The sequence below is a fragment of the Protobothrops mucrosquamatus genome, unplaced genomic scaffold (assembly GCF_001527695.2).
Source record: "Protobothrops mucrosquamatus isolate PMUCROS unplaced genomic scaffold, P.Mucros_1.0 scaffold31, whole genome shotgun sequence".
Classification (NCBI taxonomy): domain Eukaryota; kingdom Metazoa; phylum Chordata; class Lepidosauria; order Squamata; family Viperidae; genus Protobothrops; species Protobothrops mucrosquamatus.
Window position 1 is genome coordinate 139,873 of NW_015386415.1, and position 69,066 is coordinate 208,938.

The window sequence follows — 69,066 nt, forward strand, 5'->3', positions numbered from 1 at the left end:
TTTTGTCTTGTTAAGTGTGTCTTCTACCCAAGCCTCCTGAAATCTAGTGCCTACGTGCAGGGCTTGGCTAATCCTTCTATTGTTAATCAATTGTGACCGGTTTATTTTTAAACTTCTCTGTTTCTCACAATAGGGACTGGCTATCTCAGATCATTTCTGCCTCTTTTGTAAATCCAGCAGAATGGGTCTACTCCAGTTCCCTTTGATTAAACTGTCATTTTGAGGATCTAGAAAGCAAACCTCCATCTCCCATAGAGATCCATCTGGTTCCCCTCCCCCATGCTCTTCAAAAAGGCATCAAAGACTTGGCTGTTCTCCCAGTCCTTGGGATGGGTCCCTGTAACTTTTTATCCAATTAAGTAGCTCCATGCTGACATGGTTCCCATTATTGATTTTTATTTTTTTATTATTTTTTTTGCTTTTAATGTTTCAGGCTACCCAGAGTTTTTGAAGTTGGACGACCCCTAAATTGAATGAATGGATGAATGAGAGAATGAAAGAACAAATTATCTGCTACCATCTAGTGTCCATCTGAAGTTTTGCAGCTCAGTCAGCGGGGTGAGTCGGCTATAGCAAGTTGTTCTACCTAGACGCAACACAGAAGTAGAGCTCTCTCATGTGTTGTTTTCAATAGTTTTACCCTTACTCCAAATATTTCTGCTCTCCCTGAACATTTACTATTTAGATATTGAGAAAATGGTTCACAGACCTTATGCCTGTAACAAAGAAATTCAAACAAATATCAAGGAAAATATTCTGTTTGTATGATTGCATGAGTCCCAAGGGTGAAGACAATTAGCATCAATCAACTGTATTTTCTCAGCGTTTAAGTACTGTAAAACTTCTCCTTAAGCTTGTATGTGATCATACTGCCATCTTCTGGCACTCAAAAGTATAGCCACCAGCACTAAAATTATCTGGCATTGTCCATTTGTGTTATACAGATGGTAGGCAGGCAGGCAGATAGATAGATAGATTATAATAGAAATATTAATCACAAAAATAAATCATATTTCAGAATCCTTGCAACTGTGGAGAGCATCCATCTGTGTATTCAAAGAGGACACATAGGATGACATGACAATTGGTCCTGTTTGGCATTGGCATTTTGTGACATCTCTTCTTCTTTTGGAGAGTAACTCATTGCAGGATAAAAGCAGAAGGAATAATATTTTCCAATGTATTCTTAGCCAGTTGCTTTTCAGTCTTTCTGGATATGTTAAGTTGATCGTCCTTCTTCAACTCTAGAATGTAGAATAACAAAGTTGGAGGAGATCTTGGAGGTGCTCTAGTCCAAGCCCTGCTCAAGCAGTTGCTGGCTGGGGAATTCTAGGGACTGCAATCCCCAGGGGTCAAAATGGCAGATGTTGAGAAGCCCTAATCTAGACTGTCAAGTCCACCAGGAGGAGGGGAAAGAGATGCAGACAACTTACCGTCCATGCTCGCACTACACAAAGGGATCAGTGACTACACCTGCAAATACAGACCAAAAGACAGGCAGAGAAACAGAGAAACAAAGACAGGAAGGTTGTTAGACAGAGAGGCAGCCGCCCACCTATAAGCAGAGAGACGGAGAGAGAGGAGAGGGAGAGCCCGCTGTCCTCGGGGGCTTGGCCGGGAGGTGCCCAGGCCGGACCTGGGGCTCCCGAGGCGCTCCTCCCTCTCGGCGCCCCGGCTGCTTTCCCGGCCGCGCTGCAACCCGACCCGCGGAACTCCCGGCAGCCGCTGGGCGCCCCCGCCCGAGGGCAGGCCCTCTCCCGTGGCCGCTCCCTCCAGGGCGGGCCTCGCCCTCCCTAAAAAGGAAACGGAGCCGGGCCGAGCAGCTTCCAGGGCGAGGACGAGCAGGTAGGCGGGCAGGCGGGCGGGCGGGCGGGCGAGGCCAGCTTCCCTCGACGGGGCGGGGGGCTCCTGCCGGGGACCGGGACGGCTGCGGGCAACCTTCGGGCGGCGGGGTCTTCCCCGCGGGCCGGTGCCGAGCAAGCGGGGCGCGGGGAGCCCGAGGCGGCGCCCGAGGGTGGCGGGCAGGGCAGGGCAGGGCACGGCCGCAGAGCCCGGCTCGCCTGCCTCGGACCGGCCGTTGCTTGGCGCCGGGCTGGCCCCCGGGAGGCCGGAGAGCGGCCGGGGAGGGTCTGCTTTGCGTCGGCCACCTCCTTTCGCCCGCTGCCCTGCCGGCATTTAACCAACCGCCGGAACGGAGGGCTGCGCTGGGCTCGCTTTCCGCCGCCGCGCGTTGGTTGCGCGTTGAAAAGTTGCAAAGCGCCTTTAAGGGAAAGCGACCCATCAATCAATCTGCAAGGATAGGGGGGGGGGAGGCTTGGGGGGGAGGGAGCGCCCCCCCACCTACTTTCCCCACCTCCGATCTTGCTGGGGCGATTCAAGCGGAATCCCGGGTGGAGGAAGGGACAGAAAGTTGCAGAAGCGCAACGTTCAAGTTTAGGATCGTTTGCAGTTCAGCATGGCAGCGCCGGGCTGCTCAGTCACCCGTAGTCTCGACTTACAACTGTTCCTTTAGTGACCGTTCAAAGTTACAAAGGCACGGGTGACTTATGACCATTTTTCACAGTTACGACCTTTGCAGCATCGCCTTAATCAGGTGATCAAAATTCAGAGGCTTGGCAACCGGTTCATAGTTATGACCGTTGCCGTGTCCCAAGGTGACGTGATCCCTTTTTGCAGCCTTCTGGCAAGCAAAATCAATGGGGAGGCCAAAGTCACTTAACAACCATGTTATTTAACAACTGCAGTGATTCACTTAACAAATGAAAAGAAAGGTCATCAAATGGGGCAAAACTCACTTAACAAAGGTCTCACTTAACAACATAAATGCTGGGCTTAGTTGTGGCCTTAAGTCGAGGACTACCTGCATGGTGTGTTTGGGGACAGGGAACACAGCAATTCCACTTGGGGGTCCCGAGTGCAGCTGAGTGGTCTGAGCAGAAGCTCTATCTGCAAGCAGTACCGTTGGGAGCAGAGGCCGTCTCTAAGCTTCTTTTTAAGGCAGTGGTCCCCAACCTTTCTGGCCTTGCAGATCGGGTGTGTGTGTGTAGAGGAAATGGTTCCATGTGAGCAGCAGGCACGCGCACTCACCCACCACTTGCGTAGCCTAGTTCCAAACAGTCCAAGGCCCGGTACCGGGGGTTGGGGACCCCTGTTTTAAATGATGCTTTGGTGCCTTAAAGTAGGAAATGCTCAAGTACTTCCTGCTTTAGGAGAAACCCACTGTGGAGTAGCATCCACGGAGTGTGCAGGACGGGCCACAATCTGACCCCCAGTACAGAGAAGCACTGAGGGCTGAGCTGATGCAGCCAACTTATCAACAGCTTTTGAGTTTGAAGGGAAAAGCGGAAGCTGCAAACCTCTCTGGCAGGATTATATTTCTGATCTAGATGTGGTGGCACCAATTGGTCCCCTTTTTCTCTGCTGATTGCCATAAATAAGAGCAGAGGAATCCGGGCTCATCTTGGATGGGCAACTGACTATGCTCTTCAAGCACTTTCTCACTCAGCAGGTAGATGGTTTTAAAGACACATTTTAAAAAAAAGTGTGCCCCTCCCCGTTTATTGCAATCTGTGTAATGTAGTGGCTTATTCCACAAACCATGAGGGGCTGTCACAGAGAAGAGGGGGTTGACGTATTCTCTAAATCATCTGAGGGCAGAATAAGAAGAAATGAATGGAAGCTAATTAAAGAGAGATCCAACCTGGAACTGTAGAAGCTTCTTGGATGAGAACTGAAATGTCTTCAGGAAAAAACAAAGTCAGGTGCCTTTTGAAAAAGCACCTTTGGGACAACCGTGACCTGGATGACTGAGAATCTCCACAGACATTCAGAGAAGCTAAGTTAGAGCAAGCAGGAGAACTTCCTAAAGGGTCTTAACTTCAGTGCCAGCAGGAATGCCAAGTCCTCCCTAGCTGCTGTGCCAGAGATTTTGACTGTAGCCAGGAGAGGCAGCTGCTTTGTGGTGCAGAAGGACCACCGGGACTTCTGATTCTGCTGACAGTCCAATGTTGGGCTATCGGTAGTATGATGGCTTGAAAAGGGTCAGACCAGTTACTGAAGGCAGTTGACTACACCCCCTGCACAAGAGGTGGCTTGCACACCTGAAAAAATGAGAGCAATCCTTTTAAAGTGATCAGATGTGTTCTTCTCTAAGCAACTGTTTAGAGTTGCTGGCCTGTTTTTTTCCAAGCGAGACCCAGAGTGGAACCAGCAGAACCAGAAATGTGGCTCCATAATTTCCCATCACTCCACGTTAGCGGTTGCAAAGCAGATGGAAATAAGACTAACCGACAGAATTATCCAGTGGGCAGAGGCTGGATTACAATGCAAGGCAGGAAGCCAAAGTGAATTATTTGATTTGCATCCAGCCTCTGGGGTTTTTTACTGGTACCTTCCGTGTTTTAATCCTTTTGTTTGCTTTCAGTTACTTATTGAAGCTTCAGGCCATTAATAACTATGTGGCTTGACATATAATTGATTTTCTGCCTATGCAAAGATTGTCTCCTGGGTAGAAATTGGAGGGGAGGTACATTAGAGGGAGAATGGGCCTGCTCATAAAATGGATGCCAGGCAGATTAAGTCTGCCAGCTTTATACAGTAATGACTCATCCGGCCTGGAACAGATGTGGAAATTTCTACTTCTTGGGGAACTCCTCTGGTTTTGGCCCAGCCCACATTAGGGATGCCTTTGCGGTTCTCCCCAAGCTGTGTTGGGATTGTCATTCCAAGGATTCCCTGGGCAGCTAGATTGGCTAGGAAATTGTGGGAAAGCATTCCCAGTATCTGGAGAGTGCCAGCCTATAGGGAAGTGCCAGCCTATAAGGACATAGTTAGGCCAGAGGTTGAATTTATTTGCAAGAAGCTACATAACCAAAATTTGTAGTTATATGGTTAGTTCACTAGATAGGACAGACCAGGAAAAAAAGTCTACCCAAAGGCTACTGAAATGGCGTATTGTAATAGACTGTTACCAGTTTGATTCTGCTTGACCCCTTCCTCCCCCGTATACTCATTTGGCTTTGGGAGGTGTCTACCTGAACTGCTTCCAAAGTTCTGGACTTAAACATTGTTTTAGTCCTTTCGCCTAGGCAACATCGCCTCTGTATCTACAGAAAGCCCCTTTCTAGGACAACTCAATGCGGCCAACTCGGCATGGCCAACTTGCCATGGCCAATTTGCTGTGGGACAACTTCAATCAATCAATCAGAATAGAGCTGGAAGGGACCTTGGAGGTCTTCTAGTCCAACCCCCTGCTCAAGCAGGAGAACCTATACCATTTCAGACAAATGGCTGTCCAGTTTCTTCTTAAAAACCTTCAGTGATGAAGCACCCACAACTTCTGGAGGCAAGCTGTTCCACTGGTTAATTGTTCTCACTGTTAGGAATTTCTTCTTAATCCTCAAGGTTGCTTCTCTCCTTGATTAGTTTCCATCCATTGTTTCTTGTCTTGCCCTCTGGTGCTTTGGAAAATAAGTTGACCCCCTCCTCTCTGTGGCAGCCTCTCAAATACTGGAATACTGCGATCATGTCCCCCCTAGTCCTTCTTTTCTCACTTCCGGTTCCACCTCACAGCGACGCGGCCGAGGGACTGTGGGGCTCTGCACCCTGTAGCTGGTTTCGCCCTGCCAGGGGACCCTAAATGGGTCTGATGTCGCCCCAGAGAGGTGACGAAGAAGGAGGGGCACCCCGATGATCACGGAACAAGAATTATATCTGTCTAATGCTGACAAAGGAGATTATTATTGGAAGAAAGGAAGATCAAGGAAACAAACTATTAATATATTATGGAATTATAGAAATTAATTATTATTGATTGTTTTTTAAATATATGAACCCAGATAACATGCTGTTTACTAAGCACCAAAGATTGTTATTGTAAAAAAAATCAATAAAATATATATATTTTAAAAAATCCTTCTTTTCCCTAGACTAGTCATACCCAATTCTTGCAAACATTCTTCATATGTTTTAGTCTCCAGGCAAGGGCGTGCTGATTTTTTCACCCAACCTATCTTTGGTATAGCTTACGTTCAATTAAAATTGAATGAAATTATTTGCATACACTTAATACGATTAGTTCCTCTTTTAAAAATGGCAATTTTATGCAATTATGGGGGAAGGGGATTTGAGGGACCCACACTGAAAGTCTTCAGGGCCCAGATATACCCGTTTGGTACATGTTTCCCTGCTGCGGATGTTCATGCCCACCCATAATCTTTCCAAGCATCAGATATTGTTTAATATTCTTCTTTAATGGCAAAAAGTGCCACAGAGGTTAATAACCGTTCCTTTCTTCCTGTGTTTGCTGAGCCTTATCAGAATTTATTCTCTTTTTTATTGCAGGGACCATCTGCAGGGCTGACTGGTTGCTAGAGAATTGCAGAAGTTTATTGCCATGGTAGGTGGTTTTGCTTGCTTGAGGTCCCAGGCGGTGCCTGGCGCCTGGCATACCCTGGATCTGATCAAAGGTCCAGTGTCCTGAGCTGTTGGCTCAGGGCAATTAAGCAGATGGATTAATTGGGGTAAATGTTATCTTTGGGAACAGTTACTAGAGGGCTTGGTGTGGCAGCGAAGGTGGCAGTTGGCCAGTGATCTGTTGTGATATGTAGTTGTATTCTGCTGCACACTATAATTGCCGCTGAAGATAAAACCTTTTCTGGTCCCAGTCAATCTAAATTCGGTTCCTTTATTTTGGGTTCAGTGAATAGGGTGACCCTAGCCGTTGTGTGCCATGAATGGTGGTTTACGGCTTTGTTTCTAATGCCAAGGTAGCCAATTGTGTATTCAGCAAGCCATAGTTAAACCTTGGTTTAGCACTAGGTGGAAAACCCAGTTAACTTTCCTTCCCTTTGCTACTTTCATTGTGTAGACAGTTTCATTTGAAACTGCTTTGTGTCAGCTGGACTGGTTCACCCTGGCCTGCTCCCCTAGTGAGGCTGTGGCAGGAGATTTTCTCCAGCCTTTCTTTAAGTGGCAGAAAGCTTCTGTTGCAGCCCAGAGCTACGCCCAGGTCTTGACCTCCTCTGCAGGTGACCCTGGAAGCTAAAAATTCACCATCAGTTTCTGGCATAGGATGGCAGCTCCTAATGACTTCCTTGAGAGCCAGTTTGATGTAGGGATTCAAGCTCTGGAGAAGCAGCAGCAAGACTGTAAGAGACGGGGGGACCTTGGGCCAATCCCTCCTTTTCAGATCCAGGGAGAAGAAGGCCTGAGGGAGAATCTGCCAAGGAAATTGCAGGGACTCATTCCTGAGGTCATCAGGAGTCAAGGCTGACTCAAAGGAGAGAGCCAGTTTGGTGGGGTGATTAAAGGCCCCAGGCTAGAAACCAGGAGATCGTGATTTGTGCGCCAACTGTGGGAATTTGGGCCAAGCTCTTCTCCTCATCCCTAGAAAGAAGAAAGGCAAAACCACTTCTGAAGTCTTGTCCAGGAGCCAGAATTGATTTGGAGGCACGCACATACAAATTCCTTATTTTGGGACTAGGGGGCATTTGGCTCAGCGGCTGTTCCCAAATTAATTCCCAAATTAATCACCTTTAATCTCCGTTTCTTCTGATCTTGCCTGTATCCTCAGAAGAGCCTTCCTCTGAGGGAGAGATCAAGGGGTGTGTGCCAGTCCTGGACTTTCTGAGGGGATAAACATCATTATGATGTCTCTGGTGAAACTGAGCAGATTCACTTAATGACAGCGTGGTTCATTTAACGACCACAGTGATTCACTTAAAAAATGTGGCCAAAAGATGATAACATGGGACAAAATGCACTTAACAACTCTCTTGCTTAAGCGACAGAAACTTTGGGATCTATTGTGGTCATAAGTCAAAGATTCCTTGTACACCTGGATTTTTTTCTTGCTTCCTCTGTTTTTCTAACCCTCCTGGGGTTTGATTTTTGACATTCTGCGGCTTTAGGCAGGAAACAGAGGCACCGTCAAAGGGACCTTCAACTTCAACCCTGAGGCTGATGCCCAGAATCTCCGTAAAGCTATGAAAGGCTTGGGTGAGTCATCCGCTTTATTCTTGATTTATTGCTCTGAGGTTGTAGTGTTTCTGCCTCAAAGTCCCCTTTGATCAGGCGATTAGGAAGCACGAAAAGATCCTCTTTTCCTACCTGGCACCCTCGGACTGGAGCTCCCAAAATTTTCAACCAGAAGCTTATGCCTGCTGCGAATTCCCAAAGGTGCTTTTTTCAAAAGATAATTGGACTTGATTTTTTTTTCTTTGAAAACGTTTTGCTTCTCATCCAGAAAGGTTCTTCAGTTCAAGAAGAGAAGGAAGTCCAGTTGCCTTTTGGAAAAAGCAGCTTTGGATGATGAAGAGTCTCCGTAGACGTCCTGCTGGGAATTGTAAACCCTGCCCAGCTGGAGGTGGAACGGCTAAGCTTGCTTTGTGCAGAGAGCGTTCAGAAAAGAAATCGCACAGAGGTGCATCAAAGAGACCATGAGAAATAGCCTTGTTCTGAGTTAGGTCCAAACTCTGGTATTCTCTCCTCTGATTTGTGTTTCCCGTGGCCTTGCTCTGGAGGTCCTGATTAACTGGATTTTCCTGCTTGCCAAACATCTACTTGATCTCACCTACCAGCTTCTCCCCATATTCTGCTCCATGGATTCTAGTTCCAATTGCTTGGTCATCTTTCTTGCCCTTCTCTGAATCTTCAGTCTCTTGTCCCAGGTACTGATGAAGACGCCATCATTGACATTTTGGTCAACAGGAGCTTGTCCCAACGGCAGGAGATCAAGATCGCCTACAAATCCAGTATTGGTCGGGTAGGTAGCACTGAATGTGAACTCTGGGACTCGATTCACATATAGGCTGCAAATTTGAGGGGGCTGAAAACTGCATAAAACTGTTAACATCAGCCGTGGAATGAATAGTGAGAAAATTTGAGAAGAGCCACATTAGATTTCCTAAATAATAAGGTAGATGGCAAGGTAATGTAAGACGATAAGATAAGATTTATTGTCATTTTTCCAGTGAACACACTGACACACATTAAAAATGAAATTCTGATGCGCGCTCTCAAAAGATCAGGTCAAATGTGAAATTCTGTGGTCACAAAAAAGATTGAACTTGGTTTATGTCCTTAAAATTGAACAGCCAGCTGTCGTACAGCTTTGACTTCTGCCTTGAAGGAAATATACCAATTTTAGAAGAGAATTACGGATAGAACTAAGATTTAATTTTGGATGGTGCACTTGAAACAAAAAATGACACTAGATATTGTGATGTTACCTAATCATTTGCTTTCCCCAACAGGATTTGATTGATGACCTGAAATCTGAGTTGAGTAAGAATTTTGAGAAAGTTATTGTTGGATTGATGACCCCCATCACCCTGTATGATGTAGAGGAGCTGAAAAGAGCAGTAAAGGTTTGCAAACATTTTAACTACAAAAAGAAGCAGAGATTTGTGTGGAATTGTCCATGAGGCTGTTTTATATCAGACCAAGACCTGTATCTCAAAAGGTCATCTGGAATATATTCTTTGGACAATTTGCTTCAAGGTTCCAGGAAGTGGGTAGCATGGAGATGCCTTACTCGTCTCTAGATGCTGACTTGCAACATGGATCCAGCTAGGTCTTGGGGGGGAGGTCAAAGAGTCAAGGTGATCTCTGCAGCTACATGATTGAAGCTCCACCCTTTTTGTACAAATATTGACACATGTTGACATTTGAGCAGGGGGTTGGACTAGAAGACCTCCAAGGTCCCTTCCAGCCCTATTACTGTATGTTCCATGTAAAAAAGAGGTGAGCAGTTACAGCCATAACTGTAGCTCTACGTTTTGCCCCGGCTCAATTTAGCATATTGTTGACTATGTCAAGTAGGTGTGTCCAACCTTGGCAGCTTTAAGACTTGTGGAACAAGTGTGCTTCTTGGGTTGGAGCCCTCTTTGATTGTATGTAGAGTCTGATATCAGACAGACAATAAACCATGGGAATTGGTTGGAAAATGGGGATCCAGTGAGCCGCCTGAAGTTGTAGGAATTTTCTCCATCCGTTCCTGGTTTTTGTCCCCCTACTTTGGGAGCACCTATGACAGTGTGCACCTTCGAGAGCAGGAAATACGATAGACTCAGTTTTCCATCATTTTGCAGCATATAGCATTTTCATACTATAAAATTCCACACAGTCCTTCAGCTTGAGATCTATGAGCTTTGGTTTCCACCTTCAGGTTGGTCAAAATTATTTTGAAGCCTGGAGATGTTCCTAGAAAAACCTTGCTTCGGCTGGCATTTGCCCAGCCTTGGCGCTCTGTTGAAGCACTCTGTCTGTCTGTCTGTCTGTCTGTCTGTCTGTCCTTCAGGGAGCTGGGACCGATGAGGGCTGCCTGATAGAAATCCTGGCGTCTCGTACCAATGAGGAAATCCGGAGGATTAATGACACCTACCACCGTCGTGAGTATTCTGTCCCGTAGCCTTCCTTACTCGCCTGCAGCCAATTCACGGAGCTTTCTGGAATGGCCAGCTGTGCTCTAACGGCAGCTGGAAGCCCTGAAGGCCATTTGCACGCTATGTTTGGGGATGTGCAGACCTACCCTTAACCCACAGACCTACCACGGAGAATGCTTTTAGATACATTCCCCAGAATTTGTGCAGAACCAATCTTGGAGTCTAGTGGGATTCCCCACGGTCATAACTATCTGCAGGCCCTGGTCAAAAAAGTCAAGATGGCCTCTGTGATGGTGCACATGAAAAATCAAGATGGTGTCCCTGATGGTGCACATGAAAAATAGGCAGAGCTGTGATTGATTGCACCATTGCTGTCAGCGATTTAAGGCAAATCAAACTTGAACACCAATGTTGTGAATATTAAAATTATATTTATTATAGGATTTCTGTCAGATCTAAGTCCAAAGATGACCCAATGAGATCCAATTGAATCCATTTCTTTATTTGCTTTCACCCAATGGACATAATCTTGCCAGACTAAAGCTGTAACCTACTGAATATACCCTGGGAGGTTCTGAATCTTTTCCTCTCCCCCCCCCGCAACAGTTCAGGACTGCAGTCGCTTGTCTTGGGTCTCTCTCTGGAAAGGTCAGGCATGAAATATCAGGTTTACAGTTAAACTGATTTACTGGTGCTCACACCTCCTGTTCCTGAAAGGTTATTCTCACAACCCTCTACATCTGCAGACACCATCCTGACTTTTTTGATCATGCCCTGCAGATATCCCTGCAAGTGAGTGGTTGTTTTTCAAGAAGTTGCCATAGTTGTGAAGCTTTCCTCAGCTCCACCAATTGTCTGAATGGGGCTGTGGTGCTTTTTTGAGACATATCTTTGGGCCTTTTCGCAGAGTATGGAACCACCCTTGAGAAAGACATCGTTTCAGATACTGCCTCCAAGTTCCGGAGAGTCCTGGTATCCCTGTCGACTGTAAGTATTTGGCTCTTCTTGTTCATGCCTCAGGTCACACTTCACATAGTGGATGCATTCACACCGCACCCTAATTCACGGTTTGTCTTTGTTGAGCAAGCATTTTTGCAGATGTGAAAATGTATCATGGCTTGTTTGAGAACATTTTGTGTTATCTTGATCTTTCTTTGCAGTTCTGTGTAGTGGTCCAAAACTTGTGTGTGTGCAAAAAATTGCTATTGAGCTTCACTTGCCTCCCCCCCCCCCGCCTTTTCTCCCCAGGGCAACAGGGATGAAAGTAAGCATGTCGACCAGGGGCTGGCCCAGGAGGATGCCAAGGTGAGTGCCCCATTTGCAGCAATGAGTAGGCAGTTTGCTGCTTTATTTCCAAACTGCTTTTCTTTTAATCTGGGTATAACTTAATTCCCACTCTTTGCCTCCTCAAATCCTCCAGAACAAAGGTAGGTGAGCACAGGTGGACATTGCAGGGCCTGTTGAAGACCACCAAAATTTAGCAGCCAAATGGCAATTTGGGGGTGACACAATAAATGTCTCCTTATCCCCACCCCATTGTGTGTCACATGCAGACCATTATATCAGTTGCATTAAGACCTGGTAAGCTTAAAACAATTATTGTGCACAACATTGCAATCCCAAGGCCCAAAATGATTAGTTTTACATTCTCAGTCACGTCCCAGCTTTACAATTTGCATGCCTTACAGCTCAAGAGGTGGAGAGTTCCATTTCTTTATCTGTGTGAAGTTGCCCATCCCTCCTACTGTCTGTGAAAACATGAAGGAAGCTACCAGGGGGCCTGGATTGGTGCAGATGTGCTAGGTTGTGGTTCCAAACCTCAGACCCCACCCACCCCCTGCCTGTTCTTTCACCGCCTTGCAAAATCTGCTCTTTGTGCCTGTTTCCTCTAGTGCCTGTATGAAGCAGGAGAGAAGAAATGGGGCACCAGTGAGGGCCAGTTCATTACCATCTTGTGCTCCAGAAGCAGGAGCCATCTGTTAAGAGGTAAACAATGAGGGTAGCAGCATATTCTTGTAAAAAAAGAAGCACCCTGGGAATCACGTCTATTCTAGAATGAACGCTAAAATGGGATCTACTCTCCAACTCTAAGCTATACTAACAAGCAACATGATGATCGGTCAGTTGTAGGCTGGGAATGAGAGTTGCAGCAACTAAGTCCTGCTGTTTAACTCTTGTTTAATTCTAGTCACCACGATACAAAAAAGAGGCTGAGATCCTGGAAAGTGTGCAGAAAAGAGCAACAAAGATGGAGGCTAAATCATATGATGAAAGGTTGAGGGAACTGGGCATGTCTAGTCTAACAAAGAGAAGAAATAGGGATGTCATGATAGCTGTCTTCCAATTCTTGAGGCGCTGTCACAGAGGAAAGGAGTGGGTCTCAACCTATTCTCCAAAGCAGGACAATGGGCAGGACAATGGGTGGAAGATTATCAAAGAGAAATCTAACCTGGAACTAAGAAGACACTTTCTGACAGTGAGAACAATTAATCAGTGGAATGGCTTGCCTTCAGAAGTTGTGGGTGCTCCATCACTGGAAGTTTTCAAGAAGAGATGGCATAGCCCTTTATCTGAAATGGTATAGGATCCCTGCTCAAGCTGGGGATTGGACTAGAAGATCTCCAAGATCGCTTCCAACTCTATTATTCTAATGTTCTGTGACTCAAGGCATGATGGTGTGATATCCCCACTACTTGTGGCCACCATAGACTAGCATAGGTCTTTTGTTATTTCAGCTCATTCAGGACATCTGTTTTCTCTTTTATTTTATTTTTTTAGAAAAAATATACAGTATAATCAGGAAATGGGGAATATTGAAAATTTGAATATAGAAATAACAGAACAGAGGAGCTCATAGACATAGCTGAGTCCCCAGGTTTGGGAGGTTTTGGAACTGCTTTTCTTTTGTTTGCTAATAAAAATCTTTATTTATTTAGTATTTGATGAATACAAGATCATTGCTAACAAAGATATTACAGAGAGTATTAAATCTGAGATGTCAGGAGACCTTGAAGATGCCATGCTGGCAATAGGTGAGGACTCAACATCAGCTTTTATTTCTCTCTAGCTGGTGACAATTGCTTTGCAGGGGGTTACCTTTTATCCAGGGTGTCTGCAACATGGAGAGAGGGAACCTCTGCCCAACAATGGGAATTCATTTTTAATTTCCTCATGATTTGAAGTTAATATCATTTGCATTTGTTGTAACAGCACAAACATTTCCTCCTGGTAAGTATTTATTTTTTTCTTGGTATGTTCTTTCTGCAGATCTCTGATGCTCCACAATGACCAAAAGTCCTTTCTCTGCCAATCACTTTAAAGTCGCAATTTAAAAAATATTTATAATCCAGGCAGGTCAATTTTTGTAGTTCTCACTTTGTAGATAGTCCAGCTGCTCTTTGTTTAATCAACACCTTGAAAGTCACAACAACAGGCTTCTTTCTGCTTCTCTTACTGCTTTTGGAGCAGTATTTTCATCCACCACTAGATGTCAGCACCAGTCCATCTTTCAATTTTTTTTTCTGTAAACTTGGAACAAAGACAACCTCCCCCTCACTTTCAGAGGATTTTTACTTCTGGGGTTTTTCTTTTTTTCTCAGGAAATCAGTCAGGTAGAAGAGAGAAAATCAATATTCTTACCCAGTTCAGTCACGCTGTTTACAATCACGCTTAATTTAGTGCTTTTTGGCTTCAGCTGCATGTAGCTTGGGCTAGATTCATGAATGACGCTAGCCTTCTGTCGTTTTTGGGAGAGCTTTCCCCAGATGTCCGGATCGACCGCCGTCTCCCCAGGATTGACAGGGCTTCCCTCCTTCCTTGCTACCTCTCCAGGGCGGCTTTTGGCCCATTTGGGGTCCCCAAAGAGAAAGAAATCAGCCGTAGGGAGCGGAGCCCTGCAATCCCTCGGCTGTTGTGCTAAACTGCGCAGAACCAGAAGCCTAACTGCTTTTTTTTATTCTCCTCTCTTCTCAGTAAAATGCATGAGAAATAGACCTGCCTACTTTGCTGAACGGCTGTACAAGTCTATGAAGGTAAACATAATGCATAAAAACGGCTGCAAACCGAATAGGAGCTCTGCAATAGGACTGCCTTATTAAGGGATTGATTTCCTGTCATTACGTGATCCGGGCACAGGCATTGCGTGAAAAAGGGGTTTAATCCCTGGCCTCTCCAGAACAGGTTGGATAACGCTGTCCTGGGGATTCTGCAAAGTCCCAGCATGAACAAGAGGCACTCTGTCAGTCTCCCTCAACCTCAGTGACTTTTAAGATGTGTGGACTTCAAGTCCCAGAATGCTGGCTGGGGAATTGTAGGAGTTGAAGTCCATATATTTTACAAGTTGAGAAACACTAACAGCTTGATTTAGCACAATTAGCAGGTGCCGATAGAATATTTATAGTTCAGGGTTAAACTGTGAGGTCCTTGATGCTCTCTTGAGCATGGTGGCTTTTAGCAAAAGTTTCATGACTAAACTAGTTAACATCCTCAGTGCTATCTTGAAGTTGAGCCATGGCAACCGGACTTTTTTTCTTTTTGGTTTGAAATGATTGGCTACTTATTCAAATAGCTTCTTCAACTTGAAGAAGCTACTTAGATAAGCAGCCAAACAAGTTCAGTTATCATGGCTCAACTTCCAGATAACTGTACCTAGAGGACTGAGAATCTTCATCAGTGCTAGCTCACCTAGTTTGATATTACCTAGTTTGGTAATGAAATGTCTGCAAGAAAATCACCACGCCCAGAGTGTCAAGGACTCCACCATTACCAGTGGCTGTTTTAAAGGGGACAAAATGTTTTGCTGGCGTGTCTTTCTTTTCCAACCCGAAACCAGGGTTTGGGGACCGATGATGACACCCTGATTCGCCTGATGGTCTCTCGCTGTGAGATCGATATGATTGACATTAAGGCAGAGTTCAAGCGCACGTATGGAAAATCCCTCTACTCTTTCATTAAGGTGAGCTGCGGTGTGTGATCTTATGCAATTTCTGCACAGTATCACATTGGTCTTGCACAGAGGATGAGAGGTGTGCCCAACAAACTGTTCCAATGTTACTGGGGCACTTCCAGCCAAAGTCATCTGTAGGTTGCGATGAAAAACGTCAAGATGGCAGCCACAAGGGCATGACTGACACTTGGCATCTTCCGACTATACCTTGTGGGCACCCTTGCTTTCAGGAAAGGCAAGAGTGGTTCACATTAAACACATGGTGAACTTTATTCTGCGTACCTGTAATTCAGAGGTAATGGCTAAAGGAGGGGCCGTGAGCCCTGATTTGCTAGAATTTGCATCCTTTGAATAAAATAAAACTGAACGATGCTTTGTTTTTCCCTTCTAGGGAGACACCTCAGGGGACTACAGGAAAGTTCTGCTCCTTCTGTGCGGCGGAGAAGACTAAGAGCTTCCAGATTTCTTCCCCATCTTGACATTGAAGCCATGTGCCTGGCTGTCCCCATAGGACAAAGGTGGGGAACTATGGCCCTTTTTATGACTTTGGACTTCAACTCCCAGAATTCCTAGGCCAAGATGGCTGGCTCAGGAATTCTGGGAGTTGAAGCCCACAAGTCACAAAAATGCCATAGTTCCCCCACCCCACCGTAGGAGATGACCTGTAGCTGAACCTTTTGTAACAATGCTTTTAAAAATGCCAACCCTATCATGCGAACATTGATTGTGCCTGCTCTCTCTCTCTATTTCTAAATTTAAAAAGAATTTTAGTCCCTGCTTTGAAACAGGTGGACAATATGCAGTATAAAATGAGCAATACAATAAAACATTTTAAAATTTTGGCTCCTTCTCATTTATACTGCAGAAAGATGAGTTTTTTTTATTGAATTCAGGTAATCAAGGTACAACAGGCCATTTAATGAGTGTTCAAAATTACAACAGACTCTCCCCAAAAGCCACATAAGACCTCATTTCAAAGTTACAATGGCTGCAACGGCCCTGCGGTCGTCCACTCTTTACACTCCTGTGCAGAATTCCCCACCCGTCCTCCCCTCCCACTCCCGTCCCACTCAGTATTTGGGCCGTGCTGCACTTACCTTCTGAAGCTCTCCAGGCCTGAGGCTGTGGGAGGGGGGCAGGCCAGGTGTCCTTGGGCCCTGCGGCTCAAATCCCACTGAAGACTCCTTTACAGGTGTGGTTGTCTCAACATGTCTCTCTCTACTAGAGAAGGAAGCCCTGCAACCCACAGCCAAACTTCCTCCTGCATAAACCCATCTGCAAGGCAATTACTCCAGTGGCTCCATGAAAAGTGAAGCATATTAAGGCAAATCAAACAAAGGACAATTGGCTGCTTCACAGGTACCAGATTTCTCCAGATGTTGGACCATCAAAAGAAATACTAAGTACCGCAGAGATTTATTTTTGTAGGAAATAGTATTTTTCCCTTGCATAAATAGTTGCTTAGCTGGAGCAGCTAGTCCATTTTCTCCTCTCCCTCTAGGCGAGGCCGGATGCCGTCCCTCCACCTTGTGGGCTCTGGCACGCAGGGATCGAATGTCCACCTGGGAAAGACCCGCTTGTACAAGGTCATCAGCACTGTGTCCTGGGACTTCAGCTGCCCGTCGAACTGGCACTTCATGTGGCCATGGGTTCCTGGCAGCAAAGAGGAGAGAGAGAGAGTCAGGGCACGCAGCCAGTGAGGAAGGGAGATCTGCTGGGCCACCAACACCCCAAAGACTTTCACTCACCCAGAGGTTCCTTGATATGGCCGCGGCGGCCCCACTTGGTCCGGAGCTCCACTGGTTTGAACCACAGGATATCCTCTGCAGGAGAGGGATAAGGAAGAACTAGGAGTCCAGTAGGGTTCAAAGCAACCCCTGAGATGATAGCCATAGATAGACAAGCAAGGGTTGCATAAGTTTAATATAAAGTAAGGATACCAGCACAGACCTGTGTCTGTGTTGGGGAGGGAGTGGATTCCTACAACACTGCATGTGGGAAGCTGCTCTAGCAGAGCAACAGACAGGCCAGCCGAGCACTGCCCATGTTCTGAATGGGTCCATGTCTCTCCATGAAGCTACTGCAATTGCTCCCTCCCCCAACTTTAGATGCAATACCTCTGTTGAAGAACATGTAGCGCACAACAGCCAGCTTGCTGAAAATCTTGAACGGGTGGCCACTGAGCACCGCCCGTTTGATGACTAGCCGGTTGGGATCTACGCTGAGCAGGGAGCCCGTAGCCAAGAGGTTCTGTGCTCCTGCAAAAAAACACCCGTGAGAATCCTGTGGCTTCAGGGGCAGAGGGGCCCAGGGCCCAACTTCAGGCTGGGCAATGGATAACCAGCACTTGCATTGCCTCGGAATCCGGCCCATATGACTCTAAGGTCAGCAAAGGGGCAGAAAAAGTACCGAGGCTTAAAGCCAAGCCACATTTTCAGCTACCCTCGCTGATCATGTGGCCACCAAATGGGATAACTGTATGGCACAGATGGACCACAATGTATTCAGCTTAGTGGTTGGGACTGTTGGGAACTGTAGTTCAGCAACAAGTTTATTATCACTACCTGCAACTTTTAATACAAACCTGAAAGAACCAGAGTGACATCCCCAATAAAATAAGCCCAAGGCAACGCATAAGATCCTTGGCAAGCTTTGCTGGGGAGAAAGCCCCACATCAACTGTCTCTACCCCACACCGCCACTCTCGGGGAAAAGGATCTGCTCTGGGACATTCCTTTTCTAGGCCCCAGAGAGACCCAGAGTGAAGGCTTATAAGCCAGGACAGGACAATGTGTCACAGAGAGAGACACCGTTTTTCCCAACTGCTGCACAGCAACATTTCTCTTCCTGGCACCCTGCAGACAACCTGAAACACACACACACACACCCACTTTTCAAGCTTTAGAACGAAGGGGAAGGCAATCCGGCCCATTTGTAGGTAACAGGTTAAGGGAGCCTGCTGGAAAAGAAGGCAAAATCTAGAAAGGCCAGCAGGAGGGGTGGCAGCAGCAGCTCACCAGAGGATACCAGCGCATGAGAGCCCATATTGACCCAATTCCCAACTCACCGTCACTCTCTTGTTTGAACAGCAGCACCGAAGCAGGCGGGAAAGTAATGGGGGCGTAGATTGTGGCCACCACAGCAGTGTCAGCATGGAAAAACTTCTCCAGCTTGTGTTTATCCGCTGAAAGGGGGTGGGATGGGGGGGATTGCAGGTTAAGTTTAGCTTGACTGATAGAACATTTGTAGCTCAGGGTCGACATGAGGGGTCCTTACTGTTCCCTGAGCTCGGTTGTTCTCATGCAGATGTTTCATGACCCAACTACGTAACATCACCCATGCTAGAAAGGGACTTCCCCCACCTGAGGTGTGCCGAGAGTAGAGTGGGGAGGCCAGGAATCGGCGGAATCCACAATGGATTATCACATCTTCTTTGGACTTTACTGGCTCACTGTATCCTGGATGGCGTCTCACCAGAAGGTTCAGCACAGACATCTGGAGACCATAAGAGGAGGAGAGGAATCAGAGGCAGAGAGGCCCAAGAAGCCTCAGACCACCAAGGGATCCTCAGCTGGTGTCAGACTGATTCAGACCCCTGAGAGAAAAGTCGTTTCTTCTAGGCTTTGAGCCAGTCACAATGAAGCCTTGTCCCAAAGACAAAATATGACCACCTCTCTTCTTGGGACTCACCTTCTGCTCAGAGGGAAGCAATGTGAAAAGCACCAGAGGCTCCTGCTTCTGCTGGAAACTCTCCATAACAGAAAGTGGGACGTTGCAAAGGTGGATTGTAACGTACCAGCCGACCTGCAGAAGGAGCACACGGGCAGGTTACATGGAAATACTGGCACCCTCACACTGGCCCAGAAGGCAACAAAGCTGGATTAAACTCTGTTGGTTTGCACACTTCACTCAACATCTTTCCCAAAAGTAGTGCAGAAAATCCGTTCTCAAATACCAGGTTGACAGTGATATTTCCATATTTTTTTTCTCTAGATCAACCTCTTTTGGCTGAGCATTATAGGAACTGATGCCTTTGTATAACAGGCTTCATTTATTTTTTTTCCCCTCTAGAAATTAAACCAAGCCTATCACTAGAGGCAACTCCCAAATGCTTTGATTGAACTCTAAGGAGTTGGACAAGGCTCTCGGGTTAGAACTTGGATATTCCCCAGAGATCTGAGCAGCTGATCAACAATAAAAGCAGAGGTGTCAAGTGTGGCTGAGGAATCCTGGGAGTTGAAATCCACAAGTCTTAAAGTTGCTAAGGTTGGACACTCCTGAAGTAAAGCATAACTCTAAAAGTATGAAAAAATAACACTTGTAAAAGTACAACTAGCATTTTTTAAAAAATTAAAAATGTAAAAGCAACAATTGTTGCGTGAGACTGGAGAAAGGGCCAACCTGAGCTCCATCTGTTTCCTCCTTTTCCAACTGCCGGAAGATGAGTTTCCTTGTCCGTGAAAAGTCCTGGAACTGGAAGATCCGGGCATAGTCCCTGGGGAGGTTCTCCTTGGGATCCCAGGGAGATGTTCGGAAGCTCTTTAGTCCCCTGAACTTCTGGAACCTGAGGGAGCCAGCGGGATCATCCGTTTGCCCTTTCTTCAACCCCCCCCCCCTGCCTGCTGCCCTCTCCCATCTCCTCTAACCCAGCAGAGCCTCCAGCTGAAAGCAGCCTCCCAGGGCAGGCAAAGGGGTGACCTGGGCAGTCAGGCCAGGCCTTGCCTCCGCATCCCCGGATCCCACTAGAACTGTGCCAACACCTCCCGTGGCCCTGGCCCTCTGCTGAGGGTCTCACCGGACCCGGGCTGGCACATCCCGCGGGGTGTCCACCTCATCCGGAAACATTTCTTCTTCTCGCTCCTGTCGGTATTTCTCCAGCATTGCTTCTTCTTCCTCCATTTTCTCCTCGGCCTGCTCAGTCTCAGGCAACGTCATGGTTTCACAGTCCTCCTCCTCCTCCTCCTCTTCCTCAGAAGCAATTTCCTCTGCACTGCTGCTCCCATCCTGGCAGAGCAAAAGCAACCCGGGGGGAGGGGGAGCACTGAGTGAGAGACCGTGAGGAGGCCCTCCCCCCCTCTGTGGTCCTCAGTGCCTGCCCTGTCCTAATTCCACCTTCAAAGCCCCGGCCGCCAGTGGGCCTGCAGACTCTTCCCCAGGTGACCATAAAAAAGCCAACTCCGTTACCTGGGCCATGGCTTCTTCCATAATCTCCTCCTCATCCCCCTTTTCATCCTCCTCACTGCCATTTCTCCATTCGTCCTTGTCCAGGATCCAGGCAGCCTGATAGGCAGATGTGCCTTTGGGGACCCTCTTGACAGCCTTCTTGCTCTGCTTAAGAGATTCTGTGCGTAGTTGGGAAAGAGTTACTGCCGGAGAATCTCCCAGGGTAAAAAGAAAAGAAAAATACGGCGTTCCTCCCGTCAGTGTAAAGCCATGATTATCAGGGCACATCCCACTTCAACACAGAGCAGGGGTTGTTTATGGGCTCCCTTTAAGATAACAAAAGCAGGGGACTCTCCGTGAAGGCCACCCGCTCGGAGACCCGTAGGTTTCCTTGGGCCTCTCTGGGCTGGCTAAGGACAGCAGATGGTGGGGTGGTTAAGCCAGGAGTCTGATCCAGCAGAGCACAGCTTATGTATGGATCAAGAATCTGAAAAACTGAGAATGTTTCTTTTTTTGAGAGAGTAAACCAAGCCGCCCAAAAGAACACTTGAAAAAAATTAAGCCCTTCAAAGATTTCTTTTTGTTATGCTTAAAGCTTTATCTTAATCATCAAAGTATTAATGCCTCTTGCCAATACTATATAAATACCACTATACCAAAATATATTGTGTATTTTATAATACAATAAGCCAGTAATAATAATGATTGAGCCCTTGAAGAAATGATTGAGAGACAGATATACATTGCCTCAACTCCCTCAATGGAATCGTGGTTAAAGATGGCTGGCCCTGTTGAGGGAGGCTAGGCAACATCTACACATCCGAGTTAAGTATAATCTGGTTTCTTATAGTTCCATCTTAGCCTGTGTGAATTCAACCATTGTAATTAAAAGCTAAGGCTAACAGCACAGAGTATAAACTGGGGAACCCATTTAAGAAAACATGGCTTAGGACAGGGCTCTCCAAACTTGGCAACTTCAAGACTTGTGGACTTCAACTCCCAGCATTGGCTGGCTGGGGAATTCTCGCAACTGAAGTCCACAAGTCTTAAAGTTGCCAAGTTGGAGACTCCGGGCATAGGGCACACAAACCAAGTCACGACCTGTACTAAGTAATCTCTGACTGACCGTCTGCCTCCCTCAGCTCCTCCTCCGAGGGCCAGGTCTGCTCTCCTTCCATTGGATCTGGAACCACTTCCGACTGCAGAGACTCCTGCTTGGCAGGATCAGCCTTGCTCAGGACCTTCGCCTCTTCCTCCATCTCAGTGGCGCTGCTGCTAAGGTCACCCTGCAAGAGTCACAAGAGAGCCGCTCAGACCACGCCCCCTTTGGGGGCAGAGCACCTCAGCCATACCTGCACAGGGACAGGCCCCACCTGTTTCTTCCTACTTGCCAGTTGTCCTCCTGGGCACTTGAGGTTCAGGGAAAAGAAGTCTGGGGGAGCATCCACTTGATTCATCTGGAAGTCTCCATGCCCAACAATATGCACCAGGCTGTTGACATTCAAGCTTCGTCCCCTCACGTAGCCAGACACCTTTAAGGTCCCCACCAAGGCACTGTCAGAGCTGGGCACAAATTTGGCAGCATCAGCCAGCAGGTGAGCCCGCCGGTCTCGGAATGCCAAGTGCTGCTGTTTCTGGCTGGCCAGGTGCTGCAGCAGCAGCGCAGATTCCTGCTCCGTGTCCAGAGAAAAAAGCTTGGCCCCAGGAAATCGCTTCTCAATAACCTTGCTCAGCTTTTTTCGGTAATCGTTTTGCTTCTTTGGCATCTGCTCAGCCAGACCCTGAACAGCCAGACCTGCAAGGAACAAAAAGAAAGAAAGGCTTCCTTAAATACAGACAGCCGGAGAAGTCCGCCTTTCCTCTGGATCATCACCGAGGCTGCTATTAGCACTAGCAACAGTACTTAGACTTATATACTGCTTCACAGCCCTCTCTAAGTGGTTTACAGAGTCAGCATATTTCCCCCAATCATCTGGGTCCTCATTTTACCGACCTCAGAGGGATGGAAAGCTTGAGCCAGTCAGAATTGAACTCCTGACATTGAGCAGTGAGTTAGCCTGTGATACCGCATTCTAACCATTCCGCCACCACAGCTCTTTTATTCTATTATTATACTATTTTTTATTCTATTACCCACAGAACAGAGAACTCCATCTACCCAACAGATTCCTGAATTCTATGCAAGGAACAGAACCTCTGACCGTAATGTATTAAGCCAATTGAGAACCCTACCCAGCTCTTTGTGAAGCTGTCTTGCAACTGTGACAACCTCCTCAATCACTGAATTAATTCTTGGTGGCTCATACTGTAGCACCAAACACAGGTAGTCCTCCACTTACAACCAATCATTCAGTAACTATTCAAAATTATGGCACTGAAAAAAATGACTTATGACTGGTCGTCGCGCTTGCAGACGACCCTGCAGCCACATGATCAACATTTGGGCACTTGGCAACCAGCATGTATTTCCAGTGGCTGCAGCATCCTGGGGTCACGTGATCGCCATTTGCGACTTTCCCAGCTGGTTTCCGAAAAGCAAAGACAATGGGGAAGCTGAATTCCAATAACAACTGTATTATTCACTTCACAACTGTAGTGACTTGGGAAAAAAGATTGTAAAGTTGGGCACAGCTCATTTAACAACCACTTTGCTCAGCAACAGAAATTCTGGTCCTAATTGTGGTTATAACTTGAGGACTACCTGTAACAGCATAATATAACAAGAAAAGAGTAAAAGCAAAGTAGCAGTAATAATTAGAGAGCATCAGGGGAAGCAAACTCATTCAACCAAAGACCCAAATTTACTGTCAGGGAACAGATATTTCACACAGCTGCCTTAGTTATAGAGAGCTAAACTTCCAAGTCCTACAATGAGACAAGGCAGCCTTACAGCAAGGATTGTAGCCTGCCAACCATCTCCCATCTTACTAGATGGATGGAAAAACAGGCTTCATTGGGCACCATACTCACCATAGCTGGGGAGACCCTGAGCAAAGATGCAGGAAAGGCAATGGTCGCCAACAGCATCCCAACCATCTGCAGCATCCAGCATGAAAAGGAGAGTATCAGCTACTTTGGCAAGATCCAGCACAGCATGAAGGCTTCCTGGAGAATAAAGAATTATGGAAGTTACAACTCTCTGAAATACTCCAGGAAAATGCAGGAAAGACCATAGAACTATTTTGTAGGCCCGCACCTGCATCAGCTACTACGAAACGCCAGCGCAGCTTGGACTGGGGGCACAGCAGGGCAAAACCAGGCGGCCCCCCCTTTGCTGGGAACACAACAGATTCCTGGTTACTCTGGAAAAGGTTCAAGGCGGCATGGGGGTCAATGTGGGCGTGCAGCGGCACCAGCACCACCAGGTGTGGTGGCCCATCCCTGCGCCCCAAATTCCGCTTTTCTTCCAACACCTGCAGACAGAGAAAGCAAAGATAGGTGAGGTTCCTCCGCTCTCCAACCAAGCTGCCCAGGTTCAGCTTCCCTGCTCTGCTCTCTGCCGCTGACTCACAGCCTGCTGGTGTTGCCGGCGGAGCTGCCAAGCCCGGTGCCTGCGGTCCTGCTTTGACCAGTTGCGTTGCACCTGCCGAGTGAGGGTCTTGACCGGGACCCGACCTGGAGAAGGAAGAGGGGAAAGGGCAGATCTGCTGGCTTCCTGCCTGTTCCTCCTCTGACAAAGCTGCAGATGCTGCTTTTGATAGACCAGGAATTTATCCTGGCCACTTTTAAGACTTGTGGACTTCAACTCCCTGATTTCCTCAGCCAGCCATGCTCACAGGGGGATGCTGGGAGTTGCCAAGACGGGAGACCCGGGGACTAGACGGGCGTTTCTCCATCTCGGCCTCTTCGGCCTTGAAACTCCCAGAATGCCTCAACCTTGAAGTCATTCAGACGAGTGAGAGACGCTGAACTGGGTCGGCCGAAAGGGCAGAGGCCGCTCCGGCCCTCGGGGACGGGCCGGGTGGGATAGACTGCTCCTGGACTGGAGGCTTTTTTTTCGAGCGGCACACCGACCAGCGGGACTCCGCTTCCGCAGCGACCTTACTAAAAAGACTCCCCGGGAAAAAGGAGCCCCTCGGCGCGCTCACCTCCCTGCCTTCGCGCGCTGCTCACGCGGTGCTTCCCGGCCTTGTGCGGCTTGTTCTGCTGCTTCAAGGCACCAGCGCGGTGGGCGGCCGCCTCCTTCGCCATGGCCATGCAGCTCTCGCGCCGGAAGTGATGCACCGAACTTCCGGGTTGCGTCGCTCTAGGACGCGCGTCTCTCGGGCCGCCGCGTCTCCCGTTGGCCCGGACGCCCGGCCAGACGTTGACGCATGCGTGGGAGGCGGTCGCGTCCGTCTCTTCCCTCCAGTCCCAAGGGGGGCGCATGCGCAGCGGCCGCCTTGGCGGCTTACTAACCGTAGCCCGCCGCGCGTCCCCATGAGGAGAAAGAGGCGGCGGCGGCGGCCGGACGGGCGACGATGGGCTCGTGGAGCAGCCGCGTGTGGGGGCCCAGAGCCGGGGCGGCGGGGCCGAGGGGCGACGGGGCCTTCCCCAAGCGGAAGCGCGGCGAGGGCCTGAGCGAGAGCGGCGACGAGAGCGAGGGCGAGGGCGAGGAGCGGCTGCTCAGCACCCCCAGGAGGTACGGCCGCGGCTCCGGGAAGCCCCCGGGCCTGGAGGGCTGTCGCCCAAGCTCCGGAGGGGCCCCCCTGTAGCCCGAGGCAGATGCGGTTTCGTGGGGAGGGGGCGGCCCAGGTGGGGAGGGGGCCGGTGGGCCGCCCAGAGGCCGGCGAGGCGCTGCTCTTCGGCGGAGGGAGGGAGGGAGGGAGGGAGGTGACCGTCCCGTCCCGCTTTGGGGCCTCCCTCCGGTTTCCCCCTCCTGCCCAGGAGGCGCTGCCTTTGCTTAATGCAGGGGTTCTCAACCTTGGCAACTTTAAGACTTGTGGACTTCAACTCCCAGAATTCCTCAGCCAGCAAAGCTGGCTGAGGAATTCTGGGAGTTGAAGTCCACAAGTCTTAAAAGTTGCCAAGGTTGAGAACCCCTGGCTTAATGGATGCAGGTGCTTTTTCTCCCGCCTTCGTTAGCTTCGTAAATCTCTCAAGACGGTGAACAGACCTACAATTCTTTCTTCCTCCTCCTCCTCTTTCCCCACCACAACCCTGTGAAGAGACAGAGAGCCATTGGCCCCAAGTCCCCCCCGGCTGTCATTCACACCTAAACCGGGACTAGACCTCACCGGCTTCTCCTGTTTTCTCGCCCGGTTGCCTTTTAATAAGGAAGCCAAACTGGCTCTGCTGAAGTCCAATTTTCCGAAAGGGCCACCCGTAAAGTAAGCAACCACTAACTCCCTTTCCGCCTTTGAATAAAACCCCAGGAAAGGGGCTCCCCAGACCTCTTCTACTCTATATCAACGGGCAGGAACACACACACCCTCCCTCACACTGATGATGTTCAGCAGTTGGGTAATGAAACATCTGCAAGCAAACAACCAAGCTGAGAGGGCCTCAAGGACTGCCCAGGGCAACCCTGAGGTGTTTTCTTCTATTGATATTTATATCATATACATTCAATACTTATGGGGTTTGTTTTTTTTCTAACTCAGGAAAAAACTAAAAAGCACTTCGAAGTATATTTATCAGACTCTGTTTCTGAATGGTGAAAAGAGTGATGTTAAAATATGTGCCCTGGGAGAAGAATGGAACTTGCACAAGATATACCTCTGTCAGGTAAAAACTGCCTTTTTGTTTCTTGGATCTCCAGTATCATTAGGAAGCAGGCTTCGGACCTTTTTGTTTAATACTCAAATTCAGCGCTGCTGCCTTGAATGTGGTCCTGAAAACACAGGTACTACCGTGTTTCCCCAAAAGTAAAACCCAGTCTTATATTTTTTGGGTTGCCAAAATAAGCACCAGGGCTTATTTTCGGGGTAGGTCTTAATACACATATCAGAGTAGCAGAGAACAAATAATATATTAACACAATTTATGAATAATACAGATTTGTCAGGCTCAAGGAAATGGAACAAGAACAAAATTGTTGTACAAATAGATTTTATTTTTTTAATCTCTCAGGCTAAACATCAGTGAGTTCTTGATCACTTATCTTTCTAGGATGCAGTTTGTCCACTTGTATAAATAAATTATAACACAGGTTTGGCTGGCCCCTTCCCTCTTTGCTTTGCATGCTAGTTTCAGTTCCAGTTTAAGTAAGCTGCAGTGCCCTGTTACAACCAAGTTGATAAAGGGTGGTTTAATACTAGTTTACTAACCAAATTTGAGACCAGAGCTTGATCTTAGTTTCACTTCCTGGAGCAATTGTTCCATTATTTACTATTTTAGATGCAATGATAACCCATTTATTCTGTTCAGATCGAAATATTAAAATCAGCACATGGAGATGGAGGGGGTTGGCAGGCAAATGAATCAATTGGTTCAGAATATGAGTAAAATTGAAATTTAAGAAACATATCTTCAAATTAGGAGTGACAAATAGAAAATTTAATTCTTAGTTCCTCTTGCTATGAAAATAATATTGTGTTATACCTTCTTATATAAAATCTTTAATTCCAAGGATTGTAAAATTATTAAAAACATGACTTTTCTGTTTGTAGTCTGGCTACTTTTCAAGTATGTTCAGTGGGTCTTGGAGGGAGTCAGGAATGGACACAATAGAATTGGAAATTCCTGATCAGAATATTGACATAGAAGGTAAGCAAGGAATCCTCACTGGACTTTTTCTAACATAAAAGATTCAAATTGAAATAGATTACTTGAGAAATAACATTTTTAAAATATCACCTTTAATATTCATACTGAATTGGAAAAAATAAATGTATAACCTGTCTTATATGTATGAGGAGCCTTAGGATGTGGTTTCTTTAGCCTTGCAGGTTGCCTTTGGCTCACTTTATCGGGATGAAGTGTTAATAAACCCTAGTAGAGTGATTGCCCTCCTGGCAGCTGCCAGCATGTTACAGCTGGTAAGTGGAAATGGCTCCATGCTTTTACAAATCTTTGCTTGACAAAGTACAGGGCTTTCGGTCCCATCTTCATTTGTATTCCAGGGACGAGCACATGGTCATTGCCACATGGCTTCCGTTATCCTAGGGGCATTTTTTCAAGCACATGCTTAGCAGTATTGACAGAGCTGGGAAAGACGTTTTCTCGCTCTCTCTTGCCCCTCTTCCCCTTTCTAGATGGGAGCACATAAGTGATGCTGCAAGCCAGAACACTTACACAGGGACTTCTTATGTGGCCTGGGACTTCTTATGTGGCCTTTGAAAATGTGTTCAAAAAGGTTAGGATGCCTCTGAGCTTCAAAATGAAGCATCAGGGGATCAGTCCTTCCATTTTCTCCTGTTACAAATAGAGTATTATTTTGTGTAATTATAGTTGAGGCTGGCAATATGCCTATCTGTCCAGAAGAAGCCAAAATATCTCTAGATAATCATTGTTTGCATTTTTGCCAGTTAGCTTGAGGTGAGGGCATCATCTGTAGCATTAGGCCAGGGAGTAAGGATTTATTTTGCATCATTATATGTTTACAGGATGGCTTAATACAGCAGTGTGGTGAGACAATGAAGGAAACAATTAATGCAAAAACTGTGTGTAGTTACTATAATTCTGCGGGAACATATGGATTAGATTCTTTGAAAAAAAAGTAAGTATTGGCACTAAGAAAAAATTTGTTGAAGAAAATTAGTATGATTCCCCCTTGATTTTCTAATGTGATGTGGCTTTGAGAAGCATCTCATGATGTTTTTCAGCAGAAACCTTGCTGTTTATTTCTCCCTTCAAATATAAAAATGTGTTTAATTTTAGAAGCATAATATTTTCAGCTTGTGCAATAATTAATATTCTCTGGCTGACATGAAGTAATATTAGGTATTAGCAGAACCTAGAGCTGTGTGTTCCGCGTAAAACACAAACACTTAGAAACTTGGAGGCAGAACTGAAATTCTTATGAATTCCTTTTCCCAATTTCCAAGTTTCTTTTTGTCTCTGCAGTAAATAACCTGGAAGAAAAAGGGGGAAATTCACTCCTTGTTCTCAGAGGTAGCTTTTAATCAAATATAATAGGTCAGCCACAATTCAGTAATAAATGAAAGAGATTGTACTTCGAATAGGACAGACATCCAAAATCAGTACTAGCAGTTCAGATAAAGAAAAATATAAAGACAACCAGTGTATTTTTCTGCTGAAGAAAGAAAGCAGCAGAAGAGGAAATAGACATGAGGTGTTCAACAATTTGTTTCTTGTTGATCCTTCTGTGTGAAAGGATCATCTGCTTGAAGAACTGGTTGTTTCTCCTGAGTATTTGGGCTTTTTGTTTATCAGGAGCTGCTAATGGGATTTTCACGTTCTCTCATTCTGAAAGAACATTGGAAGCATGTATAGGAAGTGAAAAGTTAAAAATAGAATGGAAGCAGTGTGTAGTCCATTATGGTCTGAAGACAGTCGTAGTTGATTGGATGGGCTTTGGGAGTATGATGGCTGTGGGCTCCCTATTTTACTATAACATCTGGGGGAAAGTGCTCAGCAGCTTATTAGAAACATACATTGCATTTACCTTACTTATTTTAAATCTAGGTGTCTTGAGTGGCTCTTGAATAACCTGATGACCCACCAGAGTGTGGAACTCCTCAAAGAACTCAGGTATTGAGTTTTCGGGATTAATCCAGATACTATGGGAACACGTTTAGCATAATAAAATGGAATTCAGATAATCTGTTGAACTGAACACAATTCATGCCCTTTGCAATTCAGAGGTCATGTTGTTTGTTTCAGCATAAACCTCATGAAACAGCTGATTAGTTCCTCTAACCTGTTTGTCATGCAAGTGGAGATGGACATATATACTGCTCTAAAGAAGGTACCAACATTTAATAACATCAGTTTGATCCAAGTTTTGTTTTGATGATGCAGAAATAACCGCACTGTCATTTCTTCCAAATTGACAGTATTCTTTTAGACTGATGTTACCTCTCCTGCCTGTTCTTTCCTGATAGTTTAGTACAGGGGTGTCAAACTGCCGGCCCACGGGCCGCTTGCATCATACGGAGGCCGTGCCCACCCCAGCTTCGGCAATGCGAAAAAAGTCGCGATACATCGTGACACGTCACGTGATGCGGCGAGTTTGACACCTGTGGTTTAGTATCTTTGATAGGTAATCATAGTCTTTGTTTGATTATTTAGAGTACTAATTTATTAATGACCCATTAAAACTGATCTAAGAATAACACTGGATTACAAGATAGCACAGAATACTTAAAGAAGTATAAAAAAAGTTCTGTGCGTACAGAATAACTATTTTTCTGGTTATCTTCTTTCCTTTTTTACTCCATAAAAACTGTCAGCTACCTCTTTCTTCTCTTCTGATTTCTTTTTTGCTTGCTTTCCTTAGAAGGATGTAGCCAGTTATCCCTTTAGTTGCATTCTAACAGAAGAACAAACTCTCATTTCATCACTTCATCAAAAATTAGTTAAAGTGGCACTGTGATGTTTTTATTCCCAAATACAAGTCGCTATCTATAAACAATTTTTTGTAGAAACACAGTGTATATACATGTTTGTGTAAAGCTTTAGTTACTACTACATGTTGGGATTGTGCTTAGTGATTGTAAGGTTTGAATGATGACATCACTGTTGCCTGAGGGACACCCAGTTGGGGGCTCCTTTCATGTCCCTGTTAAGTTGCCGACTGAGGTGGTACCCATTTATCTATTTGCAATTGCCCGCTTTCAAACTGCTGGCCGGCATGAGCTGGAGGGTGTGACGGGGACTCGCCCTGTTCCGCAGCAGCAACCAGGTCTCGAACGCAAGCTTGCCGACAGTCAGCCCAGCATCATCACCTTGTGAACCACCATGCTCCTCAAGCTTTAGTTACTTAGTGTATCCCTCAAGTGAACCTTACAGCTGTTTCTTTATTTTACGTAGTGGATGTTCCTTCAGCTGGTGCCTTCTTGGAACGGATCATTGAAACAGCTTTTAAGTGAAGCAGATGCCTGGTTTTCCAAGCGCAGGAAAGGTCTTTATGAAATGCTTTGTGAATAGTTGGGATGCTGGAAATCTTTGGAGCAGGATATACAGTATCTTTAGCTATCTCTTCATTATGGGTTGTTCCCTATTGGCCCAACACGCATTTCTTTTGTGCGGGATGGGAAACCTGTAAACCACAATCTTTTTGGGGGAAAAAATCCACCTTCCACTAGTTTACCCTCTGAGCCATTTTTACTTTTAAAAGCAAATCGGGATATAATCCTGTGAAACCTTATCTGAATTGATTTCTCTGTTGGGATTGATAAACTGCTTACAGACTGCAGTGCTGCTTTTTGCTTAATAGTAAAAATATATTTGAACTCTTAAGAATCTGTTTTAATTTTTCAGATTTTGAGGAAGGCATCTCATTCTTGGAAACTGAACAAGGACATGCATTTATGCCAGTGTTCAAATACCTGAGGCTGCAGTATATAATCAGTGATCTGACATCAGCAAGAATTGTTGAACGAGACAGTCTGATCCCTGCAAGTAAGAATGAACAGCTCGTTTTCTTTCTCTATCATGCCATAGGCTTGAGAAAGTGAAATCAGAATTGAGTTTATGGGTCTTTGAAAGAGTCCCCACAAATAGCATATAAAAATTTGTGTGCCACTAACAAGTGGACATGGCCCTGGTAGTAAAATTGGAGAATCATTGAATCCAGTTTCCGGCAGATAAACTAGTTTGTGGTTAGGTTTACGCTATTTCTCTACTTCTCTTACATCCCACTGTGTGGAAAAAGAGTAAAGGAGGTCATAGCCTTTTCTCTTCTTGCCCCTCACTTCCTTCTCTAAACTTGTTGCTACAGGATCTGCTGGTTAACGACCACAATAAAGTGATTTGAATTTGTTGCTACAGTATTTATTTTTAGACTCTGTTTTTTTAACTTTTGCATACATGGGGTAAATAAACTGCTCAAAGTCAGTTTTGATTGGTACAGCATAAAAGCCTTGTAAAAATATTAAGTGCTGCTTAACTTTCTTGTTTATAAAAGGCCCACTTTGGTCTTTCTAAATTTTAGACTGGCTGTTCTCTGTTTACAAACAGCAGTGGTTTGCCATGCTTAGAGCAGAACAAGACAATGACATTGGGTATGTATAATGCCTCTTTCTCTGTATATTTGTGGCAGCCCGGAAACAGTTACAGCAGTGATCCCCGACCTTTCCAGCTCTGTGGCCCCGCAGCAGCAGCGCAGTGTGGGGCAAGAGGAGATGGTTTCGAGTGCACTGCTTTAACAAATGCAGCTTTGTTCACACACGCTTGCCCACCACTTCCGCAGTCCAGTTCTGAACGGGCTGCAGCTCAGCACTGGGCCGTAGACTGAGAATTGGAGACCCCTGAGTTACAGGGCTTTGTTTTTGTTTTTTGTATGAAAAAAATGCATTTACGACATTGATGATCAGGAAAAAAAATAGATAATAGAAAAAGTGAGCGTTTTTGGTAATCATAGAGTAAGATATAACTTTATACTACTCTGTATTATATAGGGTAAGAGATACATATATCTAGTTATGCTTCCCTTTGCTGCAAAGGAAATCAGAAGTTGCTTCGTTCTTTTTGTTACCCTTTCTCTCTGCATTTTTGTGTTTTTCTTTGTATTAGTTTTTGTTAATTTTTATCCTCTTTTTAAAACTGTAATAAAATTTATATATTTGAAAAGGTTTTAGTGTATTAAGAAACTCTAAGTGAATTTATTCAGGTGTTAAGATCTGTGTGCAACCAGTTAGAATACTTTTCTTGTGCTTTCCGTTGATAGAATGGCATTTTATAGAAAGTTATTTTGTATGTTCAAGGCCTCAAGAGATTAATAAAGAGGAACTAGAAGCAAACAGTATGCGGTGTGGCAGAAAACTTGCCAAAGATGGTGATGTAAGCACAAATACTTTTCCATGTTCTTTTAAAAATGTGTAATTTGTTTACAGTTTTTGTAAGCTGTTTGTTTCCCCCAAACAGTGTTTTCTTAGCTAAATTATTTTACAAGGTTAAATACTTTCTTATTGGAAAATATAAAAATGATAACAATGCTCATGTAGTTTTTTAAACCGCCAATCTTGAATTTCCTGAGTTGATGCAAAATATACAAGGTGTCAAGTGGAGGTCCTCTGCAAGCTACTTAAGTTCGGAATTTAAAGCCACTCTTTTAGAATACAACTATTTCTTCAATTATCTTCTTTTCTTTCTTGCAAGTATTGCTGGCGATGGACAGGCTTTAATTTTGGCTTTGATCTGCTGGTCACATACACCAATCGTTACATTATCTTCAAACGCAACACACTAAATCAACCCTGCAGCGGCTCTGTCAGTTTGCAACCCCGGAGAAATATCGCTTTCAGGTGGGTTCCCTCTCTTTTTTGGCTGGTTCTCCATTGCTGGAAGGTGAAAGAATCACATCGACAGTCGCTCTTCTTGTAGACTTCGGAGTTCACCAGCAGTCACTGGAGGGAAGCAGGTCAGTATCATTTGTTCGTTGGAATCAGTGAAACAACAATTGGTAAGAGGGGGAAAATACTGAAGGTACTTGCCAGATTCATAACATTCAAATCTCTGCAGATTTACAGAAGTTTGTCTTAAGGATAATGACAGACATCAGCCTGTCACCATTACCCATAAAAGTAATGTCTTCTTCCCAAGCACAGAGATGTATCATGCATTTTACCAAACAAGGGCAGTGGATGCAGTGGTGGGATTCAGATATGTGAACAACCGATTCTCTGTGTGGATGCCACTTCCGGAAGTCCATTCGGGGACTGGGCAACAAAAAATTAGCTCCCAGTTCTGCCGAAGGGGTGCGAACTAGCTGAATCCCACCACTGAGTGGATGGCTCAGCAGTTAAAGACACCGAGCTTGTCCAATGAAAGTCGACAGCCCAGGTTTGAGACCTGAGTGCCATGCCATGTGGTGAGCTCCTGTTCTTGCCTCAGCTCCTGTCAACCTAGCAGTTCAAAAGCATGCAAATGCGAGTAGATAAATAGGTACCACGTCAGTGGGAAGGTAACAACAAAGAATAAATTATAAATATAAATTATAAATATAATTATATTCATATGCATACATATATATAAATATATAAAAAACAAAATTTATTTGCTGCCCATGTCATATCCAACAATTCTTTCACTCTCTCTTAACAACAACCACCTCCTTTCTCCATTGATTTTATTTCATTTATTTATCAAATTTTGAAACCGCCCATCTGGATTCCAGAGGGAGATTGCTTAGCGTAATTTCTCTTCTCTCCTTAGGCTGAGACTGGCTTCTTTTCATAGCAGTGGAAAGCTTATTTGTAGCAGAACTGCAGGATATCAGATACTAACCCTCGAAAAAGATCAGGTTTGTATGTGCAAAGCTTTTGGTTCATTTTAGCTAACAGTGTCAGAGAAGAAAGAGTAGGATTCTCATAAGAAGCAGGAGAGATGAACAGAAATGAACTGGGCCACTTCAGTGGTTGCTTTGATTTGATGGTGCTGGAAAGGTTAAAAATCCTTGAAAGTCTAGAAAAATGCAACTAGAGAAAATATTTGGAGAAATAATGGTTTTCTCCCTTTGTACGGATTCAGCTGATGGATGCTTGATTGAAAATTGCCTCTGAAGTTACATGAGTAGGTCAGAAAATTACTTTCAGAATTTCTAGCGTTTTCTCTAAACCTTTCTGCAGGGTTTCTGAGAGCATTTTTATGTTCAGTCTGATATCTATTTGTTTACTTGCTTTTTAGGAGCAGGTAGTGATGAATTTGGACAGTAGATTGCTAGTCTTCCCTCTGTATATCTGCTGCAACTTCCTGTATACTTCCCCAGAGAAGAGGAGAGAAAACAATGGACAATGAATAACCCAGCCAGCTGAGACTGACTTTTGAAATGTCTTTGCATGGTCACTTTCATTTGGAAGCTCCTAATGCCCTGAAAGGAACATCATGGAATGGTCTTATCTATTGAAGAAAAAGAAAGAGGGACTGGGTCCAAGCCCCGGCAGCTCCAGTTGGCATGACTAACTGGTGTGATATGTTGGAAGCTATAGTTTTGTGGAATTGTGAGCCACAGGCTGTAGCAAATAAATGTAACTCCCACCTCATCTCTCGACATTCCTACGCACATCTGAATAGCTGAATACTTACGATGACCTCGTTTTCTCCTGAGAATTCTCAGCCCTAGAAAATGATACCAGTCTCCTGACAGCACAGAAAGACTTTGAACATAGTTCATTAACTGGGCCTGCTTAATTAAAGGGAGTAGGATGATATATCAATAAAGCCCACATTAATTTTTAATAGAACACGCTGTATTTATGGTCTCTTGATTTGTTCTGGTCAAGCCCTTAATTTTTAAAAGTCTGTTACTGGCTCGGTGAAATATCTGGATTGTTTTAAATTCATTATACTTGTAAATACTTCCTATTGAGTTGAAAACTTTATAATATATCCTGTTTTATTTTCAAGAAATACATATTTTTAAACATTGTATTTTTAAGAGTCACTTTGTAGAATCCAGCTGCCTCAATTCAGCATTTCTAATTCATCAGAACTCAGACCATCGTTTCATTCTTGGATATACTTTTTTACTTTTTGGTTTTTAACTTGAAGCAAAAAAGCACTCCCAAACCCTGAAGCGAGTGGGTCAGCCTCTGCTAATCAGGAGGCCACGTCCAGCCCAGGAGAAATAGGGCTACAGCTGAGAATTGCCTTTTGACCCCCAGGTCTGTCTGATGGCTTCTGCTTTGAGGCCAGAAGGCTCCCGGGGGAAATTCTGGATCCTGTGTAGCTTTCAAGGCACCCAAGTTCCATGAGTCTGCAGATACACGCAGCAGAACAAGTCTCTGGACTACAAGAAGCCAAATGGTCACTAAATACAAGCTTTGGAAGGCCCTTTTTTTTTTTTTTACTGAAATCAGACTTGGGGCTGAATATAAATCCCTTCTTTGGGAATTTAGAACTTTTGAGTTGTATTTTTTATTTGAACACTTTCTTACCTTGCATAAGATAAGATTGCTATGCCAAATATTGTCTATCCTTAAACACTTGCTAAAATATTTAATTCGAAATATACCTTTCATGACTTATGGCTTGTTCAGGACAGTGAATCAATGACAGATTGAAAATAAACTATCTGTAATTTAGAATTCTTAATTGTTTTATTTTGTTTTGGGGAGGATTCATTAAAAACAATTGCTAATCCTGGCTTCTTTTATATGCAGCTTTGTAACCCAACAAGGAGTCACCTATTTTGTTTTTCCGGAAGATATATTGTTAAGTACATTAGGTGTAATCTTGTGCTAGCTATGCTGGCTCAGGAATTCTGGGAGTTGAAGTCCATGAGTCATAAAAGAGCCAAGGTTGCCTACCCCTGGACTATACTCTCCTCACCCATCCTTGGTCACAAACTATTGGGGATACAGGAGGAGCTGCACTGCAGGAAGCAGGGCGATGCCCGGCAGGGAACGGGGCTCCGCGCCGCCTGGAGCCGACTCGCTCTTCCCGCCTGCAGGGCCGCCCGCGAGACTTCCGGGGATCCGTTCCCTGAGGGGGACGGCCCCTCGTCGGAAAGCGGAACCCCGGAGCACGGAGAGCTGCAGCCGGGGGAAGGAGCGGGCGGAGGGCCGCACTTCCGGGCGGAAGTGGTGGTCGTCCTAACCCTCCGGCGCGGTAGGGAGGAAGCGGAGTCAACGCTCGCGCAGGCTCTCCTCTCCCTGTAGAGCCATGGCGGGCGCGGCGCGGACGGTCGCCAAGAGGCTCTCGGTGGAGGGCAACATCGGTGAGGGCGCGGGAGGCGGGGCGGGGCGGGGCGGGCTGGCTCGTGGCTGGGCAGCCCTGACGCCACTTCTCCTCTCCGCAGCCGCGGGCAAGTCGACCTTCGTGGGGCTGCTGCGCAGAGCCTTCCCCGAGTGGCGCCTGACGGCCGAACCGGTAGCCAAGTGGCAGGAAGTCCGAGCCGCCGCCGCCGCCGCCGCCGCCCCCCAGGTAGGCTGGACGCGGCTCCCGGAGATGCCGCCCGCGGCTGCCACCCCTCTTCGCCTGCGCCCGGCGCCCTTGCAGATTTCCCGCCGAGCACGTGTCGAGCCGCCGCAGTGAAGCCACGCCGGATTGGCCCGTGGGTGGTTGCGCAGAGCCTGCCCGGAGGAGGGAAGGGAGTCCGGCTGCCTGCGCCGCTCCAGAAAGGCGGGAGAGCGGAGGAGAGGATGGGGACTCCGGGCTCCTCTCGCGGCTCGAGGGAGGCGGAGAGTTTCTGCCCTGCCTTGGAAAGGGAGCCCGAACGGCAACCGGGCTCGTGCGGAAAGGCTCCCCCCCGCCACGGCCTCCCACAAACGACGTGGAAAGTGCTTACATTGACACACACCCCTTTTGAAATGAAATCCTGTTGAAGTTGCGTTTAGTTTTTCGCCCGGTGGCTGCGGCGCCGGGCCTGCCTTCCTCTGCCCGAGGTTCTCTCCTGCCAGAGCAGGAGGGGCAGCTCTTCCTCCTCTGTGTCCCCCCCGCAGGCCTCTCCTCCTCCTCCTCCTCCTCGAGACTTCGGGAACCTGCTTCAGATGGTCTATCGGGAGCCTTCCCGATGGTCCTACACCTTCCAGACCTACTCGTGTCTGAGTCGGCTCAAGGCACAGCTGGAACCCCTGGCTGCTGAGACCCCAAAGACGCAGGAACCGGTGCTGGTGTTCGAGAGGTCTGTCTACAGCGACAGGTAGAGGACACGATTTTGGACCAATTCTCTACTGGTCCAGTGGCTTTTGCAATCAAGATATGGGTTAGCCTTTATGGCCATTGAAACTATAGCTCATGTCCTGCTATACTGCACCTTCTATAACAGGGGTGTCAAACCAGATCGCATTGTGGGCCGTATTGTGACATATCGTGACTTATTTTGCCCCTGCAAGGCCGGGTGGGTTGGCCTCTGTAGGCCGCATCTGCCCCGCAGGCCACGTGTTTGACAAGCCTGTTCTATAAGGATTCACAAACTTAATTTATAATACCTTACCTGATAAAACACCCAGCTTATTATTATTGCTTTTATTTTATTTATTTGCGTGCACAGTTCCATTTGCACAAGTGGCGGGAAGCACGTGCACAAGTGCCTACTGCTCACACAAATGGAGCTGCACACATAAGCACCTGCCGCTCACGCTGAACCATTTCCTCTTCTTCCCCCCCCCCCACCAGTCCTCAAAACCTGAAAGGTTGGGGACCCTTGGTGTTTAAGATATTGCTGACAGAAAATCAGCTTCAATTTATCAGGAAAAAAATTCTGGAAAATTTTCTTGGAATTGGCCAAGAAGGAGCCTGCACATGAACACTGGAATGGTTCTGTAATGATGGGATGGAAGCTGATACCCTCTGAGCTTTGGGGGAGGGGATGCAGAAATGATCTCAGGAGAAAGATAACTCATGTGCAAGAAAATGATCCTCCGGATGGAGATTCCCAACCTTTCCCCACTTCTCTCCTAGGAGCCTGCCAGCCTCTTAAGATATTTGAGGATCTTGCTCCCATTATTCCCATTTACTGTGGCCCAAAGCATGGGAGTTGTAGTACAAGGCAACTGAAAAGCACAAGGTTAGGAAATGTGCACAAAGTTAGATATCTGAATCCTTGCCTACTTCTAGCTTCAAGGTGGTATCACTGGCTTGTCTCTCCTCTCCTTCCTCAGGTACATCTTTGCAAAAAATCTCTTTGAGATTGGCCACATGACTGAGATTGAGTGGATCATTTACCAGGATTGGCACACCTTCCTCCTGCAAACCTTTGGGGACCAACTTGCCCTCCATGGCTTTCTTTATCTCCGGGCCCCTCCAGAGGTAACCAAAAGGGCAACTGGTATAACTATTTTGTGTTATGTTCCAAGCTCTCTCTTTTCCCGTTAGCGCTCTTTACTAGTCTTCAGTGTTCTTCCCTAATGATGTATCTCCTATTTGGGCTCTTCTTCCTACCTGACGTCTATTTCAGCTGCCTTCAACCCATGTTCTGTGCCAGGCATAAAACAAAACTCAGCTTGCTCCAATTCCCTCATTTCTTCTCTAACTCAAAATCTGGTAGAATAATTGCTGGACTGTGAAACCAGCAATGCATGCCCCCCCCCCCACACACACACACCAGTTAGGTGTTTAGCAAATTGGGCCTGGCAGATGGCTGCTTTTGGGAGCAACAGCCAGTCTTGTGAGAAACTCAGCACTCCGGTTAGGGTGCCTTGTAGAAGGGATCTCTCTTGTTCCTTAGAAGCAGCTCTAGGTTGTCGCTTTGTGCCAGAACCCACACAGAGGGGGAAAGAGCTCAGTATCCTGGCAGGAAGCCTCCGGTGATTTGTTGGGCAAAAGTCTTCTGGGCATCTTGGGCTGGTTAGTGAGGTTGTTTTCTCCTTTCTAGGTCTGCTTTGAGAGGCTGCACTGGCGATCCAGGCCTGAAGAGAAGGGGCTCCAGCTACCTTACCTGGAGCAGCTTCATGTCCAGCATGAAAACTGGCTTGTGAAGAAGGCTACTGTGTGGGTCCCTACAGGGGCTGTTCCCCACCATGGTTGACATGACCCTAGCCTGCTTTCTGGGAAGAACGTTCATGGGGGTGGCAGGGGAAGGGATAGTGCCATGGGAGAGGATTGCAGATGGGGCAGGGGAGGAAGGTTGGAGGAGAAGGACCAAGGCAACGTAAAAAAGAAGGGACTGTGTGAAAAGAGCTTGGAAGTGGGGTCTGGAAGGTCACCAAAGTCTTGCTATTATGCCAGCTGCAAGGGGGAAAACTTTTCCACCCCAGACCCAAGAGATTGTGCAGGGAAGCCTGCATATCTAGCTAAGCCACAGAGTGGGCCCAGTGTTCTTGGCCAAGAGCTGCATTTTACTCCCAGCAGTGTGATCACATCACAAGCGAACAGGACTTGGCTTAGGACATGAACAGACGCCCAGCAGTCCACACGGGCATCAGTTAAATCAAAAGGATTTTCATAAGTGAATATATTTTTATTCCCATAGGATCCATTCTGAAGCTTTAAGAGATGTGCCTGTCTTGATTCTAGATGTCACAAAGGATTTTGAGAATGATCCAAATGAACAAAGCAAGCTTGTAGGCCAGGTAAGACTTCCCCAATGTTGGTTACTTCTATAAAATAAGAAAGAATTGGTAGAGCATGAAAAGGGGACCAATTCATTGTTTTTTATCAGTGCACTTTATTCATTAAACCAAACAGAATAGTGGGCAGTCGGACACCTTGAACAGAGTGAGATGGCCTGCTTAAATGTGCTTTAAAGCTTGCTGTCTCCATGCTAGACATGTGGCAAATCATTTTTTTTAAAAAAATAACCCTGCAGTGCAGCTTGTCAGAAGTGGCCATCTTGTATAGGGAGCACCAGCCTCCTCTCCATTCAGTGCACTTATTTCATCCCCAACGTGGTGAAAAAATGGGGAGAAACAGAGGTGTTGCTTTTGGAAATCCCCCATTTTGAAGCTATTCCTGCTTCCCACCTGGATGTCCAGAGGCCATTAATGCCCCTGTTCCGTTTGATATGAACAGAACTATGGCTAAGAGAACTAACCCCACTACAAGCCATAATTAAAGCCCTGCCTCATATACTCATTTTAACCAACAGAAGGGTTTGCAAACCTGCCAGTTCTGGTTTCCCTTGGTCCTTTTTAAAGGGTCTTTCTTTTTTTCACAGGTGAAAACTTTTATGAAAACTCTTTTGTTCTGATTCTTTGCCTTCCATCTCTTCAACTATCTCCAACTAAGGGGAGTTGGATTCTGCATTCTACAACTAAGAGTTGGTTGCTTAATACTAAGGAAGCAATGGGAGTGGTCTGTCTCCAAGCAGATACAAACTCCAGGCAGGTCAGAAAGCCTGGCAAAGGTCTGGCTTCCACCCAGTATTAGCAAGAAGGAGCCTTCTGGAGCCATCCTACGCCCAAAGGCGGGGGATAGTCCCAACCCAGCAGAGGCCCTCAGGTGCGTTCCGTAGACTCCCTGGGGCTCTCCAAGAAAGGTGGGCAACGTTTTTGGTGGAGCTGAACTTGGCACAGCTACCGGTCCTGCTGAGTCCTGCCCACACTAGTCAAGCCACAATCGTGGACCGGCTTTGCCAGTTCAGCTTCTTCCCTCCCTCTGGCGGCTGAATTTCTGCAGATTTGGCACCCATCTGACATGGAGTTGCATCGTGACCATCTTGTGCCCTTTAATTTCATTCCTACCCCACGAGTCCTGCTCCTCTGGATGGTGTGAGGAGGTACCTCAAGAGTGTGGTGCCTCAAGAGCCCTGCTTCTTTTCCTCTGTGCTGGGAAGGGTCAGAGACCCCAGTTTCAAGACCAGCCGAGGATCACAGTTCACAAGTTGAAAAAGATGCAGCCTAAACTAGGAGCCTTTTGCACCCAGTTCAGCATGTGACGGTTTTCTGTTGGAGCTGATGGACAGCTGAGTCATAGTTACACCATCTTGAATTGTCTCATGGGGATGGGGGTCCTGGCAAGATATAACCCAGCATATTCCTAGCCTACTGGACAGCTACTTTTGTCACCCCTGTAACAGATGGGCTCTTAAACATCGGTAACGCCACTGGAAACCCGACAATTCCAGAATGGAATGGGACTGTTACACCTCCATTCCCTAGCTCATGGGGCCCACTGGATACATAATCTGCTTTGCTATTACTGAAATCCTGAAGAAAAGCATTATAAGGCAGCTATCTTTTTGGGGTTTTTTTAATAATATTTTATTAATTTTCCAACTTTACATTTGAGTATTTGGAAAGCAACGTGGTGATTGGGTAGTCAGTAGTTCAATAACAAAATCTTTAGTGCAAATCTCAGGTTACAACATCAGATATTTCTTCTCTTTTTCCCTTAACATTTACTGTCCCATATTCAAGCTAGTACAGTTCTAATTATATCAATTCAGTAAAAACATCATTATTACATTTATCATTAAACTTTTGGCTTATACATATCTTGATTACATTCAATCTTCATAAACAATCCATATCCTGTTGTTAATTTTTACTAATTTTTAGTTTCTCATCAATATTCCAATTTTACCTTTGATATTTATAATTTTCAGACTTTGGGTATCCAAGATTTCCCTTATCTCACTTCATAACAAAGTATAATATCCAGAATACACATTTTATCTATTTGAATATAATCTTGTTCTATTTCCTAAAAGTTAACTATCTCCCACCATATTAAGGCCACCGCATCTCCTCCAGTTGAATCCAGTCTGGAAAACAACTTAGAATCATTAACAATTGTTTGACTAGCCCCACTGTCTGTTAACATTTGTCTCTGCTATTACAATAGCTAACTTTTGCAACAGCAGCTTATCCATTTGCTGCTGTTCTTCCTTGTAAACAGTCTTTCTTGAAATGAGTTTCAACCCCACAAATGAAGCATTTCTTTTTCTCCTGCTCTTCTTGGTAATTAATCTGCTGAGATGTAATCTGATCGGTCTGCTATTTTGCTTGGTCTGTTCCTTGAAATGATGGCCCACGTTTCATCCAGACTAGTACCAACAGCACCTTCTGAGATTCAGGAATCTGCATTCCTCGCTGTTCTAATTCAACAAACAGTTTCTGCATGTGGAACAAGTGCTCTTCTACGCTCTCTTGTGGCAGCAGCCAGGCTCTGTACAGTTGCCTCGATAATTGCACTATACTGCATGGTGACACACTCACGTGCGCACTTCTCAACTTCAGCCAAACTTCTTTTGCAGTTTTTAAGTCAGCTACATTTAAGAATTGTTCATCTTCCACACTTAAGATGATGTAAGCCAGCTAACTCTGGGTCTGTCTCTTTCCATGGGCAAATCCTTGGAGGTTCTCAAACTCCCATCAAGACTTCTTGAGGCAAAAGTCATTTGTGGCTTCTCCTAGTAGTTTCAGGTAAAGATTGGACCAGTGTCAAATGGTAGAAAAAGGGAATTGTAAAAAAAACAAACAAGATTTGTGAAAGAAAAAAAAGTTTTCTAATAAAGTGATGTCAGGCTGTGCATCTATTTATTTATTTTGTAGACCAATTAGACTGTATTTGATTGTTATATGATTACAAACCCAACAATTGGATTGTTGGTGTAGTTACCTCACTGTGGTTGATCGCCTTTCTCGATGTGATCCCAGGTTCTTCAGCCTGGGATTAGATCCAAGGTTTTACTTTGTGCGATTCCTGCCTAAAGTCAGAGTTCCTACTTTGATGCCATGTTCACATAACATCACAATCCATGAGTTACAAAAACACAGTTGTGTTTACAGTAAATATTCTGCTGAAACAAGCAATCCAGATTCATATAATGGCTCGATTTCAGTATCTCCCGATCCTGCAGATGATTTCTTTTGTGTGGGGGGGTGTGTGCTCCTGCCCCAGCCTCAGGAAATCCATAACGGAGAACTCAAGCCAAGGAGAAAGAAATGTCTGAAAGGGAGGATTATGGGACTCTACCATGGAAAACAAAGAGGACAAACCTGACACAGGCAAATCTGAAATAAGTTCATAAGAAAAAATAATTTTTACATTTATAATTTTGGTTTGTAAAGTAAAATTCAACAGCAAAACCAAGAAAATAATTAAAGGATACCTTTCTGAAGTAAAGGGAAATGGTCACCGTATCCATCTCCCATTCCAGCTACGAGATACAAAACTGAGCAAGTGGGCGTCAAGTCAGGAATTCTCTCCTCCTCCCCTCCCCAGCAGCCAACTGAGTAGCAGAAGAGAAGTGGGGCAGGGCCAGAAAATGCAAGTGGGGTTGTGGCAAGCTTGGTCCCTTTTCCCCACATATTGTAAAGTTTCACTCCCCCCAGAAGGTGGAATGGCAGTGTGATGCTGCTTTCGCATGATAAAAACAGTGAGACCTGTGGATGTGGGATATGCTCTCTTCTGAGGGGCAGGCCAAGAAAATCTCCCAATGATGGAGACGTGACTTTTTATTTGAGAGTTGGAAAAGCACCGACGGAGTTTGATCTCTTCCATGTGGAGCCAAGGGAAAAAAGTTTCCATCCAGGCGAGGCTGAACGAGAGTTCCTGTTTCTCAGGGAGAATAAATACCCCAGGTAGTCTCTTCTCCTTGGCCAGCCATGGGGGATGCTCTCCCTGCCAGACTGTGACTAATTTTCCAGCCTCTGCATGTTGTGTTCGTGTTGCTGGAGGAAAGCAGCTGCAAATCAGAAGGTCTGACTCATGCCGTTTGACTTCTGAGGAGAGTCAAAGCACGAGGCCTTGCAACAGCGTCACGCCTCCTATTTGGAGGGGGCACCTGTTGGGAGTCCTGCCCTGATGCCTCAAAGTTGCAGCTCTGGGCTGCAGGGGCTGGGAGGGGCAGCTGCCCAGGTTAGGGGGCCCTCCTTCCCGCACCTTGGCAGGCATAGCAAAAGCAGAGGGGAAGGTGTACGTGCTCCGAGAAGAGCCCCTGCCTACGCTGCCTCCTTCAGCATGAGTCACTCAAGCAACACCTGGGAGTGGGCTCGCCTTCCAATTTCACTTCAACCATTTGGAGATTGGAGAAGGAAAGACAGCCCAGTTTAACAGCGCCTGAGAAAAAGCACATGATTTCAATGTCTTGCCAACACATCACCCTGCACTTACTAAGCATGCCGTCCTCTTTGTCGTCATCAGAAATACACTTAGATCACCGCCTACGCTGTCAATTGCCAAATCCACCCACATAGAAGCGGCAGCAGCAGCAGCAATGGCTCTTTGAGCAAGTCAGCCCTTGCCTTTACAAGCTGCCTTGTGATGGAAGATGCTGCCTCTGTCTTTTCCCCTCTCCTCCTCCGTCACGGGAGCCACACAGCTCTAATTTCTGCCTGGTCTGAAATTCCAAAAGTCACCTCCCACCTTGTGGCTGTAACTCAGCGGTGTATGTCAAGCCTGACTCTGCAGCAAGTGAGCAATCTCTCCAGCCAGGCTGAGGGAAGCCCGGAGTGAGCTGTCCCTCAGGACTGGTCCTGTCCCAGCCTGGTTTCTATATTACTGAATCTGTCTGGCAGTGGAGGCCTCCACCCCGTGGGTGGTCTGATCTGTTCCAAGCTCTCCGTTTCCCGTCCAACTTGCCAGGGCTCAAATTAATTGCTTCGCTGGACCGTTTCCCCAAAGGCTCTGAAGAGCGGCGGACAGGCAGGCAGGTGCAGCCAATAGCAAAGTACATTTTTCTTCTTCAAATTAATCCGGGTAGTCTTTGACTTACAACCATTTGTTTAGTGACCATTCAAGAAGTGACTTGTGATCAGTTTTCACATTTATGACCATTACAGCCGTCCCCTGATTAAAACTTGGGTGCTTGGCAGCTGGCATGTTGGATCCCCATTTGTAACCTTCCCAGCTGGCTTCTGATAAGCAAAGTCAATGGGGGAAGCCAGATGTGCTTAACAACTGCATGATTCACTTAACAACTGCAGTGATTTGCTTAACAATCCTTAGTTCTAGGTTGCTTCTCTCCTTGATGAGTTTCCATCCGTAGCTTCTTGTCCTGAACTCAGGTGCTTTGGAGAATAGGTTGAACCCCTCTTCTTTGCGGCAGCCCCCCAAATACTGGAACGCTACCCACACTCCAGTCCAGTTGCCTCATGAAAAAGCATCTTTGGGACGTTTCCAAAAAAACCTTTCCAACAAAACTGCAAGTCCAGGCAATCACCAAGAGACAGCATTGACTTGAAGGCATACAGACACTGTCTTCTGGTACCTCTAAAGTTTTTTAGGACTTCTCACAATGGACACATGACAGCAGTCCCAACAGCTCTAAAGTCGTTTATTTCAGAAGAGTTTACTGCAGTTTGTTGGCATTGTTAGATGAGCCTTCATGCATCTCCTTTCAGTTCTTTGATTTTGTGATGTGATACTACAGATTTTAACAGATGCTTTGGTTTGTAATGTCATATAAACACAATTGGTTTCCATACATCCGGCTTAGCTCTTTTCTAAAAAATATTGTATAAACATAGCCCAAGAGGTTATATATGCATGTCTCCTAATGACATCAGCAAGGAATATGCCCCATGCCATTTTTATTTCTAGGTCAGCACAACTCTGTGATTGTTCCCTGGGAACTGGTATTCCTTTCTTCTTGACTCTTGTATCATATGTATCATCCATACCCTCACTGGAGTTGATGGTTCCATCAACCAGGACTTTGGCCGAGCCCCTGCCAGTGATGTCCACTCGGTGGCTGGAGCGGCTGCTAGCGCTCCGACAGCCGGAGTTCCATTGCAGCCAGCAAAGGCTCCACTCTTTTCCTCCATCCTCAAATCTTCGCCGAGTCTTTATCGTTTTCCCAAAGGATGGTAGGTGGTTGGGGCCCAGCACCCCGAAAGAAAATTTAAGTTTTAAGAGACTTGGTTTAATGTCATGGTTCCCACAGACAGAGACGAGGAGGAGTTATGACTTTCCCCTCAAGTATCTTAATACTGGAAATGTGACATTAGAGACACTCCTCTTCCTGCTAATGACTATGTACCTGTGTGTGCACGCAGATATGAGTGAAAAGTCTATTCACCAGGTGCCACTCCATTCACACAGCCCTCAGGGGGGAGGAGGGCATGAACATCACCAGTTTCCCATCCGTACACTAGAGGTTGTGGCAACAATTTCTTCCGGGTTGTGTTCAATCCAATTCATGTACAGATAAGCTCTGCAAACAGTTCATAAGGCATCTGCCGACCCCCCCAAGTGGCTAACATTGGTCTGGGCAATTGGTTTCAGTCTAGGAAGTAATTCTGCTGTCAGTAAATCTCCACAGAATAGGAAAAGGTCAGTTATGGGCAGGCACACAGCCATCCCTTTCTCCTACCTGACTGAGGGACCGAATCTGGGAATGAGAAATACTGCTGTCCTCCAATGACTTCCTAGTTGAGAGCCATCTGTCCCGCTATTGAAATCCCTCCGGCTGCCTTTGGGACACACTTTGCGCTTTTGGACAAACCAAATGAGTTCTGCAGCTCCTGCCTGCAAAGTGTGGTCTGTAGGGCTAAGAGCGGATTCACAGATGGCGCTGGGCCATGATGGGTTATTAATCATTGTTTGTACATTAAATCCCAGTTGGCTATGTTCATCCATCAAACTAAGCCAAAAGCCATTGCTGACACGTTCTTAGTGAGCGGATTCACAGATTAAAACAAAATGATTGTCTTTCTGTTCACTTTTATGTGCATCCTACAAAGCACGCAGCATTCTCTTCGGCAGATAGAATGACTTTGCGCCTATTGGTTCCGTTGGTGTTTTCACACCATCCATAATCACCGACACTCACCTGTGAAGGAATCTATGTTGTGTATATTTGAACCCGGAGCATTAATGGATGATGGACTGAAGCGTGCATTCAAACCACCACCACCACGAGGGAAAAGAACCAGTAACTAACGCTTCCACACGGCCAACATCGCATTCCTTCTGACCCCGCGGAAGACAGTAAAAACCCTGGACTGACTGGGGAGGGGGGGGAAGCGCCAGGGCCCCCCCCCGGCCCGTGTGGCTGGGCGGGGGGGGGTCTTTCTCTTCCCCCGGAATCCCAGCCCCCTTCGCGGATGGAGCCGCGGCGAGGCTCTCCTCTCCTCTCTGCCGGGGGAGCCTCCGGCGGGTCGGGCCAGGGGAGGCGCGGGCGGCGGCGGCGGCGACCCAGGCCTGCCTCCGGCAGCTGAGCCTTCCGAGCGGAGGGGACGGGAGGGCGGCTGCGGAGGCCTGCCCTGCTGCTCCGCGTCGGCTGGCCCGGGGCTGGGCTGGGCTGGGCTGGCGTCGCTTCCCCTCCCCTCCCCTCCCTTCCCCTCCCCTCCATCGGGCGGGCGAAGGCGGCGGGCTGGGCATGCATGTCACGTCCACCCCGCTGGCTTCTCGGGGAGGGGGAAGCGGGCGGGGAGCTCGGCCGGGCGATAATGACTCGGGCGTCTGGCAGCAGCGAAGCCCCCGCTCGCACCAGGGCGTCCGCAGCGCCGCTTCCAGGGGAAGGAGGCAAGATGGCTGCGCGGTAGCGGCGGAGGCTGGCCGGCGCTGAGCAGTGCTGGGGCGGACGCGGCGGAGCGCGGGCAGGGGCGGCGGAGGCGGCGGCGGCGGCGGGAGGCCCCTGGCTGGCTGGCAGCGCGGAAGGGGCCGAAGAGGACCGGCGCTCGCAAGGTAAGCGGCCGCGGGCTTCTCCGCCCTGCCGTCCTCCCCCTCGGCTTCCAGGGAGGCTGGTCTGAGCGGAGGGGGGACCTTTAAACGGTGCGTCGCGGGCCCTGCCGAGGCGCAGAGCCGCCTGTCTGGGGCTTCCTCCGCTCTGGAAAGTCAGTTTGGACACTTTCAGGGACCCCCCCCCCCGCCCTCTTTGCAGCTGGACAAAAGGGAAACTGGCGCACCGGCACAAGCGCCAGGAGCGGCGGAGGAGCCGCGCTTTCCCCCTTCTCTCTTCCGAGACAAAAGCCTGGGCAGAAAGGGGTGGGGGTGGGACGAAGGGAGCGTGCCCGACTCCATATAAAGACAAAACACTCCTTAAGAAATTGTTGTGAAGGCTGCCTATTTGGGGGTTGTTGTTTTTTATGTCTCTGTGTGAGTTTTCCTCCTGGGCTTTGCTAAACCTGAAAAATGTCTGAAATGATCTTTCCTCCAGGCTTCCGATGCGCCGATTATTAGCCTGTTCAGTCCTTGGCCACCCCCCACCCCCCACCCACCCCCCGCACCCTGCATGGCTGGGGAGATTGGCAGAGGAGCCAGACCCTTCCTTCAGGCAGCGGCAGCAGCGATGACATCAGCCTGATGTCACTCAGCGGCTGCCCTAACTTTTCTGCCGTGCAGCTTAACTGCCGTCTGGGTCTCGTGGTGGTGCAAAAGCACCTTCAGCTTCTTCATTTCGGGAGATGCCCAGAAGGAGATGCTTCACGTAGTTTGGCCATTTATTTCTCCGCAGCCAAAAGTGACTTTCTTTCTGTGCCGAGGTGACCTCAGTAAGTAGCAATTAGCCTGCCACCCGGGCGTAGGGAACTATAGATTTGTATCTCAGATCTGGGAGCAGCTCCATGGGAAAATCCCTGGGAGGAGTAGGCAGTTAGTGATGATGAAACTCTTAACTCAGCATTGCAGCTTTTGGTGGTTGGAGGTTCTGGAGGAAGCTCCGAGGGGGAGGGGACTCCACTCTGGGGAGAGAATTTCACCATGGGCAAGAACGACAGACCCCACTAAGGACTAGAGCTGGTGCAAAAAGCAGGGATGCACCAGCTGTCCATCAAATTGTGACCCTCAAGTGACTGTGCGCAGAACTGGTGCATGTTTCTTTAAGCGTTGGCAGCCATGTTACTTAGTGGGGTGGAGGGAACATCCAGATCCCATGATATCAGCGCTTAGCCACCGAAAGAGGGAGGCTGAGGGCAGGGGAGGGGAAAATACTGGTGAACAGAAGTGTATTGCCTACTCTGTATTCAGTCAATCTCTTGAGATGCCAGGAGGGTTGTGGGATGGATACACTATGACTACTCTAAGGCTATTTGGGCATCAAAGCCAAAGTTGTTTCCCTCTCATTGTTTTAAAATTATGAAACCTAATGTTCACTTAGTCTCACACTCTACTTAGAATGTGCTGGTAGACAGGTTAGCAAAGCTAGGAATGAATATTAAAATAATTAGGACCCATATTAAACAGAATTATTCCTTGATTTGAAAGCATGTCATTCTCCCTCCCCCCCCCCCCGTCATTTTTTTGCTGTAGAAAATTCACTTTCAGGATCTCTCTTTTGAACCCATTGTTAACATTGTCCCCAAGTGAACCACTATGAAGACCTCTGTTATTGGTTCACCCTATTGTAACTTTTACGTTTTTCTTAATAAAACAATTTGTCCACAGTTTCAATATCCCTTTATTAATTTTTAATTAATTGTTCTTCTGTGTTTTCAGCTTACTTTATTTAAGAAACATGCTATTCTTTGGAAGGGAAACCAAGATATATTTTGAAAATACAGAATCATGGAATCCTAGAGCTGCAGGGGAACTCTGTCCCCTGCTCAGAACAGAACCCAACTTAAGCCCCATGGCTGTCCAGCTTCTATTTGAACGGAAGCCAAGAGCCTCTCCAGTTTTCCAGCCTCTCCCCCCCCCCCCAAGTTTTCTGCTTGATATGTCTGGAGATTCACCCATATGGGATGCTGGGACTCAGCCTCTGATTTTTAGCCTTATGAAATTGCTGAACAAGGGAGAATACTTGGGTTTAATATATATGTTAGTCTTGCTTGTTTTTTATTTGTTTGCCTTAAGTTTTCATGCCAGAATGTTTGACCGTGTCTCTTCAGAATTAGTTGAAACGTACAGTGCTAGGAACTGGGGTGGTGTAACTGTCAACAAGTTGGAATTGGAAGAATGGGAAGATCCAGCTTCTAGTTCCTGCGTCACTGGGGGTCTTTGGGGAAGTTATTCTGAGCCCCAACGCCTCTCACAGGGTTGTTGCTATGGGGAAAAATAGAAGGAGCTAGTATTCTATATGCTACTTTAAGGTCCTGAATAAAAAATGGACTACGGGTAGTCCTTGACTTACAACGGTTCATTTAATGATTGTTTAAAGTTACAACAGCACTGAAAAAAGTGACTTATAACAGTTTTTTCATACTTTCGACCATTGCAGCATCCCCATGGTCATATGATGAAAATTCAGATGCTTGCCAGCTGGTTCATATTTATGATGGTTGCAGTATCTTAGGGTTATGTGATCAGCTTTTGTGACCTTCTGACAAGCAAAGTCAATGAAGAATCCAGATTCACTTAACAACCATGTTACCAATTTAACAAATGTGGCTAAAACATACAAATACTGTAGTACAACAGTGATAATGTTCTTCAGAAGCCCCAAATGCTTCATGTCGGTTACTGCAATATAAGCCCTGGTGGGGAGGGCGAACGTGCCCCCTGTGCTTGGACCTTCCTATTGAGGCATCAGTTTTCTGACTTTAATTGTAAGATTTCTGATTTAATGCACTTCCTTTCTTTCTTGGCAGCAGGAGACCTGAAAAGATGTTAATTAAAGATTGCAGTTAAATACCTAGATTTTAAATGTGCTTGATTGGAAGGTTGTGTCCTATTCTTTGCCCAGCTCTCAGTCTATGTCCTGTGGCATTAGAGTCCCCAAAACATACCATGTTCAGCCTTACAGGTTTATACACGTTTCTTTTTCGTTGCAAAAGTCTAACACAGAAGCTGCATAACCAACCAGCCAACAGATTAATTTCAGTTGTTATGTACAGTTGCCAGGAGACAGAGTACAGGAAGGGCAAGCCAGCTGCAAGGTTGCCATTGAGAAGTAGTCTCTCAGCAGAGTTGGATATTGAGGGTCTGCGTCACTGAGTCATAGTGCAGTTAAAAATTAATATTAATATTTTGAGTAAAAAAGGAGCAAAGTTATTTTTTGATAAAACTGTTGTGCTATTGGTAATATTGCTCATCCTACATTTTTAGGGGCTCATTACAATTCAGACACTGAAATCAGCAATCTCAGAATATTTGTAAAGGATAACACATCTGCTGCTATAATTTGTCACATACCCTTCCTTAAAGAAAAACAATCTCATCCCCGTTGCCCCCGCTGTGAGGAACTGGCCTTTCCTAAGCTTTCCCCTGGAGGGCCCGTCATTAGCTGGGGTACATGTGTAAAAAAAGTGCTTGCCCCACATGGCTTCGGACCTTCTGCTATGAACACCTGCAGGCAGGTAACTGAGGCCAGGCAAAATGGAAGTAAAGGAGCAGAAAGAAGTAACTGCATGCCCTGATGATTTTGGGAGAGAAGGAAATGCAGAGACAGGTCTGCTGGGATTAATGGCTGGGCCCTGTGGCAGAAATTCTTCTGGAGGTCCAACTTTGCAGTCAAGCTTAAAACTATCTGCATTACAGACATGCTTTATGCATGGGAAGAGCCACCTGTTGGGGTTGTTCATGAAGGACAAAGGTATTTGTGTGCTACGTGAAGGCGTGTGCACGTGCTTCCTAGATGGCCCTTGGTCTGGCCTGGGAGTCACTTCTAGACCTAACCTCTCTGTAGTGGAAGTGAGAAACTCTTTGGGAGGTGTTTGTGTTGATTTTCACAGAGAATAAATTATACAAATAAGGCATCTCTGTTTCCTTTATTTATTCTCAGCAAATCCAAGTCGGGTTAAACTTTTATTCCCTTTTGTTAGCCTTGTTTTATGGGGCTAGGGCAACTTGGCACGGCCAGCTCAGCATCGTTGGCTCACTGCCGCCAGCTCGCCACTGCCGCCTCTGCCACTCACTGCTGTGAAGTCCCCGCAGGACAATTCTACACAGCCAGCCTGCTGTGGGGGCCACTTGCCGCGTCAGCTGGAGGAAGAGCCAGCTGAGTGGGCGGGCGAGCAAACTAGCGGGTGGGCAGAGCGCAGATCAGCGGTGGGGGCAGAGCCAGGCAGGTGGGCAGAGTGGTGGCGGGGGCTGGGGGCTTCCCATTATCACACACACACACACACACACACCTGCTGCTGTGCTGAACTCCAGGGCCATTCGGGGTTGGGACTGTTTGGTGGCCGTAGTGTTTGGGCCGTTTGGCGCTGGCAGTGGGTGGGGCAGGCGGCAGGAGGTGGTGGCTGGGCACCCACCCACCCACCGCTGGGAGGTCCAGACTTGGTGCAGTGGCAGCAAGTTGTCCCATTCTGTTGTTTTAGTCCAGACGGGAAAGTTAAGAATTCCTTTTTCAAGAATTAAAGAAAACAAAAACCTGCTGGCTGAAATTTAAAGTGATATAGCTGTAACGTTTACTGTCTCATACTAAGGTATATATTGCCTAGCTCTGAACTGCCTTTTTTCCCTTTCAAACGTGCTTGACATTCTCGATGCATTCCATGCAGCTCTCTTTGCCTTGCCTGTCCTTGGAGGAGGAGATGGGTTGCACTTACTGAGTACATTTTTGATGTCCAGCTGAGCAATCCTTCCTTGAGGAAAAAAATATCTAGAGCTGTGCTACATGAAAGAGCTGTAATTTACTGTTTTGGCATAAAAGACACGATGTTCTAATGAACTCGCTCACTGTATCCCTGCCAATGATGCAAGTGAAGGAATGGAGCTGTGTTTGGGCAACTATGCCGGTTTTCTTAGGTCAGTCTTTGGCTGTTGGCTTGGGACCGCGTGTCACACTAGTTTTTCTGGCTGCCTCTACAGAAAGATCCTGGAGGTGGCTGTGACTAATTTTAGAGCACTGGACTGTGGAAGGAGCGCTCCTCATCTCCTCCCACCAGTCTAGGACTGTGGCCTCCTAGCGGGGCTGGCACTCTTGACTAGCTTCTGCTGCCCGCCTGCCCGCCTGCCTGCCCACCCGCCTGCCTGCACGTGGCTTGCTAGGTTTACAAACACTGCTGGCCCTGCATGCCTGCCTTTTCCTCTCTGACTCAGCAGACTCCAGCATGGTCCCAGGCTAGGAAGCGGGAAGCCAAGCAACATTTTTCTATCCGCTGGTCCTCCTGCGGCCTCTGTGGTGGCTACATAAGGCATCGTGGTCCTTGATTCATTTGGAGCAACTCTGCAAAGCCTGCAGTTTTCAGCTTTGGGTGTCCAGACCCTTGCCGATTACGATTGTCCTTATGGTCCACAAATGATCTGTGATCTTGCAGGGAAAGGGGCTATTAACAAGTTACGTTGTTTTGGAATAGGATGTTTGGAACAGAGGGACACAGGCAAGGCTGACTTTGCCAAAAATGTGAATTGCTACGTGGGGAGGAAGGACAGTGCTTGTTGTGTCTTTTTGCTGAGTGGAGTATTATTTTCGTTAATTGTGCTGGAATGGATGGCACTGTATTTTTTTCAACACTGTATAGTTTCTCTGGCTGTTTTTATGTTGTACCTGGAAAAAAGAGAATAAGATAAATTAAATCTGATGAACTGTGATGACAATAGATCTCTCTAGTCTTTCTCTTCCCTGATGCTGGGATCTCTAACTACAATGTTGAGAGATTTTTATGGGATCCTCTGCAAAAATGGCTGCTGCCACAGAGGTCAGTTACAGAACTCCGAGCCTTCCTTGCCGGCCTCCTTTCCTCCCACCAGCCCCAACCCCTTCCCTAAGTAGACTGGAACAAATTTACATATGTTATATACATATCCTTGTACAAACATTCAAGGGTTTTGGAAAAAGTTTTATAGAGGGAATACCCTAAGTTTAACCTTGTCAACAGCATTTGAGAATGCAAACGAAGCATTGCTGCATAAGGCATTATATTTTTGTTAATGCTGTTAGAGACTTTACAGCCCATGTTGGATGCAACAATGTTGGCAAAGTGCCCTAACAGAGAAACTGCAGTGGGGGGAAACCTGCTTGATAAAGCTGACTTTCTAACAGCTTGGCATAGCTGTACTGAACATGCACAAGTGGGCACCAATTAATATACTTCTAACAATTTATAGCCTGAGATTTATTAAAAAGCATCTAGTCCTTTTCGATGTTATTCTATAATAGTTTATTAGCATAAGCGATATTCTATTGTACAATAGCAAAATTATCTCACTGTCCTAGGTGATGAAATTTAATATTTAAAAAAGGGAACCACTCTTAGGGCCAGTGCATTAAGAGAGAGATGCAGGGGGAGCGTTTGCTGGAAGGGAAGGGAGTGCCAGAATCTCCCTCAGTTCATCACCTCCACTCACCCACCAGCCCCAGGACCCCTGTGCTCAAAGACAGCCTTTTCCAGAGGAATTGTTCTTAGCTGGGAGACCCCAGACGGGAAGAGGATTGTGAAAACTTCACGTTGCTGGAGAGTTCTTTTTCCTCGTTTCAACCCTCTGTGGGTATTCTAGGGGCATTATTAGCCTTATCTTTGCTGACCTGAGACCTTTTTGGCCTTAGGGCTGTGCCAGAGAAGAGGGCAGATCTGATAAGGGATTGAGAGGAGCCCCTGCTGATCACAGGGGACCCAGCCAGGGGGCATCCGGCCGGAGGTCTCTGTGGCAGTTGAGATCTGTCTTGCAATAAGGAAGGGCGGTGGGAACAGCGGCAGCAGCCGCAGCCGCCCTGAATCCCAGAAGATGCCACGTGCGGTCAGTCAATGCCCGTCCCGTCCCACTTTTCAGCCTCATTCCTGGGATCCAGCACGAACAGGCATTGTGCACTTCTCTTTTTATCTGAATGGGAAGCAGAGTACTTGTTCAACTGCAAAATTGTGTGTGTGATTATTAATTACATTTCATGCCTCCCAACTCTCAGTGACTCTGGAGGCATTTGGTGTTTGTTAGCAGCAAAGTACGACTCTTGCTGAGGATTCTCTCTGGGCTCAGGTGGTGGCCAGGAAGGGCAAGTGTGAATTGATTGCCATACTCTGCCAGCATTAACCATCCAGAGCAGGGGTCCCCCTCTTCTTTGGGGCAGCCCCTCAGATATTGGAATACTGCTATCATGCCACCCCTAGTCCTTCTTTTCTCTAGACTAGCCAAACCAAACTCCTGTAACCATTCTTCATATGTTTTAGTCTCCAGGCCTTTGAACATCTTAGTTGCCCTTCTTTGCACTAAAGTCTCAAAATCTTTTTTGTAATGTGCTGACCAAAATTGGTTGCTGTCTTCTAGGTGTGGTCTCAACTAAGGTTTTATAAAGCGGTACTAATACTTCATGTGGTTTTGATTCTATGCCTCTGTTTATATAACCCAGGATTGTATTAGCTTTTTTGGCTGCTGCCACACACTGCTGGCTGATATTCAAGTGATCATCCAGTGGGACCCCAAGGTCCCCCTCACAGTTACTGTTTTTGAGCAGGTCTCAATCTGTACTTAAACTTTTGGTTTTTCCTGCCCAGATGTAAAATCTTGCTTTTCTCCACATTAAATTTCATGTTGTTGGATAGGTAGGGCCTATTGTTCAAATCTGTCAAGATATTTTTGGATCCTGAATTTGTCTTCTGGGGTGTTGGCTAGTCCTGCCAGCTTAGTGTCATCTGCAAATTTGATGAGTCCCCCTTTTAGGTAACACTGGTCTACAAATTTTGGAAATTATCGACTTCTGAGATAAAATGTGTTAATTCTTACAGTTTTGATTAGATGACTTAGAAAACAGGTGGTAAAGGTGCTGGTTGGCTAAAGTTTTCAAGATATTTCACAATAAAGACTTATAAACAGGCGAGTATATTTGCCTACAAGCGAGAGAGGTGTCTAATAATCATGATGCCTCGTAACTTCTCGACAAAGTACGGTATAACAATGAAAATGGTACCACATGGAAGTGTATAAATTTATCTTCACTTTGAGACTAAAGATTATTACCTAACTGTAATTTATTGCTCTTTTATTGCAAGGCACATTTGTCTTGGTCAGATCTACACATCATATAGATACATCTGATGGCTTGTGAAAGTGTCATTGCCTAACATTTCCAAGGAACAGTTGCGTGATATTTTCCCTCAGAAGCCAAAATGCCTCGAAACTGTGTAAACAATGCAGATATCTTCTGCTACAGTTGTGTTGAGGTTACATTTGCATCTCAAAAGTGCAATATGACAGCAGTGGTAAAAAAAGGCATACCACCTATATCTTGGATGCAAAATAAGGGATCAGGACAAGAGTTGGGCCCCTCATTATTGTTGCATTACATGTGCAACTTATCTGCATCATTGGCTAAACAAGAAAAAAAAGCCCATGCCTTTTACAGTCCCAATGGGACCAACCATAGTAGCAACTGCTATTTTTGCATGGTTCCCCTAATTGTAAGAGGGATCTCAAGAAAGAAGAAGTGGACCGTGGAATATCCAAACACGCCATCCGCACTGCGTCCTGCTCCCCATTCTCATTGCTACACAGTGTCACATTTTGTAGAAAAGTTATAGAGCATAATCGCACATCCCCCTCGTAATTTTGAATTATTTTGATGCAATTTTGACCTGAAGCTGTATTTTGGAAACTGGAGCCAATTAATACTCAGGACTTAAGTTTCCTTTATTAGTGACCCAATTCTGGTAAAATTTAGTTACTTTCATTTTTGAGGCTTTCTCCTTGTAGACCAGTGTAATTTATGAAGATACTGAAGAGTACTGGGCCTAAGACAGAGCCTTGTGGTACCCCACTGCTTACTTCCCTCTAGGTAGACGTAGTACCATTAAGGACGACTCGTTGAGTGCGGTTTGTCAGCCAGTTACAAATCCGTCTGGTGGTGATGCTGTCTATTCCACATTTTTCTAGCTTACCAAAAAGTAGGTTGTGGTCTACTTTATCTAATGCTTTACTGAAGTCTAAGTATACTATGTCCACAGCATTTCATTGGTCTACTATTTTAGTCATTTTGTCAAAGAATGAAATAAGATTGGTTTGGCATGATCTGTTTTTAACAAACCGATGCTGGCTACTCGTTACAACTTTATTTGTTTCTAGATGTAGAACAATGGTGATTGCCTGGTTGTTTCCCCCCCTCTCACCTGGGAGAACTTGTGCAATTCTTACAAGTCAAAAATCTACAAGCATAAAAGAATGCATAATCAAAATTATTTGTATATGATATTTCACTCCAGTAAAATATATATACATGAAAATATATACATTTTCATCATATATTGCCATTGCATTGGCAGGGTTGTAGGAAAATTTTGTAATTACATACAGGTAGTTTTCAATTTACAACCATAACTGAGCCTGGAATTACAGTCGTGTTTTTAATTACGTTGCTTTTCATGATTTTTATTTGTAAACTGTTCAGTCACTTGAGATGGGCATAGAAATTTGATATAATTATATATATAATTATATCAATTTATATTATATATATAATATATATATATATATATTATATATGTGTATACATGTCTATACAATATGTGAATATACATACATAGATACATACACACACACACACACACATAGTGCTCCCATCACCACCTTGACTCTTTTTATCCTCCTGCCCACAGCTGCCCCTTTTTCTAATAGATTATGTCAAAGTGGTTCACCTGTTCACAGACCTAAATTTGTCTGCTGTGCTATTTCTTTCTGCATTCTTGTCTCCATGTAGTATCAAACCGGCTGGTGCAGTCCAGCCTATTGTGGTATTTAATTGTCTTTTGTTTTCTTTTGGGGAGGTGGCTGTTTGGCTCTTAATAGACTTGGAACCTGCTGAGCCAGCTCTAACCTCCCTCTCTCCCTCCCTCCCACTCATAATCCAGTATTGGCACTTCCCCTTTAAAAGAAAAATAAAATAAGTGAGCTATTAACCAACTTGGTTCAGTCACAGTTCCAAGGTTGCTCCTGATTGTAACCACAGGAAGAAGGAGGGAATTCTTTCAAGGCTACGGATTCAAGTCCTTTGGAAGAAGTTCTGAAGCCAGTTTCTTCCAAATTTTTCACGAAGGGATTTTCCAGAAAATTATATAGACCAAGCTTTAAAAATAACATTTTGTAAGTCTGAGGGTTTGGATGTAAACAACACTGTTTTATTTTGGAAAAGGCAAGAGATTTGAGAGAGTGGCGTTGTGTCGTTCTGTCTCCAGGTCCTGTTCCGCTTTTCAGATTTTGCATGTTTATATTTCAGAAATCTGGGACAAAAGCAACACAGACGATAGATACATTCTGGGAAAAGAAGCTTCTCTTCTTCTTCTCTTCTTCTCCAGCCGTTTTTACCCTGACCTTATTCCCACCTCTGGTCTTGTACTAATTTACAATATAAACCAATGGTCCCCGACCTCCCTGGCAATGCGGACGGGTGAGGGGGAAAGAGGCAATGGTTCCGTGTGAGTGGCAGACATGTGCGGAGATCCATTTGTGTGAGTAGCAGGCCCTCGCACACGTGTGTGAAGCTCCATTTGTATGAGTGGCAGGCATGCCTGCTGCTTGCACAAATGGAGCTTCACATGCGTGCACGAGTGCCTGCTATTCGTGCGAATGGACTTGTGCATGTGCACTCTCCTGCTGCTGGTGCATCCTGGTTCTGAATGGGCTGCAGCCTGGGGGGTGGGGACCCCTAATATAAGCAATTGATTGAAACTGCTTTCCATCATGTTTTGATTCTCTCTCTCTCTCTCTCTCTCTCTCTCTCTCTCTCTCTCTCTCTCTCTCACACACACACACACACACACACAGAGACACACACACACACACACACACACTGTGACTAATGATCCTACTGCCCTAATGAAGATAAAAAACTTTGTTGTTCAGAAATTCTTGTTTTATATCAGGGCTGAGTTATGTTTCAGATTTGATTTTGAAAAAAAAATTTTTTTTTAGGGTTACATAGGATCTTTTTCTAGGATCCTAGAAATACTGTTGCTTTAGAAAATTATTGACAGCTATTGCATTTGTTCTCCTGCATTTTCTGAAGTGCCCTGTGGAACTGAATTCCAACTTCATTTTGAATGCTAGGTATTTTTAACTGCTGTTTTTAATGTATCTTACCTAAGTGGATCTCCCTCTTTCAGTAGCCCCTGCAGTGGCTTTGGATGGAGCGTGCCAGTCCTCCCTCCCCCCCACTATTGGCAGTGAGATTAATATGAAAGCTAGAGATGGTTATGTGCACATCCATTCAGGGGTCTGGAGTCAGTTGACTACAGAGGGTGGTGGGTGTGTCACTCCAAGTTTCCTGGAATTTGCAAAGGGCAGATACTGGATTTACAGAAAGCCAGAGCTGGTTCTTTGAAGCTATTCCTGGGCTTGTTTCAACTTGCCTCTTGTTCTAGCCCAGCACATAAACATGTTGCTTTCTGAAACACTTCTTGATCACATCTTCTTAGGAAGTTCTCCTGAAGAGGAATGGTACAGTATTGCATTCATTCAGGAGCACATGGGCTGTGCTCATAGTCATTTCTGTGATGTCAACTTGACAATTTAACTTTCTCCTATCCAATAATTATTTCTCATTAGCACAACCATTCTACTAGCTACTGGGTTGTTTGTGCTGTTAATCATGTTCACAGCACTTATATTTTTGAATGCTTAATTTCATTCCTGCAGAAGATACAGGTAACCCTTGAATTTTGATCATTTCGTGACTATTCTGATGATGCTGAAAAAAGTGACTTATGACCTTCTTGCAACCATCACAGTATCCGTGCAGCGGTCAAAATACGGTGCTTGACAGCCAGGTTGCATTTACGATACTTGCAGTCTTTTGTCACACGAGTGCTATTTATGGCCTTCCCAGCCAGTTTTCAACAAACAAAGTCAATGGAGAAGTTGGCAGGGAAGGTTGCAAGTTACACTCACATGTCTCATTTAATGTCCATCATGATTCACTTAATGCCTATGGCAAAAAAGGCTGTTAAATCAGTTGTAGCCATGTGATGCCTCGCTTAACAACTGCACACTTAAGGATAAAATTTCCTGTGGTTATAAGTCAAGGCTTCTATTTAAAAAAGCAAGTAATGGGGATTGTTCTGTGGCATCCATAGGCCACCGAATTAATTAATTTACCCTACTCCATATAAAATCTAACTTATTGGAAAATATATATCCTCAAGAACTTTGGAAAATCTCATTTTTTTTCCAGCTGCCAGAACAGTAGGAACTGTTTCTAATCTGGGGAAATAAGTTCTAGGAAACTGTTGGCACGCCCTTACAGTGTCTCAAACAGGGTGGACCAGCAGAACATAATGTTTTGGACTTCTCTAGACTATTCTGTGTTTTGGACTGTTTTGGACTCCTTTTTCAGCAGTGAGGAAATCTGGAAAGTGATTTCCTGCTGCCTGAAATAACGAGGCCCTGGTACAGATTGGATGGCTGATTCGTGCTGCTTCTAGTGGGGGACTCATCCTGAGACAGACAGCTGGAGTTTTGAAATAGGCGTCTAGTAACCTGCAATTGTTGGATGGGTAAGTCTGACACAACCCTGCCAGAAAAAAACTTTTGGTTGTGATCCGATAGAACGGAAAATGGATCTTTCTCCTGTCTTAAGAACAGAGACTTCTGCCGTGTTAAATCTGGCTGGGATCCTTTCCGCGAGCCAGGATTCTGGAGTCCTGAGAGCCACGACTTCTCAGCCCTGTGACTGTGATTGGAGGCTTGACTGGGAAGATGTCTGGGTGGAGCAACTCCACAACTCGAGGGCTTCCAAGTTGCATCAGAAAGAGAAGGTCGAAAGTGGGAGGCAGCGGCGGCCGAGGCTGGCTCGCCCTGGCCGGGGGCTCGCAGCGAGAGGAGGCGGAGGCCTACCCGATGGCTCCGAGCGAGGCGCCCGGAGCAGGCACGGCAGACTGCCGGGGCCGCGGTGCTTCTGAGAGCAGCCGCAGCAAGGGAAGAAGCGCGCTGGGCTGGGGCGAGAGGAGGGCCCGGGCCGCCTCGCAAGCCGGGGCAAAGTTCCCAGCCGGCGGAGCGGAGAGGCGCAGGCCTTCCTCCTCCTCGGAGCCTGCCGGGGTGTGGCTCCCTCCCCTTCCAGGGGGGGAAGCCGTCTTCCTGCCTCCTGCAGCAGGCCAGCCCGCTCCGACTCTGTGCAGTACCGCAGCCGTCCTGGCGATGTACGTGCACTGTGCGGGAGGCATCATGGCCCCCACAGCTGTTCGCAGAGGGGAGGGGGGCCTCTGTGTCGGCTGAAGAGCCAGACCGGGGCGGCCTCCTCGGCGGCCTCCCTCGCCTGGGCCGCAGCGCCTGCCTCGCCGCCTCGCCTCCCCCGGGCCCGCCTCCCCGGCCGCGCTTTGCTGCAACCGTAAGTGCTTCCTTCGGCGCCCTTCCCCGCGCCGCCCCGCCGTCCCCTGCCCGCAGCTTTCCAAGATGTCCGTCCGCCTCCTTTGTGTTCCCGGGGCTGCTCCGGGAGGGCCGGCGCGGGGAGCGAGCGCTTGGCCGGGCCCCGCCGCCCGCCCGCCGGCCTCCCCGCCGAGGGAGCAAGGCTCGGGAAGGGCCGGGAACGGAGCCCTGCAAAAGGGGGAGCTTTGGATTTCCCCGGCAACGTTTTGTTTGCATGAAGACCCGAAGCGGCCGATTCTAAGTCCGGGACGCGAACGGTGTGTGTGTGTGTGTGTGTGTGTTTGCAGACGGGCACTTTGTGAGTGCGAAGGTTACCCCCCTGTCAGTCTTTGTTTCGGAGTTGCTCGGCTGCTGCAGCCGCATAGCGGCGCCTTCCCATGAAGACAGGCGGCCGCGAAGGACTTGTAACTTTATGGGGCTGGATTCGTGGGGTCCCTTGCGTTGCCCAAACGGGGAGGGGGTTCCCGTTAGTGTGAGCGGCCTTTCTTTTGTTGGAACTACACAGCATTGGGAAGGACGCGTGTCGCCTTCTGCGCTTGAATTCTCCTCGTGTTTTCTTGCTTATCGGAAGGAAACAATGGAGCGCAGCGCTCGCGCTTGAGAGGAAGGAGACGCCTTCGCCTGGCTAAAGTGCCTGGGACCCTTTGGGCCAGGGGGAGACCCAGGGCACGGCTGCTCTTCGCCACGCGACCTGCCTTCCCTCTCGGCGGAGCTTTGTCTGCAGAGGAGGAGGAGGAGGAGAGGAGCCCCGGGTGATGCCGATGGGGGGCGGGGGGCCTTTTTGGCCCGGGTGGGAGAGAGCTGAACGCACAAAGGCTCCGGTGCTGCTGCTGCTGCTGCTGCTGCTGCGGGGCTAAGGAGGAACAAAGAGGCAGATGCAAAAAATAACACGAGTATTCCAAGAAATGTGAATGGTGACTTTATGTGCTATACAAAAATCGTTCTCGCAAATAATGCCGCATTTAGTATTGGGGGGAGCTAAAATTAAATTGTAATTCTAAGGCTACAAATACTTGCTTCATTCTGGTTGCCAGATCTCACCAGATCGCAATTTTGTTGCAGCTAAAGGCATCGTTAGAACAAGGGCGATTTGTTTCTTCCTCCTCTGCTTTTGCTTCAGCTCAAAGGAGAAAATATTTTTAAAGATACAGTTGCCTCCTTTTGAGGCACAAATTCCTAGAGCAGCTCCTCCAGGCTTGGAGAGCAGGATTCAAAACTTTTTGAGGCTGTTGTGTACAGAGACGGTATTGGTATTACGTGAAAAGTACAGGGTATGATCTGCGATGTAATCCATCTTTTGTCTACAGACTTGAGTTTTCATGGAAGGTTCAAAGCACATGTAAATTGATGTGCAAATGCGAAACCCTTTGTGTTATGTCTCATGGTATGGGAGCAGGTTTGGGAAACCCCTGTGGTGATTCATTTAAGATGAAATTATATGATTCTCCACAAAATAGAATTGCTATTGGGGTAGCTGGCTAGATATGACCGAGGTGTACAAATTATGAGCTTGGATTGGATAGTATTACTGAAGAAGTCTGCAATTTTTGATGGATCTTTCGTGTTCCTGGTTTACAATGAATTTCAAAAGCAGTTGGATTCCTCCCAGAAGGCACCTCAAGTCTCCAAATCCCGGGGGTCGTCAGGAAGCCTCTGGAGGCTTCTTAGCACATGTTTGCTCAGAAGGAGCATGAGCATGGGGATCAGTTGGTGGAACCTCTTCATCTTGGATCTGTCAATCCAGGTTAGTTTTGCTCCCATTTGAATCTGAGCCATTGAAACTGAGACAATTGATTTTCTAAAAGATTTCCCTTTGAGTTTGTCCATGTGGATTTGAATGGAGGCCTTTCAGATTCAGCCATAGCTAAGACTTGTGTTTTCTCAGAGTGGGAAATTCTACAAAAATTGTCTTGGGAATGGTGTTTTCCGACTGTTCATAAATGGGTTTGTTTTGGGCAGGGTTGCAGACGAAATCAGGGTAGTTAAAAACCAAAGTCATTGTGAGGAGTTCCAGAATAATATTTTAAAACTGGAGGAATGGTCAGCAGTAGGGCAGATGTATTTCATTTGTGATGTATATTGGGGCAAAAAACCCTTCATATATAGAGTGAGGATATTCGAAGCATCTGTAACTAATCAGGAAAAATATCTTACATTGTAGTGTAGCTCATTATGAGTGCCAAGTCAGCATGTAGCATCTGTAAAAAAAGTGAATTCTGTTTGGGGGATAATTAAGAATGGGATTGGAAATAAAGTTGCAAAGCCTAAAATGCCGTTAGACGTATACAGTGTGTCTGCATCTAGAATATTATGTACAATTTTGGTGTCCATGTTTGAAAAAAGGATAATATAGACCTGGAAAAATTACTGGAATAATCAAAACTTTGGGGGATTCTAACAACTTCTCTGCAACAAAAAGATAGAATATTGGACATGACTCAGGTATATAAATTTTCCCATGGCCTGGAGAATATTGACAGAGTTTTTCTTCCTTTCTCCAAACACCAGGCAAGGACCACCACTGAGGTTGATTAGAAGTAAATTTAGAAAAGACAAGACATTTGGTCTGTAGTCATTCAACTCCTTGATGAAGGGTTTCTTGGGAACTGAATAGAATAGAATAGAGCTGGAAGGGACTTTGGAGGTCTTCTAGTCCAGCCCCCTGCAGGAGAACCTATACCATCTCAGACAAGTGACTGTCTAGCCTCTTTTTAAAAACCTCCAGTGATGGAGAGCCCACGATTTCTGAAGGCAAGCTGTTCCACAGGTTAATTGTCCTCACTATCAGGAAGTTTCTCCTTAATTCCAGGTTGCTTCTCTCTTTGATCAGTTTCCAACCTTTGGTTCTCATCCTGCCCTCTGGTGCTTTGGTGAATAATGTGACCCCCTCTTCTTTGTGGCAGCCCCCAAATACTAGAATACTGCTGTCACGTCTCGCCTGTTTCTTCTTTCCTTTAGACTAGCCTAACCCAAGTCCTGTAGCCGTTCTGACAGTAGAGCATTTGAAGCAAGAAGGGGCATAATATATTTCCAGTGATTTATTAAAGCTGTGTGTGAAGATGGGGCCAGTTGTTCAGCACAGGTTTTCAGGCAAGAAGGAGTTATTCGATATGGGTCTGGCGCTTTTCCAATAATTTGTCTAGGAAATATACCGTGCACATCTTTTTCTAGGATCACCAGAGGTGGGGGCCAAGAGGGAGGGAGTCAGCTTTGGCTACTGTTGGTGTGTTTGAGATGGGGAGGGTAGCAATATTTGGCAGTGATCTCCTCTCAGACCTACAGAGGAACAAATTCAGGCCAGTTGATGATTCTCTTCAGTAAGGGACGGGGGGGGGTCTACTGTAGCCAATGATGTTCTTCAGGCTTCTCCACACATTTGCTGGTCCGTTTGCCGAGAGCTGATTTTCAGCTTTTCAGAGTAGCTTCTCTTTGCTGCCCACATCTCCTTTGTTAATACATTCTTGGCCTGATTGCAGAGCATTCTATCTCCATTCTGCAGGCTTCCTCTTTGGCACACATAACTGCTTGAACTTAGCTGTGAACCAAAGTTTTTTGTTACTGTATGTGTGCGAGCTTTTGGTCGGCACACATATGTCCTCCCAAAAACTAACGAATGATGTCACATTATCCGTGAGTTCATCCACGTCTGTTGAGGCTCCAGTCTGTGCAATCAAGGCAAGCCTGTAACTTTAACTTTGCCTCCTCGGTCCAAAACTTCACTGTTTTAAGGTTTTAAGTTTCTGTCTCTAAGCAGGTACCAGGTGAATCATACAATGATCAGAGTGGCCCACAGCCGCTCTTGAGCAATAGGCATCTTTTAGTGTTGAGAAGCACTGGTCTAAAATATTGTTGCCTCTAGTGACAGCTGACATGCTGAGTGTATCTTGGCAGTTCCTGGCTTAGGTTAACATTGTTGAAATCTCCTAAGACAGTGAGCAGGGAGTCTGGATAGGTCTGTTCAGTCCACAGGATTTGGTCAGCTAAGGTTTGCCATGCAGTGTTCATGCAAGCATGGAGCGATATATGGAGCCTAACTAATATGAAGAGAACCCCCGTGGGGCATAAAAGGATCTGCAGTTAATGAACAGGGTCTCTAAGTCCTCATCACAAAATTTCTCTAGTACAGTCACATTCTTACACTAGCGACTGTTAACATGGAAGTAGATACCTCTTCCTTTCTTTTTAAGAAAAGAAAAAGGCCCTTTTCTAACCCCTGTTGGGCTGCAGCCTGCACTTCCCTCTCCACTTCACTCCGATAGGCTGAGAGGCAGCTGGTCCGTGCAGAGTGGGGGCAGTTTGTGACCCTCTCAGGTTTGCTTATGGCCACAGGACAGGTCACCAGATCCACAGTTGGACACCCTTAGATGAGTCAGTAATTTTTTTTTAGAAGGGATCCTGTCAAAAGCTTCTCTTTATGTAACTGACTAAGCACTGAAGGCCGTGAGAAACTTGGCTAGAATTGTGAAAGCAACAAGGATGCTTGTAGCAGAGCTGAGAAATGTTGTTTGAAATTGTTGCATAAAATAGTCCTCCAGCCCTTGGTGGGTTTCCCCTTTAAACATTCACCCACACAATGGTTTTGCTAGTAGTTTCCTCTCTCCTTGCCCCTCCCCCCCCCTTTGGGAGAAAAGACCTCAAGCCCTCTGAAGTCAGGAGAAGAGTGGAAGGGAGTATCTTTTGCTGGTTCCCTGGCAAGATGTGATTGTTTTCAGAGGTCTCCCTGTAGCACCTTGGTGGACAGAACAGGCTTCTTGTGCCACTAATATTGGCTGACAGTATGTAACAAAGGCATAAGCCTTTCCAGCTTTCCATGCAATCAGAATGACTGTCTATGCACTGAGGCATTGGCTGAGGGGCACTGTTTTTAGGAGTAATACAGTGATTCTGTCCCTCTGTTAACGCAGCCTAGCGCTGTGTTGTCCCACACTGCTGGCTCATATTGAAGTGATTGTCCACTACGACTCAAAGGTCCTTCTCACAGTTACTTTTATTGAGCCAGCTTTCATCTAATCTATACCTGTACATTTGGTATTTCTTGCCTAAGTGTAAAATGCCCAAAGAACACCCAAATTATACATGCATTAGATGTAAACTATGTGAACTACTCAGGGTGGATTTGATTTAAACCAATTCTATTTAAATCATAATTTTTAAAGAAACGTATGCCACGCCATATCATTATTTTTAAGATGCTGCTGGTGTTGTTGTTGTTTTTTCCTAGAAAAGACTAAAAGGAAATGGCCATTTTCAAACTATTTTTTTTGTTTTTGTCATTTCCTTTCCAGACCGGTTTGGACAGCAGTGTGGTTGATGGACCCAAAACAGGCCACATGGAAAAAGAGCCATTTAGCCATGCCGAAGAAGGAAGGTTAAGAGACGCCCTCCCAGCTGGCCTGGCCCATGGCGGAGGGAAAGCGCTGGCTGGAGGAAGGGACGTGCTGATGGATCCCGGCATGTGGCTCGGCAGCCCGCGGGCCGAGCAGGAGGCCACCTGGGAGAGCACGCCGGCCGTCCTGGGTCAGGGAGACTCTTCCAGCAACGCCAATTTGGAGGATGCTCAAAACCTGGTGGCTTTCTCGGCAGCAGCGGAGGCTGCCATGTCTTCTCATGGGTTGGCACCTCTCCTATCCCCTTCTGCGTTAAGCATGCAGCTGTATGAAAAATTTAATGCCGAGATGAATGGTGCAGTGGAGGAGGGCTTGGCAGCGCCTCCTCCCAACAGCTGTCCTGGAATTGAGGATCTGAATGCCCTCAAAGCTGCGCTCACTTTGGCCAAGCAAGGCATGAAACCACCCAACTGCAACTGTGATGGTCCCGAGTGCCCAGACTACTTGGAATGGCTAGAGAAGAAGATCCAATCAGCCACTGGAGAAGAGGAGAGCTGCGCTGCCCAGCCCTTCAGCCAAGTTCACCAGCCCCCCTTGGACAGGGGTGCTAATGCCAAGCAGGGGCCGGCTGCAGGCGAGCAGGTGACTCTGTGCCCCCTGGAAGCCCTCCCCCTTTCTCAAAGTGCACTGAACATTGCAAAAGAGAAGAACATTAGTCTCCAGACGGCCATTGCCATTGAAGCCCTCACGCAGCTCTCCACTGTTCTTCCAGAGCCGGCCACACAGGCTCTGCCCCCTCCTGGGAGCCCCATGGCCTTTGGCTCCAAAGAGCAGCCTCCCCTCCTCTCAGCGCACAACCCCAGCATGGTGCTATCTGTGTCGAGTGCTGGAATGTGCCAGAGCCACCCCTCCAGATCTGATGTGAGCCACCACTTGCTCCCAACTCCAGTGGCATCTGCATCCTCCTCCTGGCCACAGGGAGTGAAATGTGCTCAGGATGAAGCCCCCTATTGCCTTGACCACAGCAATGGCCACCTAGAATCCGATGACCTGTTTCCTAGCTGCAACTCTACCCCCTTGAAGGCAGATTTCACCGAGCAACAGAGGGAAGAAGCTAAGCCCAAAGCCAGAGTGTGGGACCTGCACACCAGCACTTCCCCGTCCTCTCTGGTCAGTGACACCATGGCGGAGCTGGAGCAGCTGCTGAGCAGTTCCAACGGCTGCATCAGGTCTGTCTTCAAGCAGCCGGGAGGAATCCCAGGCAAAGCAAGAGTGGCCAGATCAAAGCAGGAGCACCTCATCCACAAGGATGAAAATGCCCACCCTGACTGTCACAACTCCCCCTCTTCCAGCCCACAGTTGTCCCAACTCTTGCAGGAGAGCAGTTTCCACAAGAAGGCCCAGAAGGCCCTGCAGCACCACCTTCATCACAAGCGCAGCCTCTTCCTTGACCAGAACGGACCTCCTGGAGGGACGCAGGAGCTGCCACCCCACTGGTGGGCTCCCAGTGCTCAAGCTCCGCCGCCTCCAAAGCAGCTGGAGAAGCCAGTCAAGGAGAGGAAGAAGAAGCCCGAAAAGAGCGGCCCCATGAAACCGTTCCGCAAGCAAATCCAAATCAAGAAGTCCAGGCAGAAGGACTCTCAGCCCCGCTTCTTGCCCGTGAGGCAGATCAGCTTGGAGAGGTGTCGTGCAGCTGCTGCTCTCAAGAGCCCGAGCAAAGAGGTTCAGCCCGAACAGCTGCTCTCTTCTACCCCTACCAAGTTTTTGTCTCCCACTTTACTGGCCACCAGCCTTGCAGAGAAGTCTCCATTGCAGAAGCTACTTGAAAATCGAAGCCCAGCTTCCAACACTCAGGAAACCTACCGTCCTGGCCAGGAGGAGAGCCAGCGTTACTTCCCGGAGAATTCTGTCTGCGAAGTTGTGCCCCTAACCAGCCACCCTGTGCTGGGCTCTGCTCCCTGCTCCTCTGCTGTGGCTTGCAGCAACGGGCACGAGGAAGCCTTCCACAGGACAGCCAACTCAACAGCCCATCCATTCTTCACCCAGAATCCTACTGCCGTGGATGACAAGCTGGAGGAATTTATCAAAGAATTTGAGACTGAGTTTGGTGAAAATTTCACCTTTCAGAATCCAGCTCTTCCAGCCCCACTGCTTCTCAGTGAGGGGCCTCTGCCGACCCAGCCCCCTTCCCCCCTGCTCCCACTCTCTTCTCTGAGCCAGTCTCCAGAGCCACCGGGCGGTTTGGATGTTGCTGTCCAGCCTTCAGCCCAGGAGGGTGCACAACCTTTGGCAGACACTCCCAATACGGGTCTCAGAGCCCCCCTCCTACCGGGGGCCAGTCAATCCTTGGGAAACCCCTTTGCCGCTCAGTCCCCGAAACACATAAAGATAGAATCCTCTGGTGCTATCACAGTGGTCTCCACCACCTGCTTTTACTCTGACGAAAACCAAAACCCAGACCCAGCGGCCCTGGAAGGGACCCCAACCAAGAATCAGGAGCCGTTTATGCCAACTCTCAGTGGGTTTTTGGAATCTCCCTTGAAATACTTGGACACCCCGACCAAAAGTTTGCTGGACACCCCTGCCAAGCGAGCTCAAGCCGAGTTCCCAACGTGTGACTGTGTGGGTAAGTCAGAGACACGCGTACCCGGCCCATCTGGGCTTTGCAAAAAGGAAAGGAAGGTTGGCTTCCCTTAGCAGAGAAGGAG

The 69,066-nt window shown here is 46.8% G+C and overlaps 5 protein-coding genes across 5 annotated transcripts in view; 4 read left to right on the forward strand and 1 right to left on the reverse strand.

Moving 5' to 3' along the window:
• The first annotated feature begins 1,796 nt into the window (after nt 1–1,796).
• Nucleotides 1,797–15,854, forward strand: ANXA4 (annexin A4). The gene is made up of 13 exons (XM_015811125.1): nt 1,797–1,845; nt 6,343–6,397; nt 7,911–7,998; nt 8,670–8,764; nt 9,255–9,368; nt 10,301–10,391; nt 11,293–11,372; nt 11,634–11,690; nt 12,278–12,371; nt 13,322–13,417; nt 14,358–14,416; nt 15,217–15,339; nt 15,722–15,854. Exons 2-13 carry the CDS (start codon nt 6,395–6,397, stop codon nt 15,779–15,781), a joined length of 960 nt encoding a protein of 319 aa, XP_015666611.1. The 5' UTR covers nt 1,797–1,845; nt 6,343–6,394; the 3' UTR covers nt 15,782–15,854.
• A 359-nt stretch (nt 15,855–16,213) lies between these two features.
• TSR1 (TSR1 ribosome maturation factor) lies at nt 16,214–24,689 on the reverse strand. Its single transcript, XM_015811126.1, has 15 exons — nt 24,581–24,689; nt 24,004–24,107; nt 23,689–23,905; nt 23,463–23,597; nt 21,866–22,287; nt 21,619–21,778; nt 20,514–20,671; nt 20,125–20,333; nt 19,731–19,893; nt 19,020–19,133; nt 18,692–18,824; nt 18,397–18,513; nt 17,448–17,588; nt 17,079–17,153; nt 16,214–16,983 (listed from the first exon to the last, which is right to left on the reverse strand). Exons 1-15 carry the CDS (start codon nt 24,687–24,689, stop codon nt 16,805–16,807), a joined length of 2,436 nt encoding a protein of 811 aa, XP_015666612.1. The 3' UTR covers nt 16,214–16,804.
• A 1,392-nt stretch (nt 24,690–26,081) lies between these two features.
• On the forward strand, nt 26,082–35,108 carry GMCL1 (germ cell-less 1, spermatogenesis associated). Its single transcript, XM_015811127.1, has 13 exons — nt 26,082–26,198; nt 27,083–27,179; nt 27,354–27,451; nt 28,019–28,131; nt 29,061–29,126; nt 29,259–29,343; nt 30,408–30,498; nt 30,858–30,998; nt 31,531–31,600; nt 32,303–32,378; nt 32,697–32,842; nt 33,753–33,840; nt 34,224–35,108. The coding sequence occupies exons 2-13, from the start codon at nt 27,101–27,103 to the stop codon at nt 34,332–34,334; spliced, it is 1,164 nt and encodes a 387-aa protein (XP_015666613.1). The 5' UTR covers nt 26,082–26,198; nt 27,083–27,100; the 3' UTR covers nt 34,335–35,108.
• A 1,092-nt stretch (nt 35,109–36,200) lies between these two features.
• On the forward strand, nt 36,201–40,167 carry DGUOK (deoxyguanosine kinase). The gene is made up of 7 exons (XM_015811102.2): nt 36,201–36,255; nt 36,337–36,465; nt 37,008–37,179; nt 38,141–38,288; nt 38,854–38,969; nt 39,451–39,550; nt 40,135–40,167. The coding sequence occupies exons 1-7, from the start codon at nt 36,201–36,203 to the stop codon at nt 40,165–40,167; spliced, it is 753 nt and encodes a 250-aa protein (XP_015666588.1).
• A 26,155-nt stretch (nt 40,168–66,322) lies between these two features.
• Nucleotides 66,323–69,066, forward strand: part of TET3 (tet methylcytosine dioxygenase 3) — an 18,975-nt gene continuing 16,231 nt past the window's right edge. The window contains exon 1 of the mRNA XM_015811128.2: nt 66,323–68,984. Coding sequence (XP_015666614.1) covers nt 66,362–68,984 — 2,623 coding nt within the window. The 5' untranslated portion in view covers nt 66,323–66,361. The remainder of the gene's footprint in view (nt 68,985–69,066) is intronic.

Bases quoted from the DNA above. Each gene is read 5' to 3' on its own strand.
- ANXA4 (XM_015811125.1), top strand. The intron at 11,373-11,633 runs GTAAGTATTTGG...TTTTCTCCCCAG, and splicing joins TCCTGGTATCCCTGTCGACT to GGCAACAGGGATGAAAGTAA. The intron at 12,372-13,321 runs GTAAACAATGAG...TTATTTATTTAG, and splicing joins CAGGAGCCATCTGTTAAGAG to TATTTGATGAATACAAGATC.
- TSR1 (XM_015811126.1), bottom strand. From the start codon at position 24,689: ATGGCCATGGCGAAGGAGGCGGCCGCCCACCGCGCTGGTGCCTTGAAG. The intron at 20,334-20,513 runs GTAACGGAGTTG...TTGCTCTGCCAG, and splicing joins TGGAAGAAGCCATGGCCCAG to GATGGGAGCAGCAGTGCAGA. The intron at 18,514-18,691 runs GTGGGGGAAGTC...ACCCCCTTTCAG, and splicing joins CTACTCTCGGCACACCTCAG to CGGATAAACACAAGCTGGAG.
- GMCL1 (XM_015811127.1), top strand. From the start codon at position 27,101: ATGTTCAGTGGGTCTTGGAGGGAGTCAGGAATGGACACAATAGAATTG. The intron at 27,180-27,353 runs GTAAGCAAGGAA...TGGTTTCTTTAG, and splicing joins TCAGAATATTGACATAGAAG to CCTTGCAGGTTGCCTTTGGC. The intron at 27,452-28,018 runs GTAAGTGGAAAT...ATATGTTTACAG, and splicing joins CTGCCAGCATGTTACAGCTG to GATGGCTTAATACAGCAGTG.
- DGUOK (XM_015811102.2), top strand. From the start codon at position 36,201: ATGGCGGGCGCGGCGCGGACGGTCGCCAAGAGGCTCTCGGTGGAGGGC. The intron at 36,466-37,007 runs GCTGGACGCGGC...CTCCTCCTCGAG, and splicing joins CGCCGCCGCCCCCCAGGTAG to ACTTCGGGAACCTGCTTCAG. The intron at 39,551-40,134 runs GTAAGACTTCCC...TTTTTTTCACAG, and splicing joins AAAGCAAGCTTGTAGGCCAG to GTGAAAACTTTTATGAAAAC.